The sequence below is a fragment of the Agelaius phoeniceus genome, unplaced genomic scaffold, assembly GCF_051311805.1.
Source record: "Agelaius phoeniceus isolate bAgePho1 unplaced genomic scaffold, bAgePho1.hap1 Scaffold_103, whole genome shotgun sequence".
NCBI lineage: Eukaryota > Metazoa > Chordata > Aves > Passeriformes > Icteridae > Agelaius > Agelaius phoeniceus.
The window spans coordinates 372,978-444,313 of NW_027509871.1; positions in this window are offsets into that span (position 1 = coordinate 372,978).

A 71,336-nucleotide genomic window follows, 5' to 3' on the forward strand; every position below is an offset into this window, starting at 1 on the left:
AACGCCACCTTGAACATATTACTGAGACCCTGGGGAAAGGACTTCGTTTTTCCCATGGAAAATGGCCTTCATTTCTGGCCACTCTGCCTGGCAGGCAGGGCAGTGCCAAGCCAGGAATCTACAAACTCTGCTGGATCCTTCCAGAACGAAAGCTGCCAGCAACTAGGACCCTGCAAGTCCTTACAGCCCCAGATGCCACCAGTCATCTGACACCCAGAGCCTGGGCCAATGACTTCGTTTTCCCCATGGAAAATGGCCTCCATTTCTGGCCACTCGCCCTGACCAAGAGGGTGGTGCCCAGCAAGAAATTTGCAAGCTTTGCTGGATTGCTCCAAATCGAAAGCTGCCACTTGTTGTTCTTCTATTTCTCTAGAGTCCCATCATGCTGTTCTCAGATTGCTAAAGTCCATACCTCCTCGGTGTGTTCTTATGGCTGCAGATCTTCACAGCACAGACGCTTTCTTCTGCATGCTGTTCTTTCCCAGTTCAGGGCTCCTTCAAGGCTCTCCCTGAATGGCTACGCCGCCCCCTTTTATCCCAGTTCTCTTCAATGCTCACAGCTGCAGCCCATCAAGGACAACCAGGACCTGTGGGGCAAAGCCTCTAGACAGATATTCAAATAGAATCCATTTCCTCTACTCTAGCCAGTAAGTACTACCCTACAAGTCCTCAGAACCCCAAAGGCCACCTTTCATCTGACACCCAGACCCTGGGGAAAGGACTTCTTTTTCCCATGGCAAATGGCCTCCCTTGGCAGCCACTCACCCTGGCAGAAAGTGGGAGCCTAGCTAGAATGATGCAATCGTTGCTGGATTTTTCCAAAAGAAAAGCTGGCAGCAACTAGGGCCCTGGAAGTACTTAGAGCCTCAAACGCCACCTTGAACATATTACTGAGACCCTGGGGAAAGGACTTCGTTTTTCCCATGGAAAATGGCCTTCATTTGTGGCCACTCTGCCTGGCAGGCAGGGCAGTGCCAAGCCAGGAATCTACAAACTGTGCTGGATCCTTCCAGAACGAAAGCTGCCAGCAACTAGGACCCTGCAAGTCCTTACAGCCCCAGATGCCACCAGTCATCTGACACCCAGAGCCTGGGCCAATGACTTCGTTTTCCCCATGGAAAATGGCCTCCATTTCTGGCCACTCGCCCTGACCAAGAGGGTGGTGCCCAGCAAGAAATTTGCAAGCTTTGCTGGATTGCTCCAAATCGAAAGCTGCCACTTGTTGTTCTATTTCTCTAGAGTCCCATCATGCTGTTCTCAGATTGCTAAAGTCCATACCTCCTCGGTGTGTTCTTATGGCTGCAGATCTTCACAGCACAGACGCTTTCTTCTGCATGCTGTTCTTTCCCAGTTCAGGGCTCCTTCAAGGCTCTCCCTGAATGGCTAAGCTGCCCCCTTTTATCCCAGTTCTCTTCAATGCTCACAGCTGCAGCCCATCAAGGACAACCAGGACCTGTGGGGCAAAGCCTCTAGACAGATATTCAAATAGAATCCATTTCCTCTACTCTAGCCAGTAAGTACCACCCTACAAGTCCTCAGAACCCCAAAGGCCACCTTTCATCTGACACCCAGACCCTGGGGAAAGGACTTCTTTTTCCCATGGCAAATGGCCTCCCTTGGCAGCCACTCACCCTGGCAGAAAGTGGGAGCCTAGCTAGAATGATGCAATCGTTGCTGGATTTTTCCAAAAGAAAAGCTGCCAGCAACTAGGGCCCTGGAAGTACTTAGAGCCTCAAACGCCACCTTGAACATATTCCTGAGACCCTGGGGAAAGGACTTCGTTTTTCCCATGGAAAATGGCCTTCATTTGTGGCCACTCTGCCTGGCAGGCAGGGCAGTGCCAAGCCAGGAATCTACAAACTCTGCTGGATCCTTCCAGAACGAAAGCTGCCAGCAACTAGGACCCTGCAAGTCCTTAGAGCCCCAGATGCCACCAGTCATCTGACACCCAGAGCCTGGGCCAATGACTTCGTTTTCCCCATGGAAAATGGCCTCCATTTCTGGCCACTCGCCCTGACCAAGAGGGTGGTGCCCAGCAAGAAATTTGCAAGCTTTGCTGGATTGCTCCAAATCTAAAGCTACCACTTGTTGTTGTTCTATTTCTCTAGAGTCCCATCATGCTGTTCTCAGATTGCTAAAGTCCATACCTCCTCGGTGTGTTCTTATGGCTGCAGATCTTCACAGCACAGACGCTTTCTTCTGCATGCTGTTCTTTGCCAGTTCAGGGCTCCTTCAAGGCTCTCCCTGAATGGCTACGCCGCCCCCTTTTATCCCAGTTCTCTTCAATGCTCACAGCTGCAGCCCATCAAGGACAACCAGGACCTGTGGGACAGATATTCAAATAGAATCCATTTCCTCTACTCTAGCCAGTAAGTAGTACCCTACAAGTCCTCAGAACCCCAAAGGCCACCTTTCATCTGACACCCAGACCCTGGGGAAAGGACTTCTTTTTCCCATGGCAAATGGCCTCCCTTGGCAGCCACTCACCCTGGCAGAAAGTGGGAGCCTAGCTAGAATGATGCAATCGTTGCTGGATTTTTCCAAAAGAAAAGCTGGCAGCAACTAGGGCCCTGGAAGTACTTAGAGCCTCAAACGCCACCTTGAACATATTCCTGAGACCCTGGGGAAAGGACTTCGTTTTTCCCATGGAAAATGGCCTTCATTTGTGGCCACTCTGCCTGGCAGGCAGGGCAGTGCCAAGCCAGGAATCTACAAACTGTGCTGGATCCTTCCAGAACGAAAGCTGCCAGCAACTAGGACCCTGCAAGTCCTTACAGCCCCAGATGCCACCAGTCATCTGACACCCAGAGCCTGGGCCAATGACTTCGTTTTCCCCATGGAAAATGGCCTCCATTTCTGGCCACTCGCCCTGACCAAGAGGGTGGTGCCCAGCAAGAAATTTGCAAGCTTTGCTGGATTGCTCCAAATCTAAAGCTACCACTTGTTGTTGTTCTATTTCTCTAGAGTCCCATCATGCTGTTCTCAGATTGCTAAAGTCCATACCTCCTCGGTGTGTTCTTATGGCTGCAGATCTTCACAGCACAGACGCTTTCTTCTGCATGCTGTTCTTTCCCAGTTCAGGGCTCCTTCAAGGCTCTCCCTGAATGGCTACGCCGCCCCCTTTTATCCCAGTTCTCTTCAATGCTCACAGCTGCAGCCCATCAAGGACAACCAGGACCTGTGGGACAGATATTCAAATAGAATCCATTTCCTCTACTCTAGCCAGTAAGTAGTACCCTACAAGTCCTCAGAACCCCAAAGGCCACCTTTCATCTGACACCCAGACCCTGGGGAAAGGACTTCTTTTTCCCATGGCAAATGGCCTCCCTTGGCAGCCACTCACCCTGGCAGAAAGTGGGAGCCTAGCTAGAATGATGCAATCGTTGCTGGATTTTTCCAAAAGAAAAGCTGCCAGCAACTAGGGCCCTGGAAGTACTTAGAGCCTCAAACGCCACCTTGAACATATTCCTGAGACCCTGGGGAAAGGACTTCGTTTTTCCCATGGAAAATGGCCTTCATTTGTGGCCACTCTGCCTGGCAGGCAGGGCAGTGCCAAGCCAGGAATCTACAAACTCTGCTGGATCCTTCCAGAACGAAAGCTGCCAGCAACTAGGACCCTGCAAGTCCTTACAGCCCCAGATGCCACCAGTCATCTGACACCCAGAGCCTGGGCCAATGACTTCGTTTTCCCCATGGAAAATGGCCTCCATTTCTGGCCACTCGCCCTGACCAAGAGGGTGGTGCCCAGCAAGAAATTTGCAAGCTTTGCTGGATTGCTCCAAATCGAAAGCTGCCACTTGTTGTTCTTCTATTTCTCTAGAGTCCCATCATGCTGTTCTCAGATTGCTAAAGTCCATACCTCCTCGGTGTGTTCTTATGGCTGCAGATCTTCACAGCACAGACGCTTTCTTCTGCATGCTGTTCTTTCCCAGTTCAGGGCTCCTTCAAGGCTCTCCCTGAATGGCTACGCCGCCCCCTTTTATCCCAGTTCTCTTCAATGCTCACAGCTGCAGCCCATCAAGGACAACCAGGACCTGTGGGGCAAAGCCTCTAGACAGATATTCAAATAGAATCCATTTCCTCTACTCTAGCCAGTAAGTACTACCCTACAAGTCCTCAGAACCCCAAAGGCCACCTTTCATCTGACACCCAGACCCTGGGGAAAGGACTTCTTTTTCCCATGGCAAATGGCCTCCCTTGGCAGCCACTCACCCTGGCAGAAAGTGGGAGCCTAGCTAGAATGATGCAATCGTTGCTGGATTTTTCCAAAAGAAAAGCTGGCAGCAACTAGGGCCCTGGAAGTACTTAGAGCCTCAAACGCCACCTTGAACATATTCCTGAGACCCTGGGGAAAGGACTTCGTTTTTCCCATGGAAAATGGCCTTCATTTGTGGCCACTTGGCCTGGCAGGCAGGGCAGTGCCAAGCCAGGAATCTACAAACTATGCTGGATCCTTCCAGAACGAAAGCTGCCAGCAACTAGGACCCTGCAAGTCCTTAGAGCCCCAGATGCCACCAGTCATCTGACACCCAGAGCCTGGGCCAATGACTTCGTTTTCCCCATGGAAAATGGCCTCCATTTCTGGCCACTCGCCCTGACCAAGAGGGTGGTGCCCAGCAAGAAATTTGCAAGCTTTGCTGGATTGCTCCAAATCGAAAGCTACCACTTGTTGTTGTTCTATTTCTCTAGAGTCCCATCATGCTGTTCTCAGATTGCTAAAGTCCATACCTCCTCGGTGTGTTCTTATGGCTGCAGATCTTCACAGCACAGACGCTTTCTTCTGCATGCTGTTCTTTCCCAGTTCAGGGCTCCTTCAAGGCTCTCCCTGAATGGCTACGCCGCCCCCTTTTATCCCAGTTCTCTTCAATGCTCACAGCTGCAGCCCATCAAGGACAACCAGGACCTGTGGGGCAAAGCCTCTAGACAGATATTCAAATAGAATCCATTTCCTCTACTCTAGCCAGTAAGTACTACCCTACAAGTCCTCAGAACCCCAAAGGCCACCTTTCATCTGACACCCAGACCCTGGGGAAAGGACTTCTTTTTCCCATGGCAAATGGCCTCCCTTGGCAGCCACTCACCCTGGCAGAAAGTGGGAGCCTAGCTAGAATGATGCAATCGTTGCTGGATTTTTCCAAAAGAAAAGCTGGCAGCAACTAGGGCCCTGGAAGTACTTAGAGCCTCAAACGCCACCTTGAACATATTACTGAGACCCTGGGGAAAGGACTTCGTTTTTCCCATGGAAAATGGCCTTCATTTGTGGCCACTCTGCCTGGCAGGCAGGGCAGTGCCAAGCCAGGAATCTACAAACTGTGCTGGATCCTTCCAGAACGAAAGCTGCCAGCAACTAGGACCCTGCAAGTCCTTACAGCCCCAGATGCCACCAGTCATCTGACACCCAGAGCCTGGGCCAATGACTTCGTTTTCCCCATGGAAAATGGCCTCCATTTCTGGCCACTCGCCCTGACCAAGAGGGTGGTGCCCAGCAAGAAATTTGCAAGCTTTGCTGGATTGCTCCAAATCTAAAGCTACCACTTGTTGTTGTTCTATTTCTCTAGAGTCCCATCATGCTGTTCTCAGATTGCTAAAGTCCATACCTCCTCGGTGTGTTCTTATGGCTGCAGATCTTCACAGCACAGACGCTTTCTTCTGCATGCTGTTCTTTCCCAGTTCAGGGCTCCTTCAAGGCTCTCCCTGAATGGCTACGCCGCCCCCTTTTATCCCAGTTCTCTTCAATGCTCACAGCTGCAGCCCATCAAGGACAACCAGGACCTGTGGGACAGATATTCAAATAGAATCCATTTCCTCTACTCTAGCCAGTAAGTACTACCCTACAAGTCCTCAGAACCCCAAAGGCCACCTTTCATCTGACACCCAGACCCTGGGGAAAGGACTTCTTTTTCCCATGGCAAATGGCCTCCCTTGGCAGCCACTCACCCTGGCAGAAAGTGGGAGCCTAGCTAGAATGATGCAATCGTTGCTGGATTTTTCCAAAAGAAAAGCTGGCAGCAACTAGGGCCCTGGAAGTACTTAGAGCCTCAAACGCCACCTTGAACATATTACTGAGACCCTGGGGAAAGGACTTCGTTATTCCCATGGAAAATGGCCTTCATTTGTGGCCACTCTGCCTGGCAGGCAGGGCAGTGCCAAGCCAGGAATCTACAAACTCTGCTGGATCCTTCCAGAACGAAAGCTGCCAGCAACTAGGACCCTGCAAGTCCTTACAGCCCCAGATGCCACCAGTCATCTGACACCCAGAGCCTGGGCCAATGACTTCGTTTTCCCCATGGAAAATGGCCTCCATTTCTGGCCACTCGCCCTGACCAAGAGGGTGGTGCCCAGCAAGAAATTTGCAAGCTTTGCTGGATTGCTCCAAATCGAAAGCTACCACTTGTTGTTGTTCTATTTCTCTAGAGTCCCATCATGCTGTTCTCAGATTGCTAAAGTCCATACCTCCTCGGTGTGTTCTTATGGCTGCAGATCTTCACAGCACAGACGCTTTCTTCTGCATGCTGTTCTTTCCCAGTTCAGGGCTCCTTCAAGGCTCTCCCTGAATGGCTACGCCGCCCCCTTTTATCCCAGTTCTCTTCAATGCTCACAGCTGCAGCCCATCAAGGACAACCAGGACCTGTGGGACAGATATTCAAATAGAATCCATTTCCTCTACTCTAGCCAGTAAGTACTACCCTACAAGTCCTCAGAACCCCAAAGGCCACCTTTCATCTGACACCCAGACCCTGGGGAAAGGACTTCTTTTTCCCATGGCAAATGGCCTCCCTTGGCAGCCACTCACCCTGGCAGAAAGTGGGAGCCTAGCTAGAATGATGCAATCGTTGCTGGATTTTTCCAAAAGAAAAGCTGGCAGCAACTAGGGCCCTGGAAGTACTTAGAGCCTCAAACGCCACCTTGAACATATTCCTGAGACCCTGGGGAAAGGACTTCGTTTTTCCCATGGAAAATGGCCTTCATTTGTGGCCACTCGGCCTGGCAGGCAGGGCAGTGCCAAGCCAGGAATCTACAAACTCTGCTGGATCCTTCCAGAACGAAAGCTGCCAGCAACTAGGACCCTGCAAGTCCTTACAGCCCCAGATGCCACCAGTCATCTGACACCCAGAGCCTGGGCCAATGACTTCGTTTTCCCCATGGAAAATGGCCTCCATTTCTGGCCACTCGCCCTGACCAAGAGGGTGGTGCCCAGCAAGAAATTTGCAAGCTTTGCTGGATTGCTCCAAATCGAAAGCTGCCACTTGTTGTTGTTCTATTTCTCTAGAGTCCCATCATGCTGTTCTCAGATTGCTAAAGTCCATACCTCCTCGGTGTGTTCTTATGGCTGCAGATCTTCACAGCACAGACGCTTTCTTCTGCATGCTGTTCTTTCCCAGTTCAGGGCTCCTTCAAGGCTCTCCCTGAATGGCTACGCCGCCCCCTTTTATCCCAGTTCTCTTCAATGCTCACAGCTGCAGCCCATCAAGGACAACCAGGACCTGTGGGACAGATATTCAAATAGAATCCATTTCCTCTACTCTAGCCAGTAAGTACTACCCTACAAGTCCTCAGAACCCCAAAGGCCACCTTTCATCTGACACCCAGACCCTGGGGAAAGGACTTCTTTTTCCCATGGCAAATGGCCTCCCTTGGCAGCCACTCACCCTGGCAGAAAGTGGGAGCCTAGCTAGAATGATGCAATCGTTGCTGGATTTTTCCAAAAGAAAAGCTGGCAGCAACTAGGGCCCTGGAAGTACTTAGAGCCTCAAACGCCACCTTGAACATATTCCTGAGACCCTGGGGAAAGGACTTCGTTTTTCCCATGGAAAATGGCCTTCATTTGTGGCCACTCTGCCTGGCAGGCAGGGCAGTGCCAAGCCAGGAATCTACAAACTGTGCTGGATCCTTCCAGAACGAAAGCTGCCAGCAACTAGGACCCTGCAAGTCCTTACAGCCCCAGATGCCACCAGTCATCTGACACCCAGAGCCTGGGCCAATGACTTCGTTTTCCCCATGGAAAATGGCCTCCATTTCTGGCCACTCGCCCTGACCAAGAGGGTGGTGCCCAGCAAGAAATTTGCAAGCTTTGCTGGATTGCTCCAAATCGAAAGCTGCCACTTGTTGTTCTTCTATTTCTCTAGAGTCCCATCATGCTGTTCTCAGATTGCTAAAGTCCATACCTCCTCGGTGTGTTCTTATGGCTGCAGATCTTCACAGCACAGACGCTTTCTTCTGCATGCTGTTCTTTCCCAGTTCAGGGCTCCTTCAAGGCTCTCCCTGAATGGCTAAGCCGCCCCCTTTTATCCCAGTTCTCTTCAATGCTCACAGCTGCAGCCCATCAAGGACAACCAGGACCTGTGGGGCAAAGCCTCTAGACAGATATTCAAATAGAATCCATTTCCTCTACTCTAGCCAGTAAGTAGTACCCTACAAGTCCTCAGAACCCCAAAGGCCACCTTTCATCTGACACCCAGACCCTGGGGAAAGGACTTCTTTTTCCCATGGCAAATGGCCTCCCTTGGCAGCCACTCACCCTGGCAGAAAGTGGGAGCCTAGCTAGAATGATGCAATCGTTGCTGGATTTTTCCAAAAGAAAAGCTGGCAGCAACTAGGGCCCTGGAAGTACTTAGAGCCTCAAACGCCACCTTGAACATATTCCTGAGACCCTGGGGAAAGGACTTCGTTTTTCCCATGGAAAATGGCCTTCATTTGTGGCCACTTGGCCTGGCAGGCAGGGCAGTGCCAAGCCAGGAATCTACAAACTGTGCTGGATCCTTCCAGAACGAAAGCTGCCAGCAACTAGGACCCTGCAAGTCCTTAGAGCCCCAGATGCCACCAGTCATCTGACACCCAGAGCCTGGGCCAATGACTTCGTTTTCCCCATGGAAAATGGCCTCCATTTCTGGCCACTCGCCCTGACCAAGAGGGTGGTGCCCAGCAAGAAATTTGCAAGCTTTGCTGGATTGCTCCAAATCGAAAGCTACCACTTGTTGTTGTTCTATTTCTCTAGAGTCCCATCATGCTGTTCTCAGATTGCTAAAGTCCATACCTCCTCGGTGTGTTCTTATGGCTGCAGATCTTCACAGCACAGACGCTTTCTTCTGCATGCTGTTCTTTCCCAGTTCAGGGCTCCTTCAAGGCTCTCCCTGAATGGCTACGCCGCCCCCTTTTATCCCAGTTCTCTTCAATGCTCACAGCTGCAGCCCATCAAGGACAACCAGGACCTGTGGGGCAAAGCCTCTAGACAGATATTCAAATAGAATCCATTTCCTCTACTCTAGCCAGTAAGTACTACCCTACAAGTCCTCAGAACCCCAAAGGCCACCTTTCATCTGACACCCAGACCCTGGGGAAAGGACTTCTTTTTCCCATGGCAAATGGCCTCCCTTGGCAGCCACTCACCCTGGCAGAAAGTGGGAGCCTAGCTAGAATGATGCAATCGTTGCTGGATTTTTCCAAAAGAAAAGCTGGCAGCAACTAGGGCCCTGGAAGTACTTAGAGCCTCAAACGCCACCTTGAACATATTCCTGAGACCCTGGGGAAAGGACTTCGTTTTTCCCATGGAAAATGGCCTTCATTTGTGGCCACTCTGCCTGGCAGGCAGGGCAGTGCCAAGCCAGGAATCTACAAACTCTGCTGGATCCTTCCAGAACGAAAGCTGCCAGCAACTAGGACCCTGCAAGTCCTTACAGCCCCAGATGCCACCAGTCATCTGACACCCAGAGCCTGGGCCAATGACTTCGTTTTCCCCATGGAAAATGGCCTCCATTTCTGGCCACTCGCCCTGACCAAGAGGGTGGTGCCCAGCAAGAAATTTGCAAGCTTTGCTGGATTGCTCCAAATCTAAAGCTACCACTTGTTGTTCTTCTATTTCTCTAGAGTCCCATCATGCTGTTCTCAGATTGCTAAAGTCCATACCTCCTCGGTGTGTTCTTATGGCTGCAGATCTTCACAGCACAGACGCTTTCTTCTGCATGCTGTTCTTTCCCAGTTCAGGGCTCCTTCAAGGCTCTCCCTGAATGGCTACGCCGCCCCCTTTTATCCCAGTTCTCTTCAATGCTCACAGCTGCAGCCCATCAAGGACAACCAGGACCTGTGGGACAGATATTCAAATAGAATCCATTTCCTCTACTCTAGCCAGTAAGTACTACCCTACAAGTCCTCAGAACCCCAAAGGCCACCTTTCATCTGACACCCAGACCCTGGGGAAAGGACTTCTTTTTCCCATGGCAAATGGCCTCCCTTGGCAGCCACTCACCCTGGCAGAAAGTGGGAGCCTAGCTAGAATGATGCAATCGTTGCTGGATTTTTCCAAAAGAAAAGCTGGCAGCAACTAGGGCCCTGGAAGTACTTAGAGCCTCAAACGCCACCTTGAACATATTCCTGAGACCCTGGGGAAAGGACTTCGTTTTTCCCATGGAAAATGGCCTTCATTTGTGGCCACTCTGCCTGGCAGGCAGGGCAGTGCCAAGCCAGGAATCTACAAACTCTGCTGGATCCTTCCAGAACGAAAGCTGCCAGCAACTAGGACCCTGCAAGTCCTTAGAGCCCCAGATGCCACCAGTCATCTGACACCCAGAGCCTGGGCCAATGACTTCGTTTTCCCCATGGAAAATGGCCTCCATTTCTGGCCACTCGCCCTGACCAAGAGGGTGGTGCCCAGCAAGAAATTTGCAAGCTTTGCTGGATTGCTCCAAATCGAAAGCTACCACTTGTTGTTGTTCTATTTCTCTAGAGTCCCATCATGCTGTTCTCAGATTGCTAAAGTCCATACCTCCTCGGTGTGTTCTTATGGCTGCAGATCTTCACAGCACAGACGCTTTCTTCTGCATGCTGTTCTTTCCCAGTTCAGGGCTCCTTCAAGGCTCTCCCTGAATGGCTACGCCGCCCCCTTTTATCCCAGTTCTCTTCAATGCTCACAGCTGCAGCCCATCAAGGACAACCAGGACCTGTGGGACAGATATTCAAATAGAATCCATTTCCTCTACTCTAGCCAGTAAGTACTACCCTACAAGTCCTCAGAACCCCAAAGGCCACCTTTCATCTGACACCCAGACCCTGGGGAAAGGACTTCTTTTTCCCATGGCAAATGGCCTCCCTTGGCAGCCACTCACCCTGGCAGAAAGTGGGAGCCTAGCTAGAATGATGCAATCGTTGCTGGATTTTTCCAAAAGAAAAGCTGGCAGCAACTAGGGCCCTGGAAGTACTTAGAGCCTCAAACGCCACCTTGAACATATTCCTGAGACCCTGGGGAAAGGACTTCGTTTTTCCCATGGAAAATGGCCTTCATTTGTGGCCACTCTGCCTGGCAGGCAGGGCAGTGCCAAGCCAGGAATCTACAAACTCTGCTGGATCCTTCCAGAACGAAAGCTGCCAGCAACTAGGACCCTGCAAGTCCTTACAGCCCCAGATGCCACCAGTCATCTGACACCCAGAGCCTGGGCCAATGACTTCGTTTTCCCCATGGAAAATGGCCTCCATTTCTGGCCACTCGCCCTGACCAAGAGGGTGGTGCCCAGCAAGAAATTTGCAAGCTTTGCTGGATTGCTCCAAATCTAAAGCTACCACTTGTTGTTCTTCTATTTCTCTAGAGTCCCATCATGCTGTTCTCAGATTGCTAAAGTCCATACCTCCTCGGTGTGTTCTTATGGCTGCAGATCTTCACAGCACAGACGCTTTCTTCTGCATGCTGTTCTTTCCCAGTTCAGGGCTCCTTCAAGGCTCTCCCTGAATGGCTACGCCGCCCCCTTTTATCCCAGTTCTCTTCAATGCTCACAGCTGCAGCCCATCAAGGACAACCAGGACCTGTGGGACAGATATTCAAATAGAATCCATTTCCTCTACTCTAGCCAGTAAGTAGTACCCTACAAGTCCTCAGAACCCCAAAGGCCACCTTTCATCTGACACCCAGACCCTGGGGAAAGGACTTCTTTTTCCCATGGCAAATGGCCTCCCTTGGCAGCCACTCACCCTGGCAGAAAGTGGGAGCCTAGCTAGAATGATGCAATCGTTGCTGGATTTTTCCAAAAGAAAAGCTGGCAGCAACTAGGGCCCTGGAAGTACTTAGAGCCTCAAACGCCACCTTGAACATATTCCTGAGACCCTGGGGAAAGGACTTCGTTTTTCCCATGGGAAATGGCCTTCATTTGTGGCCACTTGGCCTGGCAGGCAGGGCAGTGCCAAGCCAGGAATCTACAAACTGTGCTGGATCCTTCCAGAACGAAAGCTGCCAGCAACTAGGACCCTGCAAGTCCTTAGAGCCCCAGACGCCACCTGTCATCTGACACCCAGAGCCTGGGCCAATGACTTCGTTTTCCCCATGGAAAATGGCCTCCATTTCTGGCCACTCGCCCTGACCAAGAGGGTGGTGCCCAGCAAGAAATTTGCAAGCTTTGCTGGATTGCTCCAAATCGAAAGCTGCCACTTGTTGTTGTTCTATTTCTCTAGAGTCCCATAATGCTGTTCTCAGATTGCTAAAGTCCATACCTCCTCGGTGTGTTCTTATGGCTGCAGATCTTCACAGCACAGACGCTTTCTTCTGCATGCTGTTCTTTCCCAGTTCAGGGCTCCTTCAAGGCTCTCCCTGAATGGCTACGCCGCCCCCTTTTATCCCAGTTCTCTTCAATGCTCACAGCTGCAGCCCATCAAGGACAACCAGGACCTGTGGGGCAAAGCCTCTAGACAGATATTCAAATAGAATCCATTTCCTCTACTCTAGCCAGTAAGTACTACCCTACAAGTCCTCAGAACCCCAAAGGCCACCTTTCATCTGACACCCAGACCCTGGGGAAAGGACTTCTTTTTCCCATGGCAAATGGCCTCCCTTGGCAGCCACTCACCCTGGCAGAAAGTGGGAGCCTAGCTAGAATGATGCAATCGTTGCTGGATTTTTCCAAAAGAAAAGCTGGCAGCAACTAGGGCCCTGGAAGTACTTAGAGCCTCAAACGCCACCTTGAACATATTCCTGAGACCCTGGGGAAAGGACTTCGTTTTTCCCATGGAAAATGGCCTTCATTTGTGGCCACTTGGCCTGGCAGGCAGGGCAGTGCCAAGCCAGGAATCTACAAACTGTGCTGGATCCTTCCAGAACGAAAGCTGCCAGCAACTAGGACCCTGCAAGTCCTTAGAGCCCCAGATGCCACCAGTCATCTGACACCCAGAGCCTGGGCCAATGACTTCGTTTTCCCCATGGAAAATGGCCTCCATTTCTGGCCACTCGCCCTGACCAAGAGGGTGGTGCCCAGCAAGAAATTTGCAAGCTTTGCTGGATTGCTCCAAATCGAAAGCTGCCACTTGTTGTTGTTCTATTTCTCTAGAGTCCCATCATGCTGTTCTCAGATTGCTAAAGTCCATACCTCCTCGGTGTGTTCTTATGGCTGCAGATCTTCACAGCACAGACGCTTTCTTCTGCATGCTGTTCTTTCCCAGTTCAGGGCTCCTTCAAGGCTCTCCCTGAATGGCTACGCCGCCCCCTTTTATCCCAGTTCTCTTCAATGCTCACAGCTGCAGCCCATCAAGGACAACCAGGACCTGTGGGACAGATATTCAAATAGAATCCATTTCCTCTACTCTAGCCAGTAAGTACTACCCTACAAGTCCTCAGAACCCCAAAGGCCACCTTTCATCTGACACCCAGACCCTGGGGAAAGGACTTCTTTTTCCCATGGCAAATGGCCTCCCTTGGCAGCCACTCACCCTGGCAGAAAGTGGGAGCCTAGCTAGAATGATGCAATCGTTGCTGGATTTTTCCAAAAGAAAAGCTGGCAGCAACTAGGGCCCTGGAAGTACTTAGAGCCTCAAACGCCACCTTGAACATATTCCTGAGACCCTGGGGAAAGGACTTCGTTTTTCCCATGGAAAATGGCCTTCATTTGTGGCCACTCTGCCTGGCAGGCAGGGCAGTGCCAAGCCAGGAATCTACAAACTCTGCTGGATCCTTCCAGAACGAAAGCTGCCAGCAACTAGGACCCTGCAAGTCCTTACAGCCCCAGATGCCACCAGTCATCTGACACCCAGAGCCTGGGCCAATGACTTCGTTTTCCCCATGGAAAATGGCCTCCATTTCTGGCCACTCGCCCTGACCAAGAGGGTGGTGCCCAGCAAGAAATTTGCAAGCTTTGCTGGATTGCTCCAAATCTAAAGCTACCACTTGTTGTTCTTCTATTTCTCTAGAGTCCCATCATGCTGTTCTCAGATTGCTAAAGTCCATACCTCCTCGGTGTGTTCTTATGGCTGCAGATCTTCACAGCACAGACGCTTTCTTCTGCATGCTGTTCTTTCCCAGTTCAGGGCTCCTTCAAGGCTCTCCCTGAATGGCTACGCCGCCCCCTTTTATCCCAGTTCTCTTCAATGCTCACAGCTGCAGCCCATCAAGGACAACCAGGACCTGTGGGACAGATATTCAAATAGAATCCATTTCCTCTACTCTAGCCAGTAAGTACTACCCTACAAGTCCTCAGAACCCCAAAGGCCACCTTTCATCTGACACCCAGACCCTGGGGAAAGGACTTCTTTTTCCCATGGCAAATGGCCTCCCTTGGCAGCCACTCACCCTGGCAGAAAGTGGGAGCCTAGCTAGAATGATGCAATCGTTGCTGGATTTTTCCAAAAGAAAAGCTGCCAGCAACTAGGGCCCTGGAAGTACTTAGAGCCTCAAACGCCACCTTGAACATATTCCTGAGACCCTGGGGAAAGGACTTCGTTTTTCCCATGGAAAATGGCCTTCATTTGTGGCCACTCTGCCTGGCAGGCAGGGCAGTGCCAAGCCAGGAATCTACAAACTCTGCTGGATCCTTCCAGAACGAAAGCTGCCAGCAACTAGGACCCTGCAAGTCCTTAGAGCCCCAGATGCCACCAGTCATCTGACACCCAGAGCCTGGGCCAATGACTTCGTTTTCCCCATGGAAAATGGCCTCCATTTCTGGCCACTCGCCCTGACCAAGAGGGTGGTGCCCAGCAAGAAATTTGCAAGCTTTGCTGGATTGCTCCAAATCTAAAGCTACCACTTGTTGTTCTTCTATTTCTCTAGAGTCCCATCATGCTGTTCTCAGATTGCTAAAGTCCATACCTCCTCGGTGTGTTCTTATGGCTGCAGATCTTCACAGCACAGACGCTTTCTTCTGCATGCTGTTCTTTCCCAGTTCAGGGCTCCTTCAAGGCTCTCCCTGAATGGCTACGCCGCCCCCTTTTATCCCAGTTCTCTTCAATGCTCACAGCTGCAGCCCATCAAGGACAACCAGGACCTGTGGGACAGATATTCAAATAGAATCCATTTCCTCTACTCTAGCCAGTAAGTACTACCCTACAAGTCCTCAGAACCCCAAAGGCCACCTTTCATCTGACACCCAGACCCTGGGGAAAGGACTTCTTTTTCCCATGGCAAATGGCCTCCCTTGGCAGCCACTCACCCTGGCAGAAAGTGGGAGCCTAGCTAGAATGATGCAATCGTTGCTGGATTTTTCCAAAAGAAAAGCTGGCAGCAACTAGGGCCCTGGAAGTACTTAGAGCCTCAAACGCCACCTTGAACATATTCCTGAGACCCTGGGGAAAGGACTTCGTTTTTCCCATGGAAAATGGCCTTCATTTGTGGCCACTCTGCCTGGCAGGCAGGGCAGTGCCAAGCCAGGAATCTACAAACTCTGCTGGATCCTTCCAGAACGAAAGCTGCCAGCAACTAGGACCCTGCAAGTCCTTAGAGCCCCAGATGCCACCAGTCATCTGACACCCAGAGCCTGGGCCAATGACTTCGTTTTCCCCATGGAAAATGGCCTCCATTTCTGGCCACTCGCCCTGACCAAGAGGGTGGTGCCCAGCAAGAAATTTGCAAGCTTTGCTGGATTGCTCCAAATCGAAAGCTACCACTTGTTGTTGTTCTATTTCTCTAGAGTCCCATCATGCTGTTCTCAGATTGCTAAAGTCCATACCTCCTCGGTGTGTTCTTATGGCTGCAGATCTTCACAGCACAGACGCTTTCTTCTGCATGCTGTTCTTTCCCAGTTCAGGGCTCCTTCAAGGCTCTCCCTGAATGGCTACGCCGCCCCCTTTTATCCCAGTTCTCTTCAATGCTCACAGCTGCAGCCCATCAAGGACAACCAGGACCTGTGGGACAGATATTCAAATAGAATCCATTTCCTCTACTCTAGCCAGTAAGTAGTACCCTACAAGTCCTCAGAACCCCAAAGGCCACCTTTCATCTGACACCCAGACCCTGGGGAAAGGACTTCTTTTTCCCATGGCAAATGGCCTCCCTTGGCAGCCACTCACCCTGGCAGAAAGTGGGAGCCTAGCTAGAATGATGCAATCGTTGCTGGATTTTTCCAAAAGAAAAGCTGGCAGCAACTAGGGCCCTGGAAGTACTTAGAGCCTCAAACGCCACCTTGAACATATTCCTGAGACCCTGGGGAAAGGACTTCGTTTTTCCCATGGGAAATGGCCTTCATTTGTGGCCACTTGGCCTGGCAGGCAGGGCAGTGCCAAGCCAGGAATCTACAAACTGTGCTGGATCCTTCCAGAACGAAAGCTGCCAGCAACTAGGACCCTGCAAGTCCTTAGAGCCCCAGACGCCACCTGTCATCTGACACCCAGAGCCTGGGCCAATGACTTCGTTTTCCCCATGGAAAATGGCCTCCATTTCTGGCCACTCGCCCTGACCAAGAGGGTGGTGCCCAGCAAGAAATTTGCAAGCTTTGCTGGATTGCTCCAAATCGAAAGCTGCCACTTGTTGTTGTTCTATTTCTCTAGAGTCCCATAATGCTGTTCTCAGATTGCTAAAGTCCATACCTCCTCGGTGTGTTCTTATGGCTGCAGATCTTCACAGCACAGACGCTTTCTTCTGCATGCTGTTCTTTCCCAGTTCAGGGCTCCTTCAAGGCTCTCCCTGAATGGCTACGCCGCCCCCTTTTATCCCAGTTCTCTTCAATGCTCACAGCTGCAGCCCATCAAGGACAACCAGGACCTGTGGGGCAAAGCCTCTAGACAGATATTCAAATAGAATCCATTTCCTCTACTCTAGCCAGTAAGTACTACCCTACAAGTCCTCAGAACCCCAAAGGCCACCTTTCATCTGACACCCAGACCCTGGGGAAAGGACTTCTTTTTCCCATGGCAAATGGCCTCCCTTGGCAGCCACTCACCCTGGCAGAAAGTGGGAGCCTAGCTAGAATGATGCAATCGTTGCTGGATTTTTCCAAAAGAAAAGCTGGCAGCAACTAGGGCCCTGGAAGTACTTAGAGCCTCAAACGCCACCTTGAACATATTCCTGAGACCCTGGGGAAAGGACTTCGTTTTTCCCATGGGAAATGGCCTTCATTTGTGGCCACTTGGCCTGGCAGGCAGGGCAGTGCCAAGCCAGGAATCTACAAACTGTGCTGGATCCTTCCAGAACGAAAGCTGCCAGCAACTAGGACCCTGCAAGTCCTTAGAGCCCCAGACGCCACCTGTCATCTGACACCCAGAGCCTGGGCCAATGACTTCGTTTTCCCCATGGAAAATGGCCTCCATTTCTGGCCACTCGCCCTGACCAAGAGGGTGGTGCCCAGCAAGAAATTTGCAAGCTTTGCTGGATTGCTCCAAATCGAAAGCTGCCACTTGTTGTTGTTCTATTTCTCTAGAGTCCCATAATGCTGTTCTCAGATTGCTAAAGTCCATACCTCCTCGGTATGTTCTTATGGCTGCAGATCTTCACAGCACAGACGCTTTCTTCTGCATGCTGTTCTTTCCCAGTTCAGGGCTCCTTCAAGGCTCTCCCTGAATGGCTACGCCGCCCCCTTTTATCCCAGTTCTCTTCAATGCTCACAGCTGCAGCCCATCAAGGACAACCAGGACCTGTGGGGCAAAGCCTCTAGACAGATATTCAAATAGAATCCATTTCCTCTACTCTAGCCAGTAAGTACTACCCTACAAGTCCTCAGAACCCCAAAGGCCACCTTTCATCTGACACCCAGACCCTGGGGAAAGGACTTCTTTTTCCCATGGCAAATGGCCTCCCTTGGCAGCCACTCACCCTGGCAGAAAGTGGGAGCCTAGCTAGAATGATGCAATCGTTGCTGGATTTTTCCAAAAGAAAAGCTGGCAGCAACTAGGGCCCTGGAAGTACTTAGAGCCTCAAACGCCACCTTGAACATATTACTGAGACCCTGGGGAAAGGACTTCGTTTTTCCCATGGAAAATGGCCTTCATTTGTGGCCACTCTGCCTGGCAGGCAGGGCAGTGCCAAGCCAGGAATCTACAAACTGTGCTGGATCCTTCCAGAACGAAAGCTGCCAGCAACTAGGACCCTGCAAGTCCTTACAGCCCCAGATGCCACCAGTCATCTGACACCCAGAGCCTGGGCCAATGACTTCGTTTTCCCCATGGAAAATGGCCTCCATTTCTGGCCACTCGCCCTGACCAAGAGGGTGGTGCCCAGCAAGAAATTTGCAAGCTTTGCTGGATTGCTCCAAATCGAAAGCTGCCACTTGTTGTTCTATTTCTCTAGAGTCCCATCATGCTGTTCTCAGATTGCTAAAGTCCATACCTCCTCGGTGTGTTCTTATGGCTGCAGATCTTCACAGCACAGACGCTTTCTTCTGCATGCTGTTCTTTCCCAGTTCAGGGCTCCTTCAAGGCTCTCCCTGAATGGCTACGCCGCCCCCTTTTATCCCAGTTCTCTTCAATGCTCACAGCTGCAGCCCATCAAGGACAACCAGGACCTGTGGGACAGATATTCAAATAGAATCCATTTCCTCTACTCTAGCCAGTAAGTACTACCCTACAAGTCCTCAGAACCCCAAAGGCCACCTTTCATCTGACACCCAGACCCTGGGGAAAGGACTTCTTTTTCCCATGGCAAATGGCCTCCCTTGGCAGCCACTCACCCTGGCAGAAAGTGGGAGCCTAGCTAGAATGATGCAATCGTTGCTGGATTTTTCCAAAAGAAAAGCTGGCAGCAACTAGGGCCCTGGAAGTACTTAGAGCCTCAAACGCCACCTTGAACATATTACTGAGACCCTGGGGAAAGGACTTCGTTTTTCCCATGGAAAATGGCCTTCATTTGTGGCCACTCTGCCTGGCAGGCAGGGCAGTGCCAAGCCAGGAATCTACAAACTGTGCTGGATCCTTCCAGAACGAAAGCTGCCAGCAACTAGGACCCTGCAAGTCCTTACAGCCCCAGATGCCACCAGTCATCTGACACCCAGAGCCTGGGCCAATGACTTCGTTTTCCCCATGGAAAATGGCCTCCATTTCTGGCCACTCGCCCTGACCAAGAGGGTGGTGCCCAGCAAGAAATTTGCAAGCTTTGCTGGATTGCTCCAAATCGAAAGCTACCACTTGTTGTTGTTCTATTTCTCTAGAGTCCCATCATGCTGTTCTCAGATTGCTAAAGTCCATACCTCCTCGGTGTGTTCTTATGGCTGCAGATCTTCACAGCACAGACGCTTTCTTCTGCATGCTGTTCTTTCCCAGTTCAGGGCTCCTTCAAGGCTCTCCCTGAATGGCTACGCCGCCCCCTTTTATCCCAGTTCTCTTCAATGCTCACAGCTGCAGCCCATCAAGGACAACCAGGACCTGTGGGACAGATATTCAAATAGAATCCATTTCCTCTACTCTAGCCAGTAAGTACTACCCTACAAGTCCTCAGAACCCCAAAGGCCACCTTTCATCTGACACCCAGACCCTGGGGAAAGGACTTCTTTTTCCCATGGCAAATGGCCTCCCTTGGCAGCCACTCACCCTGGCAGAAAGTGGGAGCCTAGCTAGAATGATGCAATCGTTGCTGGATTTTTCCAAAAGAAAAGCTGCCAGCAACTAGGGCCCTGGAAGTACTTAGAGCCTCAAACGCCACCTTGAACATATTCCTGAGACCCTGGGGAAAGGACTTCGTTTTTCCCATGGAAAATGGCCTTCATTTGTGGCCACTCTGCCTGGCAGGCAGGGCAGTGCCAAGCCAGGAATCTACAAACTCTGCTGGATCCTTCCAGAACGAAAGCTGCCAGCAACTAGGACCCTGCAAGTCCTTACAGCCCCAGATGCCACCAGTCATCTGACACCCAGAGCCTGGGCCAATGACTTCGTTTTCCCCATGGAAAATGGCCTCCATTTCTGGCCACTCGCCCTGACCAAGAGGGTGGTGCCCAGCAAGAAATTTGCAAGCTTTGCTGGATTGCTCCAAATCGAAAGCTGCCACTTGTTGTTGTTCTATTTCTCTAGAGTCCCATCATGCTGTTCTCAGATTGCTAAAGTCCATACCTCCTCGGTGTGTTCTTATGGCTGCAGATCTTCACAGCACAGACGCTTTCTTCTGCATGCTGTTCTTTCCCAGTTCAGGGCTCCTTCAAGGCTCTCCCTGAATGGCTAAGCTGCCCCCTTTTATCCCAGTTCTCTTCAATGCTCACAGCTGCAGCCCATCAAGGACAACCAGGACCTGTGGGGCAAAGCCTCTAGACAGATATTCAAATAGAATCCATTTCCTCTACTCTAGCCAGTAAGTACCACCCTACAAGTCCTCAGAACCCCAAAGGCCACCTTTCATCTGACACCCAGACCCTGGGGAAAGGACTTCTTTTTCCCATGGCAAATGGCCTCCCTTGGCAGCCACTCACCCTGGCAGAAAGTGGGAGCCTAGCTAGAATGATGCAATCGTTGCTGGATTTTTCCAAAAGAAAAGCTGGCAGCAACTAGGGCCCTGGAAGTACTTAGAGCCTCAAACGCCACCTTGAACATATTCCTGAGACCCTGGGGAAAGGACTTCGTTTTTCCCATGGAAAATGGCCTTCATTTGTGGCCACTCTGCCTGGCAGGCAGGGCAGTGCCAAGCCAGGAATCTACAAACTCTGCTGGATCCTTCCAGAACGAAAGCTGCCAGCAACTAGGACCCTGCAAGTCCTTAGAGCCCCAGATGCCACCAGTCATCTGACACCCAGAGCCTGGGCCAATGACTTCGTTTTCCCCATGGAAAATGGCCTCCATTTCTGGCCACTCGCCCTGACCAAGAGGGTGGTGCCCAGCAAGAAATTTGCAAGCTTTGCTGGATTGCTCCAAATCTAAAGCTACCACTTGTTGTTGTTCTATTTCTCTAGAGTCCCATCATGCTGTTCTCAGATTGCTAAAGTCCATACCTCCTCGGTGTGTTCTTATGGCTGCAGATCTTCACAGCACAGACGCTTTCTTCTGCATGCTGTTCTTTGCCAGTTCAGGGCTCCTTCAAGGCTCTCCCTGAATGGCTACGCCGCCCCCTTTTATCCCAGTTCTCTTCAATGCTCACAGCTGCAGCCCATCAAGGACAACCAGGACCTGTGGGACAGATATTCAAATAGAATCCATTTCCTCTACTCTAGCCAGTAAGTAGTACCCTACAAGTCCTCAGAACCCCAAAGGCCACCTTTCATCTGACACCCAGACCCTGGGGAAAGGACTTCTTTTTCCCATGGCAAATGGCCTCCCTTGGCAGCCACTCACCCTGGCAGAAAGTGGGAGCCTAGCTAGAATGATGCAATCGTTGCTGGATTTTTCCAAAAGAAAAGCTGGCAGCAACTAGGGCCCTGGAAGTACTTAGAGCCTCAAACGCCACCTTGAACATATTCCTGAGACCCTGGGGAAAGGACTTCGTTTTTCCCATGGAAAATGGCCTTCATTTGTGGCCACTCTGCCTGGCAGGCAGGGCAGTGCCAAGCCAGGAATCTACAAACTCTGCTGGATCCTTCCAGAACGAAAGCTGCCAGCAACTAGGACCCTGCAAGTCCTTAGAGCCCCAGATGCCACCAGTCATCTGACACCCAGAGCCTGGGCCAATGACTTCGTTTTCCCCATGGAAAATGGCCTCCATTTCTGGCCACTCGCCCTGACCAAGAGGGTGGTGCCCAGCAAGAAATTTGCAAGCTTTGCTGGATTGCTCCAAATCTAAAGCTACCACTTGTTGTTGTTCTATTTCTCTAGAGTCCCATCATGCTGTTCTCAGATTGCTAAAGTCCATACCTCCTCGGTGTGTTCTTATGGCTGCAGATCTTCACAGCACAGACGCTTTCTTCTGCATGCTGTTCTTTCCCAGTTCAGGGCTCCTTCAAGGCTCTCCCTGAATGGCTACGCCGCCCCCTTTTATCCCAGTTCTCTTCAATGCTCACAGCTGCAGCCCATCAAGGACAACCAGGACCTGTGGGACAGATATTCAAATAGAATCCATTTCCTCTACTCTAGCCAGTAAGTACTACCCTACAAGTCCTCAGAACCCCAAAGGCCACCTTTCATCTGACACCCAGACCCTGGGGAAAGGACTTCTTTTTCCCATGGCAAATGGCCTCCCTTGGCAGCCACTCACCCTGGCAGAAAGTGGGAGCCTAGCTAGAATGATGCAATCGTTGCTGGATTTTTCCAAAAGAAAAGCTGGCAGCAACTAGGGCCCTGGAAGTACTTAGAGCCTCAAACGCCACCTTGAACATATTCCTGAGACCCTGGGGAAAGGACTTCGTTTTTCCCATGGAAAATGGCCTTCATTTGTGGCCACTCTGCCTGGCAGGCAGGGCAGTGCCAAGCCAGGAATCTACAAACTCTGCTGGATCCTTCCAGAACGAAAGCTGCCAGCAACTAGGACCCTGCAAGTCCTTACAGCCCCAGATGCCACCAGTCATCTGACACCCAGAGCCTGGGCCAATGACTTCGTTTTCCCCATGGAAAATGGCCTCCATTTCTGGCCACTCGCCCTGACCAAGAGGGTGGTGCCCAGCAAGAAATTTGCAAGCTTTGCTGGATTGCTCCAAATCGAAAGCTGCCACTTGTTGTTCTTCTATTTCTCTAGAGTCCCATCATGCTGTTCTCAGATTGCTAAAGTCCATACCTCCTCGGTGTGTTCTTATGGCTGCAGATCTTCACAGCACAGACGCTTTCTTCTGCATGCTGTTCTTTCCCAGTTCAGGGCTCCTTCAAGGCTCTCCCTGAATGGCTAAGCCGCCCCCTTTTATCCCAGTTCTCTTCAATGCTCACAGCTGCAGCCCATCAAGGACAACCAGGACCTGTGGGGCAAAGCCTCTAGACAGATATTCAAATAGAATCCATTTCCTCTACTCTAGCCAGTAAGTAGTACCCTACAAGTCCTCAGAACCCCAAAGGCCACCTTTCATCTGACACCCAGACCCTGGGGAAAGGACTTCTTTTTCCCATGGCAAATGGCCTCCCTTGGCAGCCACTCACCCTGGCAGAAAGTGGGAGCCTAGCTAGAATGATGCAATCGTTGCTGGATTTTTCCAAAAGAAAAGCTGGCAGCAACTAGGGCCCTGGAAGTACTTAGAGCCTCAAACGCCACCTTGAACATATTCCTGAGACCCTGGGGAAAGGACTTCGTTTTTCCCATGGAAAATGGCCTTCATTTGTGGCCACTTGGCCTGGCAGGCAGGGCAGTGCCAAGCCAGGAATCTACAAACTCTGCTGGATCCTTCCAGAACGAAAGCTGCCAGCAACTAGGACCCTGCAAGTCCTTAGAGCCCCAGATGCCACCAGTCATCTGACACCCAGAGCCTGGGCCAATGACTTCGTTTTCCCCATGGAAAATGGCCTCCATTTCTGGCCACTCGCCCTGACCAAGAGGGTGGTGCCCAGCAAGAAATTTGCAAGCTTTGCTGGATTGCTCCAAATCGAAAGCTGCCACTTGTTGTTGTTCTATTTCTCTAGAGTCCCATCATGCTGTTCTCAGATTGCTAAAGTCCATACCTCCTCGGTGTGTTCTTATGGCTGCAGATCTTCACAGCACAGACGCTTTCTTCTGCATGCTGTTCTTTCCCAGTTCAGGGCTCCTTCAAGGCTCTCCCTGAATGGCTACGCCGCCCCCTTTTATCCCAGTTCTCTTCAATGCTCACAGCTGCAGCCCATCAAGGACAACCAGGACCTGTGGGGCAAAGCCTCTAGACAGATATTCAAATAGAATCCATTTCCTCTACTCTAGCCAGTAAGTACTACCCTACAAGTCCTCAGAACCCCAAAGGCCACCTTTCATCTGACACCCAGACCCTGGGGAAAGGACTTCTTTTTCCCATGGCAAATGGCCTCCCTTGGCAGCCACTCACCCTGGCAGAAAGTGGGAGCCTAGCTAGAATGATGCAATCGTTGCTGGATTTTTCCAAAAGAAAAGCTGCCAGCAACTAGGGCCCTGGAAGTACTTAGAGCCTCAAACGCCACCTTGAACATATTACTGAGACCCTGGGGAAAGGACTTCGTTTTTCCCATGGAAAATGGCCTTCATTTGTGGCCACTCTGCCTGGCAGGCAGGGCAGTGCCAAGCCAGGAATCTACAAACTGTGCTGGATCCTTCCAGAACGAAAGCTGCCAGCAACTAGGACCCTGCAAGTCCTTACAGCCCCAGATGCCACCAGTCATCTGACACCCAGAGCCTGGGCCAATGACTTCGTTTTCCCCATGGAAAATGGCCTCCATTTCTGGCCACTCGCCCTGACCAAGAGGGTGGTGCCCAGCAAGAAATTTGCAAGCTTTGCTGGATTGCTCCAAATCTAAAGCTACCACTTGTTGTTGTTCTATTTCTCTAGAGTCCCATCATGCTGTTCTCAGATTGCTAAAGTCCATACCTCCTCGGTGTGTTCTTATGGCTGCAGATCTTCACAGCACAGACGCTTTCTTCTGCATGCTGTTCTTTCCCAGTTCAGGGCTCCTTCAAGGCTCTCCCTGAATGGCTACGCCGCCCCCTTTTATCCCAGTTCTCTTCAATGCTCACAGCTGCAGCCCATCAAGGACAACCAGGACCTGTGGGACAGATATTCAAATAGAATCCATTTCCTCTACTCTAGCCAGTAAGTACTACCCTACAAGTCCTCAGAACCCCAAAGGCCACCTTTCATCTGACACCCAGACCCTGGGGAAAGGACTTCTTTTTCCCATGGCAAATGGCCTCCCTTGGCAGCCACTCACCCTGGCAGAAAGTGGGAGCCTAGCTAGAATGATGCAATCGTTGCTGGATTTTTCCAAAAGAAAAGCTGGCAGCAACTAGGGCCCTGGAAGTACTTAGAGCCTCAAACGCCACCTTGAACATATTACTGAGACCCTGGGGAAAGGACTTCGTTTTTCCCATGGAAAATGGCCTTCATTTGTGGCCACTCTGCCTGGCAGGCAGGGCAGTGCCAAGCCAGGAATCTACAAACTGTGCTGGATCCTTCCAGAACGAAAGCTGCCAGCAACTAGGACCCTGCAAGTCCTTACAGCCCCAGATGCCACCAGTCATCTGACACCCAGAGCCTGGGCCAATGACTTCGTTTTCCCCATGGAAAATGGCCTCCATTTCTGGCCACTCGCCCTGACCAAGAGGGTGGTGCCCAGCAAGAAATTTGCAAGCTTTGCTGGATTGCTCCAAATCGAAAGCTACCACTTGTTGTTCTTCTATTTCTCTAGAGTCCCATCATGCTGTTCTCAGATTGCTAAAGTCCATACCTCCTCGGTGTGTTCTTATGGCTGCAGATCTTCACAGCACAGACGCTTTCTTCTGCATGCTGTTCTTTCCCAGTTCAGGGCTCCTTCAAGGCTCTCCCTGAATGGCTACGCCGCCCCCTTTTATCCCAGTTCTCTTCAATGCTCACAGCTGCAGCCCATCAAGGACAACCAGGACCTGTGGGACAGATATTCAAATAGAATCCATTTCCTCTACTCTAGCCAGTAAGTACTACCCTACAAGTCCTCAGAACCCCAAAGGCCACCTTTCATCTGACACCCAGACCCTGGGGAAAGGACTTCTTTTTCCCATGGCAAATGGCCTCCCTTGGCAGCCACTCACCCTGGCAGAAAGTGGGAGCCTAGCTAGAATGATGCAATCGTTGCTGGATTTTTCCAAAAGAAAAGCTGCCAGCAACTAGGGCCCTGGAAGTACTTAGAGCCTCAAACGCCACCTTGAACATATTCCTGAGACCCTGGGGAAAGGACTTCGTTTTTCCCATGGAAAATGGCCTTCATTTGTGGCCACTCTGCCTGGCAGGCAGGGCAGTGCCAAGCCAGGAATCTACAAACTCTGCTGGATCCTTCCAGAACGAAAGCTGCCAGCAACTAGGACCCTGCAAGTCCTTACAGCCCCAGATGCCACCAGTCATCTGACACCCAGAGCCTGGGCCAATGACTTCGTTTTCCCCATGGAAAATGGCCTCCATTTCTGGCCACTCGCCCTGACCAAGAGGGTGGTGCCCAGCAAGAAATTTGCAAGCTTTGCTGGATTGCTCCAAATCGAAAGCTGCCACTTGTTGTTGTTCTATTTCTCTAGAGTCCCATCATGCTGTTCTCAGATTGCTAAAGTCCATACCTCCTCGGTGTGTTCTTATGGCTGCAGATCTTCACAGCACAGACGCTTTCTTCTGCATGCTGTTCTTTCCCAGTTCAGGGCTCCTTCAAGGCTCTCCCTGAATGGCTAAGCCGCCCCCTTTTATCCCAGTTCTCTTCAATGCTCACAGCTGCAGCCCATCAAGGACAACCAGGACCTGTGGGGCAAAGCCTCTAGACAGATATTCAAATAGAATCCATTTCCTCTACTCTAGCCAGTAAGTAGTACCCTACAAGTCCTCAGAACCCCAAAGGCCACCTTTCATCTGACACCCAGACCCTGGGGAAAGGACTTCTTTTTCCCATGGCAAATGGCCTCCCTTGGCAGCCACTCACCCTGGCAGAAAGTGGGAGCCTAGCTAGAATGATGCAATCGTTGCTGGATTTTTCCAAAAGAAAAGCTGGCAGCAACTAGGGCCCTGGAAGTACTTAGAGCCTCAAACGCCACCTTGAACATATTCCTGAGACCCTGGGGAAAGGACTTCGTTTTTCCCATGGAAAATGGCCTTCATTTGTGGCCACTTGGCCTGGCAGGCAGGGCAGTGCCAAGCCAGGAATCTACAAACTCTGCTGGATCCTTCCAGAACGAAAGCTGCCAGCAACTAGGACCCTGCAAGTCCTTAGAGCCCCAGATGCCACCAGTCATCTGACACCCAGAGCCTGGGCCAATGACTTCGTTTTCCCCATGGAAAATGGCCTCCATTTCTGGCCACTCGCCCTGACGAAGAGGGTGGTGCCCAGCAAGAAATTTGCAAGCTTTGCTGGATTGCTCCAAATCGAAAGCTACCACTTGTTGTTGTTCTATTTCTCTAGAGTCCCATCATGCTGTTCTCAGATTGCTAAAGTCCATACCTCCTCGGTGTGTTCTTATGGCTGCAGATCTTCACAGCACAGACGCTTTCTTCTGCATGCTGTTCTTTCCCAGTTCAGGGCTCCTTCAAGGCTCTCCCTGAATGGCTACGCCGCCCCCTTTTATCCCAGTTCTCTTCAATGCTCACAGCTGCAGCCCATCAAGGACAACCAGGACCTGTGGGGCAAAGCCTCTAGACAGATATTCAAATAGAATCCATTTCCTCTACTCTAGCCAGTAAGTACTACCCTACAAGTCCTCAGAACCCCAAAGGCCACCTTTCATCTGACACCCAGACCCTGGGGAAAGGACTTCTTTTTCCCATGGCAAATGGCCTCCCTTGGCAGCCACTCACCCTGGCAGAAAGTGGGAGCCTAGCTAGAATGATGCAATCGTTGCTGGATTTTTCCAAAAGAAAAGCTGCCAGCAACTAGGGCCCTGGAAGTACTTAGAGCCTCAAACGCCACCTTGAACATATTACTGAGACCCTGGGGAAAGGACTTCGTTTTTCCCATGGAAAATGGCCTTCATTTGTGGCCACTCTGCCTGGCAGGCAGGGCAGTGCCAAGCCAGGAATCTACAAACTGTGCTGGATCCTTCCAGAACGAAAGCTGCCAGCAACTAGGACCCTGCAAGTCCTTACAGCCCCAGATGCCACCAGTCATCTGACACCCAGAGCCTGGGCCAATGACTTCGTTTTCCCCATGGAAAATGGCCTCCATTTCTGGCCACTCGCCCTGACCAAGAGGGTGGTGCCCAGCAAGAAATTTGCAAGCTTTGCTGGATTGCTCCAAATCGAAAGCTACCACTTGTTGTTGTTCTATTTCTCTAGAGTCCCATCATGCTGTTCTCAGATTGCTAAAGTCCATACCTCCTCGGTGTGTTCTTATGGCTGCAGATCTTCACAGCACAGACGCTTTCTTCTGCATGCTGTTCTTTCCCAGTTCAGGGCTCCTTCAAGGCTCTCCCTGAATGGCTACGCCGCCCCCTTTTATCCCAGTTCTCTTCAATGCTCACAGCTGCAGCCCATCAAGGACAACCAGGACCTGTGGGACAGATATTCAAATAGAATCCATTTCCTCTACTCTAGCCAGTAAGTACTACCCTACAAGTCCTCAGAACCCCAAAGGCCACCTTTCATCTGACACCCAGACCCTGGGGAAAGGACTTCTTTTTCCCATGGCAAATGGCCTCCCTTGGCAGCCACTCACCCTGGCAGAAAGTGGGAGCCTAGCTAGAATGATGCAATCGTTGCTGGATTTTTCCAAAAGAAAAGCTGGCAGCAACTAGGGCCCTGGAAGTACTTAGAGCCTCAAACGCCACCTTGAACATATTCCTGAGACCCTGGGGAAAGGACTTCGTTTTTCCCATGGAAAATGGCCTTCATTTGTGGCCACTCTGCCTGGCAGGCAGGGCAGTGCCAAGCCAGGAATCTACAAACTGTGCTGGATCCTTCCAGAACGAAAGCTGCCAGCAACTAGGACCCTGCAAGTCCTTACAGCCCCAGATGCCACCAGTCATCTGACACCCAGAGCCTGGGCCAATGACTTCGTTTTCCCCATGGAAAATGGCCTCCATTTCTGGCCACTCGCCCTGACCAAGAGGGTGGTGCCCAGCAAGAAATTTGCAAGCTTTGCTGGATTGCTCCAAATCGAAAGCTACCACTTGTTGTTCTTCTATTTCTCTAGAGTCCCATCATGCTGTTCTCAGATTGCTAAAGTCCATACCTCCTCGGTGTGTTCTTATGGCTGCAGATCTTCACAGCACAGACGCTTTCTTCTGCATGCTGTTCTTTCCCAGTTCAGGGCTCCTTCAAGGCTCTCCCTGAATGGCTACGCCGCCCCCTTTTATCCCAGTTCTCTTCAATGCTCACAGCTGCAGCCCATCAAGGACAACCAGGACCTGTGGGACAGATATTCAAATAGAATCCATTTCCTCTACTCTAGCCAGTAAGTACTACCCTACAAGTCCTCAGAACCCCAAAGGCCACCTTTCATCTGACACCCAGACCCTGGGGAAAGGACTTCTTTTTCCCATGGCAAATGGCCTCCCTTGGCAGCCACTCACCCTGGCAGAAAGTGGGAGCCTAGCTAGAATGATGCAATCGTTGCTGGATTTTTCCAAAAGAAAAGCTGGCAGCAACTAGGGCCCTGGAAGTACTTAGAGCCTCAAACGCCACCTTGAACATATTCCTGAGACCCTGGGGAAAGGACTTCGTTTTTCCCATGGAAAATGGCCTTCATTTGTGGCCACTCTGCCTGGCAGGCAGGGCAGTGCCAAGCCAGGAATCTACAAACTCTGCTGGATCCTTCCAGAACGAAAGCTGCCAGCAACTAGGACCCTGCAAGTCCTTAGAGCCCCAGATGCCACCAGTCATCTGACACCCAGAGCCTGGGCCAATGACTTCGTTTTCCCCATGGAAAATGGCCTCCATTTCTGGCCACTCGCCCTGACCAAGAGGGTGGTGCCCAGCAAGAAATTTGCAAGCTTTGCTGGATTGCTCCAAATCGAAAGCTGCCACTTGTTGTTGTTCTATTTCTCTAGAGTCCCATCATGCTGTTCTCAGATTGCTAAAGTCCATACCTCCTCGGTGTGTTCTTATGGCTGCAGATCTTCACAGCACAGACGCTTTCTTCTGCATGCTGTTCTTTCCCAGTTCAGGGCTCCTTCAAGGCTCTCCCTGAATGGCTAAGCCGCCCCCTTTTATCCCAGTTCTCTTCAATGCTCACAGCTGCAGCCCATCAAGGACAACCAGGACCTGTGGGGCAAAGCCTCTAGACAGATATTCAAATAGAATCCATTTCCTCTACTCTAGCCAGTAAGTACCACCCTACAAGTCCTCAGAACCCCAAAGGCCACCTTTCATCTGACACCCAGACCCTGGGGAAAGGACTTCTTTTTCCCATGGCAAATGGCCTCCCTTGGCAGCCACTCACCCTGGCAGAAAGTGGGAGCCTAGCTAGAATGATGCAATCGTTGCTGGATTTTTCCAAAAGAAAAGCTGGCAGCAACTAGGGCCCTGGAAGTACTTAGAGCCTCAAACGCCACCTTGAACATATTCCTGAGACCCTGGGGAAAGGACTTCGTTTTTCCCATGGAAAATGGCCTTCATTTGTGGCCACTCTGCCTGGCAGGCAGGGCAGTGCCAAGCCAGGAATCTACAAACTCTGCTGGATCCTTCCAGAACGAAAGCTGCCAGCAACTAGGACCCTGCAAGTCCTTACAGCCCCAGATGCCACCAGTCATCTGACACCCAGAGCCTGGGCCAATGACTTCGTTTTCCCCATGGAAAATGGCCTCCATTTCTGGCCACTCGCCCTGACCAAGAGGGTGGTGCCCAGCAAGAAATTTGCAAGCTTTGCTGGATTGCTCCAAATCTAAAGCTACCACTTGTTGTTCTTCTATTTCTCTAGAGTCCCATCATGCTGTTCTCAGATTGCTAAAGTCCATACCTCCTCGGTGTGTTCTTATGGCTGCAGATCTTCACAGCACAGACGCTTTCTTCTGCATGCTGTTCTTTGCCAGTTCAGGGCTCCTTCAAGGCTCTCCCTGAATGGCTACGCCGCCCCCTTTTATCCCAGTTCTCTTCAATGCTCACAGCTGCAGCCCATCAAGGACAACCAGGACCTGTGGGACAGATATTCAAATAGAATCCATTTCCTCTACTCTAGCCAGTAAGTACTACCCTACAAGTCCTCAGAACCCCAAAGGCCACCTTTCATCTGACACCCAGACCCTGGGGAAAGGACTTCTTTTTCCCATGGCAAATGGCCTCCCTTGGCAGCCACTCACCCTGGCAGAAAGTGGGAGCCTAGCTAGAATGATGCAATCGTTGCTGGATTTTTCCAAAAGAAAAGCTGGCAGCAACTAGGGCCCTGGAAGTACTTAGAGCCTCAAACGCCACCTTGAACATATTCCTGAGACCCTGGGGAAAGGACTTCGTTTTTCCCATGGGAAATGGCCTTCATTTGTGGCCACTTGGCCTGGCAGGCAGGGCAGTGCCAAGCCAGGAATCTACAAACTGTGCTGGATCCTTCCAGAACGAAAGCTGCCAGCAACTAGGACCCTGCAAGTCCTTACAGCCCCAGATGCCACCAGTCATCTGACACCCAGAGCCTGGGCCAATGACTTCGTTTTCCCCATGGAAAATGGCCTCCATTTCTGGCCACTCGCCCTGACCAAGAGGGTGGTGCCCAGCAAGAAATTTGCAAGCTTTGCTGGATTGCTCCAAATCGAAAGCTGCCACTTGTTGTTCTTCTATTTCTCTAGAGTCCCATCATGCTGTTCTCAGATTGCTAAAGTCCATACCTCCTCGGTGTGTTCTTATGGCTGCAGATCTTCACAGCACAGACGCTTTCTTCTGCATGCTGTTCTTTCCCAGTTCAGGGCTCCTTCAAGGCTCTCCCTGAATGGCTAAGCCGCCCCCTTTTATCCCAGTTCTCTTCAATGCTCACAGCTGCAGCCCATCAAGGACAACCAGGACCTGTGGGGCAAAGCCTCTAGACAGATATTCAAATAGAATCCATTTCCTCTACTCTAGCCAGTAAGTACTACCCTACAAGTCCTCAGAACCCCAAAGGCCACCTTTCATCTGACACCCAGACCCTGGGGAAAGGACTTCTTTTTCCCATGGCAAATGGCCTCCCTTGGCAGCCACTCACCCTGGCAGAAAGTGGGAGCCTAGCTAGAATGATGCAATCGTTGCTGGATTTTTCCAAAAGAAAAGCTGGCAGCAACTAGGGCCCTGGAAGTACTTAGAGCCTCAAACGCCACCTTGAACATATTCCTGAGACCCTGGGGAAAGGACTTCGTTTTTCCCATGGAAAATGGCCTTCATTTGTGGCCACTCTGCCTGGCAGGCAGGGCAGTGCCAAGCCAGGAATCTACAAACTCTGCTGGATCCTTCCAGAACGAAAGCTGCCAGCAACTAGGACCCTGCAAGTCCTTACAGCCCCAGATGCCACCAGTCATCTGACACCCAGAGCCTGGGCCAATGACTTCGTTTTCCCCATGGAAAATGGCCTCCATTTCTGGCCACTCGCCCTGACCAAGAGGGTGGTGCCCAGCAAGAAATTTGCAAGCTTTGCTGGATTGCTCCAAATCGAAAGCTGCCACTTGTTGTTGTTCTATTTCTCTAGAGTCCCATCATGCTGTTCTCAGATTGCTAAAGTCCATACCTCCTCGGTGTGTTCTTATGGCTGCAGATCTTCACAGCACAGACGCTTTCTTCTGCATGCTGTTCTTTCCCAGTTCAGGGCTCCTTCAAGGCTCTCCCTGAATGGCTAAGCCGCCCCCTTTTATCCCAGTTCTCTTCAATGCTCACAGCTGCAGCCCATCAAGGACAACCAGGACCTGTGGGGCAAAGCCTCTAGACAGATATTCAAATAGAATCCATTTCCTCTACTCTAGCCAGTAAGTACCACCCTACAAGTCCTCAGAACCCCAAAGGCCACCTTTCATCTGACACCCAGACCCTGGGGAAAGGACTTCTTTTTCCCATGGCAAATGGCCTCCCTTGGCAGCCACTCACCCTGGCAGAAAGTGGGAGCCTAGCTAGAATGATGCAATCGTTGCTGGATTTTTCCAAAAGAAAAGCTGGCAGCAACTAGGGCCCTGGAAGTACTTAGAGCCTCAAACGCCACCTTGAACATATTCCTGAGACCCTGGGGAAAGGACTTCGTTTTTCCCATGGAAAATGGCCTTCATTTGTGGCCACTCTGCCTGGCAGGCAGGGCAGTGCCAAGCCAGGAATCTACAAACTCTGCTGGATCCTTCCAGAACGAAAGCTGCCAGCAACTAGGACCCTGCAAGTCCTTACAGCCCCAGATGCCACCAGTCATCTGACACCCAGAGCCTGGGCCAATGACTTCGTTTTCCCCATGGAAAATGGCCTCCATTTCTGGCCACTCGCCCTGACCAAGAGGGTGGTGCCCAGCAAGAAATTTGCAAGCTTTGCTGGATTGCTCCAAATCTAAAGCTACCACTTGTTGTTCTTCTATTTCTCTAGAGTCCCATCATGCTGTTCTCAGATTGCTAAAGTCCATACCTCCTCGGTGTGTTCTTATGGCTGCAGATCTTCACAGCACAGACGCTTTCTTCTGCATGCTGTTCTTTGCCAGTTCAGGGCTCCTTCAAGGCTCTCCCTGAATGGCTACGCCGCCCCCTTTTATCCCAGTTCTCTTCAATGCTCACAGCTGCAGCCCATCAAGGACAACCAGGACCTGTGGGACAGATATTCAAATAGAATCCATTTCCTCTACTCTAGCCAGTAAGTACTACCCTACAAGTCCTCAGAACCCCAAAGGCCACCTTTCATCTGACACCCAGACCCTGGGGAAAGGACTTCTTTTTCCCATGGCAAATGGCCTCCCTTGGCAGCCACTCACCCTGGCAGAAAGTGGGAGCCTAGCTAGAATGATGCAATCGTTGCTGGATTTTTCCAAAAGAAAAGCTGGCAGCAACTAGGGCCCTGGAAGTACTTAGAGCCTCAAACGCCACCTTGAACATATTCCTGAGACCCTGGGGAAAGGACTTCGTTTTTCCCATGGGAAATGGCCTTCATTTGTGGCCACTTGGCCTGGCAGGCAGGGCAGTGCCAAGCCAGGAATCTACAAACTGTGCTGGATCCTTCCAGAACGAAAGCTGCCAGCAACTAGGACCCTGCAAGTCCTTACAGCCCCAGATGCCACCAGTCATCTGACACCCAGAGCCTGGGCCAATGACTTCGTTTTCCCCATGGAAAATGGCCTCCATTTCTGGCCACTCGCCCTGACCAAGAGGGTGGTGCCCAGCAAGAAATTTGCAAGCTTTGCTGGATTGCTCCAAATCGAAAGCTGCCACTTGTTGTTGTTCTATTTCTCTAGAGTCCCATCATGCTGTTCTCAGATTGCTAAAGTCCATACCTCCTCGGTGTGTTCTTATGGCTGCAGATCTTCACAGCACAGACGCTTTCTTCTGCATGCTGTTCTTTCCCAGTTCAGGGCTCCTTCAAGGCTCTCCCTGAATGGCTAAGCCGCCCCCTTTTATCCCAGTTCTCTTCAATGCTCACAGCTGCAGCCCATCAAGGACAACCAGGACCTGTGGGGCAAAGCCTCTAGACAGATATTCAAATAGAATCCATTTCCTCTACTCTAGCCAGTAAGTAGTACCCTACAAGTCCTCAGAACCCCAAAGGCCACCTTTCATCTGACACCCAGACCCTGGGGAAAGGACTTCTTTTTCCCATGGCAAATGGCCTCCCTTGGCAGCCACTCACCCTGGCAGAAAGTGGGAGCCTAGCTAGAATGATGCAATCGTTGCTGGATTTTTCCAAAAGAAAAGCTGGCAGCAACTAGGGCCCTGGAAGTACTTAGAGCCTCAAACGCCACCTTGAACATATTCCTGAGACCCTGGGGAAAGGACTTCGTTTTTCCCATGGAAAATGGCCTTCATTTGTGGCCACTTGGCCTGGCAGGCAGGGCAGTGCCAAGCCAGGAATCTACAAACTCTGCTGGATCCTTCCAGAACGAAAGCTGCCAGCAACTAGGACCCTGCAAGTCCTTACAGCCCCAGATGCCACCAGTCATCTGACACCCAGAGCCTGGGCCAATGACTTCGTTTTCCCCATGGAAAATGGCCTCCATTTCTGGCCACTCGCCCTGACCAAGAGGGTGGTGCCCAGCAAGAAATTTGCAAGCTTTGCTGGATTGCTCCAAATCGAAAGCTACCACTTGTTGTTGTTCTATTTCTCTAGAGTCCCATCATGCTGTTCTCAGATTGCTAAAGTCCATACCTCCTCGGTGTGTTCTTATGGCTGCAGATCTTCACAGCACAGACGCTTTCTTCTGCATGCTGTTCTTTCCCAGTTCAGGGCTCCTTCAAGGCTCTCCCTGAATGGCTACGCCGCCCCCTTTTATCCCAGTTCTCTTCAATGCTCACAGCTGCAGCCCATCAAGGACAACCAGGACCTGTGGGGCAAAGCCTCTAGACAGATATTCAAATAGAATCCATTTCCTCTACTCTAGCCAGTAAGTACTACCCTACAAGTCCTCAGAACCCCAAAGGCCACCTTTCATCTGACACCCAGACCCTGGGGAAAGGACTTCTTTTTCCCATGGCAAATGGCCTCCCTTGGCAGCCACTCACCCTGGCAGAAAGTGGGAGCCTAGCTAGAATGATGCAATCGTTGCTGGATTTTTCCAAAAGAAAAGCTGGCAGCAACTAGGGCCCTGGAAGTACTTAGAGCCTCAAACGCCACCTTGAACATATTCCTGAGACCCTGGGGAAAGGACTTCGTTTTTCCCATGGAAAATGGCCTTCATTTGTGGCCACTCTGCCTGGCAGGCAGGGCAGTGCCAAGCCAGGAATCTACAAACTCTGCTGGATCCTTCCAGAACGAAAGCTGCCAGCAACTAGGACCCTGCAAGTCCTTAGAGCCCCAGATGCCACCAGTCATCTGACACCCAGAGCCTGGGCCAATGACTTCGTTTTCCCCATGGAAAATGGCCTCCATTTCTGGCCACTCGCCCTGACCAAGAGGGTGGTGCCCAGCAAGAAATTTGCAAGCTTTGCTGGATTGCTCCAAATCTAAAGCTACCACTTGTTGTTCTTCTATTTCTCTAGAGTCCCATCATGCTGTTCTCAGATTGCTAAAGTCCATACCTCCTCGGTGTGTTCTTATGGCTGCAGATCTTCACAGCACAGACGCTTTCTTCTGCATGCTGTTCTTTCCCAGTTCAGGGCTCCTTCAAGGCTCTCCCTGAATGGCTACGCCGCCCCCTTTTATCCCAGTTCTCTTCAATGCTCACAGCTGCAGCCCATCAAGGACAACCAGGACCTGTGGGACAGATATTCAAATAGAATCCATTTCCTCTACTCTAGCCAGTAAGTACTACCCTACAAGTCCTCAGAACCCCAAAGGCCACCTTTCATCTGACACCCAGACCCTGGGGAAAGGACTTCTTTTTCCCATGGCAAATGGCCTCCCTTGGCAGCCACTCACCCTGGCAGAAAGTGGGAGCCTAGCTAGAATGATGCAATCGTTGCTGGATTTTTCCAAAAGAAAAGCTGGCAGCAACTAGGGCCCTGGAAGTACTTAGAGCCTCAAACGCCACCTTGAACATATTCCTGAGACCCTGGGGAAAGGACTTCGTTTTTCCCATGGAAAATGGCCTTCATTTGTGGCCACTCTGCCTGGCAGGCAGGGCAGTGCCAAGCCAGGAATCTACAAACTCTGCTGGATCCTTCCAGAACGAAAGCTGCCAGCAACTAGGACCCTGCAAGTCCTTAGAGCCCCAGATGCCACCAGTCATCTGACACCCAGAGCCTGGGCCAATGACTTCGTTTTCCCCATGGAAAATGGCCTCCATTTCTGGCCACTCGCCCTGACCAAGAGGGTGGTGCCCAGCAAGAAATTTGCAAGCTTTGCTGGATTGCTCCAAATCTAAAGCTACCACTTGTTGTTCTTCTATTTCTCTAGAGTCCCATCATGCTGTTCTCAGATTGCTAAAGTCCATACCTCCTCGGTGTGTTCTTATGGCTGCAGATCTTCACAGCACAGACGCTTTCTTCTGCATGCTGTTCTTTCCCAGTTCAGGGCTCCTTCAAGGCTCTCCCTGAATGGCTACGCCGCCCCCTTTTATCCCAGTTCTCTTCAATGCTCACAGCTGCAGCCCATCAAGGACAACCAGGACCTGTGGGACAGATATTCAAATAGAATCCATTTCCTCTACTCTAGCCAGTAAGTACTACCCTACAAGTCCTCAGAACCCCAAAGGCCACCTTTCATCTGACACCCAGACCCTGGGGAAAGGACTTCTTTTTCCCATGGCAAATGGCCTCCCTTGGCAGCCACTCACCCTGGCAGAAAGTGGGAGCCTAGCTAGAATGATGCAATCGTTGCTGGATTTTTCCAAAAGAAAAGCTGGCAGCAACTAGGGCCCTGGAAGTACTTAGAGCCTCAAACGCCACCTTGAACATATTCCTGAGACCCTGGGGAAAGGACTTCGTTTTTCCCATGGAAAATGGCCTTCATTTGTGGCCACTCTGCCTGGCAGGCAGGGCAGTGCCAAGCCAGGAATCTACAAACTCTGCTGGATCCTTCCAGAACGAAAGCTGCCAGCAACTAGGACCCTGCAAGTCCTTACAGCCCCAGATGCCACCAGTCATCTGACACCCAGAGCCTGGGCCAATGACTTCGTTTTCCCCATGGAAAATGGCCTCCATTTCTGGCCACTCGCCCTGACCAAGAGGGTGGTGCCCAGCAAGAAATTTGCAAGCTTTGCTGGATTGCTCCAAATCTAAAGCTACCACTTGTTGTTCTTCTATTTCTCTAGAGTCCCATCATGCTGTTCTCAGATTGCTAAAGTCCATACCTCCTCGGTGTGTTCTTATGGCTGCAGATCTTCACAGCACAGACGCTTTCTTCTGCATGCTGTTCTTTCCCAGTTCAGGGCTCCTTCAAGGCTCTCCCTGAATGGCTACGCCGCCCCCTTTTATCCCAGTTCTCTTCAATGCTCACAGCTGCAGCCCATCAAGGACAACCAGGACCTGTGGGACAGATATTCAAATAGAATCCATTTCCTCTACTCTAGCCAGTAAGTAGTACCCTACAAGTCCTCAGAACCCCAAAGGCCACCTTTCATCTGACACCCAGACCCTGGGGAAAGGACTTCTTTTTCCCATGGCAAATGGCCTCCCTTGGCAGCCACTCACCCTGGCAGAAAGTGGGAGCCTAGCTAGAATGATGCAATCGTTGCTGGATTTTTCCAAAAGAAAAGCTGGCAGCAACTAGGGCCCTGGAAGTACTTAGAGCCTCAAACGCCACCTTGAACATATTCCTGAGACCCTGGGGAAAGGACTTCGTTTTTCCCATGGGAAATGGCCTTCATTTGTGGCCACTTGGCCTGGCAGGCAGGGCAGTGCCAAGCCAGGAATCTACAAACTGTGCTGGATCCTTCCAGAACGAAAGCTGCCAGCAACTAGGACCCTGCAAGTCCTTAGAGCCCCAGACGCCACCTGTCATCTGACACCCAGAGCCTGGGCCAATGACTTCGTTTTCCCCATGGAAAATGGCCTCCATTTCTGGCCACTCGCCCTGACCAAGAGGGTGGTGCCCAGCAAGAAATTTGCAAGCTTTGCTGGATTGCTCCAAATCGAAAGCTGCCACTTGTTGTTGTTCTATTTCTCTAGAGTCCCATAATGCTGTTCTCAGATTGCTAAAGTCCATACCTCCTCGGTGTGTTCTTATGGCTGCAGATCTTCACAGCACAGACGCTTTCTTCTGCATGCTGTTCTTTCCCAGTTCAGGGCTCCTTCAAGGCTCTCCCTGAATGGCTACGCCGCCCCCTTTTATCCCAGTTCTCTTCAATGCTCACAGCTGCAGCCCATCAAGGACAACCAGGACCTGTGGGGCAAAGCCTCTAGACAGATATTCAAATAGAATCCATTTCCTCTACTCTAGCCAGTAAGTACTACCCTACAAGTCCTCAGAACCCCAAAGGCCACCTTTCATCTGACACCCAGACCCTGGGGAAAGGACTTCTTTTTCCCATGGCAAATGGCCTCCCTTGGCAGCCACTCACCCTGGCAGAAAGTGGGAGCCTAGCTAGAATGATGCAATCGTTGCTGGATTTTTCCAAAAGAAAAGCTGGCAGCAACTAGGGCCCTGGAAGTACTTAGAGCCTCAAACGCCACCTTGAACATATTCCTGAGACCCTGGGGAAAGGACTTCGTTTTTCCCATGGAAAATGGCCTTCATTTGTGGCCACTCTGCCTGGCAGGCAGGGCAGTGCCAAGCCAGGAATCTACAAACTCTGCTGGATCCTTCCAGAACGAAAGCTGCCAGCAACTAGGACCCTGCAAGTCCTTAGAGCCCCAGATGCCACCAGTCATCTGACACCCAGAGCCTGGGCCAATGACTTCGTTTTCCCCATGGAAAATGGCCTCCATTTCTGGCCACTCGCCCTGACCAAGAGGGTGGTGCCCAGCAAGAAATTTGCAAGCTTTGCTGGATTGCTCCAAATCGAAAGCTGCCACTTGTTGTTGTTCTATTTCTCTAGAGTCCCATCATGCTGTTCTCAGATTGCTAAAGTCCATACCTCCTCGGTGTGTTCTTATGGCTGCAGATCTTCACAGCACAGACGCTTTCTTCTGCATGCTGTTCTTTCCCAGTTCAGGGCTCCTTCAAGGCTCTCCCTGAATGGCTACGCCGCCCCCTTTTATCCCAGTTCTCTTCAATGCTCACAGCTGCAGCCCATCAAGGACAACCAGGACCTGTGGGACAGATATTCAAATAGAATCCATTTCCTCTACTCTAGCCAGTAAGTACTACCCTACAAGTCCTCAGAACCCCAAAGGCCACCTTTCATCTGACACCCAGACCCTGGGGAAAGGACTTCTTTTTCCCATGGCAAATGGCCTCCCTTGGCAGCCACTCACCCTGGCAGAAAGTGGGAGCCTAGCTAGAATGATGCAATCGTTGCTGGATTTTTCCAAAAGAAAAGCTGGCAGCAACTAGGGCCCTGGAAGTACTTAGAGCCTCAAACGCCACCTTGAACATATTCCTGAGACCCTGGGGAAAGGACTTCGTTTTTCCCATGGAAAATGGCCTTCATTTGTGGCCACTCTGCCTGGCAGGCAGGGCAGTGCCAAGCCAGGAATCTACAAACTCTGCTGGATCCTTCCAGAACGAAAGCTGCCAGCAACTAGGACCCTGCAAGTCCTTACAGCCCCAGATGCCACCAGTCATCTGACACCCAGAGCCTGGGCCAATGACTTCGTTTTCCCCATGGAAAATGGCCTCCATTTCTGGCCACTCGCCCTGACCAAGAGGGTGGTGCCCAGCAAGAAATTTGCAAGCTTTGCTGGATTGCTCCAAATCTAAAGCTACCACTTGTTGTTCTTCTATTTCTCTAGAGTCCCATCATGCTGTTCTCAGATTGCTAAAGTCCATACCTCCTCGGTGTGTTCTTATGGCTGCAGATCTTCACAGCACAGACGCTTTCTTCTGCATGCTGTTCTTTCCCAGTTCAGGGCTCCTTCAAGGCTCTCCCTGAATGGCTACGCCGCCCCCTTTTATCCCAGTTCTCTTCAATGCTCACAGCTGCAGCCCATCAAGGACAACCAGGACCTGTGGGACAGATATTCAAATAGAATCCATTTCCTCTACTCTAGCCAGTAAGTACTACCCTACAAGTCCTCAGAACCCCAAAGGCCACCTTTCATCTGACACCCAGACCCTGGGGAAAGGACTTCTTTTTCCCATGGCAAATGGCCTCCCTTGGCAGCCACTCACCCTGGCAGAAAGTGGGAGCCTAGCTAGAATGATGCAATCGTTGCTGGATTTTTCCAAAAGAAAAGCTGGCAGCAACTAGGGCCCTGGAAGTACTTAGAGCCTCAAACGCCACCTTGAACATATTCCTGAGACCCTGGGGAAAGGACTTCGTTTTTCCCATGGAAAATGGCCTTCATTTGTGGCCACTCTGCCTGGCAGGCAGGGCAGTGCCAAGCCAGGAATCTACAAACTCTGCTGGATCCTTCCAGAACGAAAGCTGCCAGCAACTAGGACCCTGCAAGTCCTTACAGCCCCAGATGCCACCAGTCATCTGACACCCAGAGCCTGGGCCAATGACTTCGTTTTCCCCATGGAAAATGGCCTCCATTTCTGGCCACTCGCCCTGACCAAGAGGGTGGTGCCCAGCAAGAAATTTGCAAGCTTTGCTGGATTGCTCCAAATCTAAAGCTACCACTTGTTGTTCTTCTATTTCTCTAGAGTCCCATCATGCTGTTCTCAGATTGCTAAAGTCCATACCTCCTCGGTGTGTTCTTATGGCTGCAGATCTTCACAGCACAGACGCTTTCTTCTGCATGCTGTTCTTTCCCAGTTCAGGGCTCCTTCAAGGCTCTCCCTGAATGGCTACGCCGCCCCCTTTTATCCCAGTTCTCTTCAATGCTCACAGCTGCAGCCCATCAAGGACAACCAGGACCTGTGGGACAGATATTCAAATAGAATCCATTTCCTCTACTCTAGCCAGTAAGTACTACCCTACAAGTCCTCAGAACCCCAAAGGCCACCTTTCATCTGACACCCAGACCCTGGGGAAAGGACTTCTTTTTCCCATGGCAAATGGCCTCCCTTGGCAGCCACTCACCCTGGCAGAAAGTGGGAGCCTAGCTAGAATGATGCAATCGTTGCTGGATTTTTCCAAAAGAAAAGCTGGCAGCAACTAGGGCCCTGGAAGTACTTAGAGCCTCAAACGCCACCTTGAACATATTCCTGAGACCCTGGGGAAAGGACTTCGTTTTTCCCATGGAAAATGGCCTTCATTTGTGGCCACTCTGCCTGGCAGGCAGGGCAGTGCCAAGCCAGGAATCTACAAACTCTGCTGGATCCTTCCAGAACGAAAGCTGCCAGCAACTAGGACCCTGCAAGTCCTTAGAGCCCCAGATGCCACCAGTCATCTGACACCCAGAGCCTGGGCCAATGACTTCGTTTTCCCCATGGAAAATGGCCTCCATTTCTGGCCACTCGCCCTGACCAAGAGGGTGGTGCCCAGCAAGAAATTTGCAAGCTTTGCTGGATTGCTCCAAATCTAAAGCTACCACTTGTTGTTCTTCTATTTCTCTAGAGTCCCATCATGCTGTTCTCAGATTGCTAAAGTCCATACCTCCTCGGTGTGTTCTTATGGCTGCAGATCTTCACAGCACAGACGCTTTCTTCTGCATGCTGTTCTTTCCCAGTTCAGGGCTCCTTCAAGGCTCTCCCTGAATGGCTACGCCGCCCCCTTTTATCCCAGTTCTCTTCAATGCTCACAGCTGCAGCCCATCAAGGACAACCAGGACCTGTGGGACAGATATTCAAATAGAATCCATTTCCTCTACTCTAGCCAGTAAGTACTACCCTACAAGTCCTCAGAACCCCAAAGGCCACCTTTCATCTGACACCCAGACCCTGGGGAAAGGACTTCTTTTTCCCATGGCAAATGGCCTCCCTTGGCAGCCACTCACCCTGGCAGAAAGTGGGAGCCTAGCTAGAATGATGCAATCGTTGCTGGATTTTTCCAAAAGAAAAGCTGCCAGCAACTAGGGCCCTGGAAGTACTTAGAGCCTCAAACGCCACCTTGAACATATTCCTGAGACCCTGGGGAAAGGACTTCGTTTTTCCCATGGAAAATGGCCTTCATTTGTGGCCACTCTGCCTGGCAGGCAGGGCAGTGCCAAGCCAGGAATCTACAAACTCTGCTGGATCCTTCCAGAACGAAAGCTGCCAGCAACTAGGACCCTGCAAGTCCTTAGAGCCCCAGATGCCACCAGTCATCTGACACCCAGAGCCTGGGCCAATGACTTCGTTTTCCCCATGGAAAATGGCCTCCATTTCTGGCCACTCGCCCTGACCAAGAGGGTGGTGCCCAGCAAGAAATTTGCAAGCTTTGCTGGATTGCTCCAAATCTAAAGCTACCACTTGTTGTTCTTCTATTTCTCTAGAGTCCCATCATGCTGTTCTCAGATTGCTAAAGTCCATACCTCCTCGGTGTGTTCTTATGGCTGCAGATCTTCACAGCACAGACGCTTTCTTCTGCATGCTGTTCTTTCCCAGTTCAGGGCTCCTTCAAGGCTCTCCCTGAATGGCTACGCCGCCCCCTTTTATCCCAGTTCTCTTCAATGCTCACAGCTGCAGCCCATCAAGGACAACCAGGACCTGTGGGACAGATATTCAAATAGAATCCATTTCCTCTACTCTAGCCAGTAAGTACTACCCTACAAGTCCTCAGAACCCCAAAGGCCACCTTTCATCTGACACCCAGACCCTGGGGAAAGGACTTCTTTTTCCCATGGCAAATGGCCTCCCTTGGCAGCCACTCACCCTGGCAGAAAGTGGGAGCCTAGCTAGAATGATGCAATCGTTGCTGGATTTTTCCAAAAGAAAAGCTGGCAGCAACTAGGGCCCTGGAAGTACTTAGAGCCTCAAACGCCACCTTGAACATATTCCTGAGACCCTGGGGAAAGGACTTCGTTTTTCCCATGGAAAATGGCCTTCATTTGTGGCCACTCTGCCTGGCAGGCAGGGCAGTGCCAAGCCAGGAATCTACAAACTCTGCTGGATCCTTCCAGAACGAAAGCTGCCAGCAACTAGGACCCTGCAAGTCCTTAGAGCCCCAGATGCCACCAGTCATCTGACACCCAGAGCCTGGGCCAATGACTTCGTTTTCCCCATGGAAAATGGCCTCCATTTCTGGCCACTCGCCCTGACCAAGAGGGTGGTGCCCAGCAAGAAATTTGCAAGCTTTGCTGGATTGCTCCAAATCTAAAGCTACCACTTGTTGTTCTTCTATTTCTCTAGAGTCCCATCATGCTGTTCTCAGATTGCTAAAGTCCATACCTCCTCGGTGTGTTCTTATGGCTGCAGATCTTCACAGCACAGACGCTTTCTTCTGCATGCTGTTCTTTCCCAGTTCAGGGCTCCTTCAAGGCTCTCCCTGAATGGCTACGCCGCCCCCTTTTATCCCAGTTCTCTTCAATGCTCACAGCTGCAGCCCATCAAGGACAACCAGGACCTGTGGGACAGATATTCAAATAGAATCCATTTCCTCTACTCTAGCCAGTAAGTAGTACCCTACAAGTCCTCAGAACCCCAAAGGCCACCTTTCATCTGACACCCAGACCCTGGGGAAAGGACTTCTTTTTCCCATGGCAAATGGCCTCCCTTGGCAGCCACTCACCCTGGCAGAAAGTGGGAGCCTAGCTAGAATGATGCAATCGTTGCTGGATTTTTCCAAAAGAAAAGCTGGCAGCAACTAGGGCCCTGGAAGTACTTAGAGCCTCAAACGCCACCTTGAACATATTCCTGAGACCCTGGGGAAAGGACTTCGTTTTTCCCATGGGAAATGGCCTTCATTTGTGGCCACTTGGCCTGGCAGGCAGGGCAGTGCCAAGCCAGGAATCTACAAACTGTGCTGGATCCTTCCAGAACGAAAGCTGCCAGCAACTAGGACCCTGCAAGTCCTTAGAGCCCCAGACGCCACCTGTCATCTGACACCCAGAGCCTGGGCCAATGACTTCGTTTTCCCCATGGAAAATGGCCTCCATTTCTGGCCACTCGCCCTGACCAAGAGGGTGGTGCCCAGCAAGAAATTTGCAAGCTTTGCTGGATTGCTCCAAATCGAAAGCTGCCACTTGTTGTTGTTCTATTTCTCTAGAGTCCCATAATGCTGTTCTCAGATTGCTAAAGTCCATACCTCCTCGGTGTGTTCTTATGGCTGCAGATCTTCACAGCACAGACGCTTTCTTCTGCATGCTGTTCTTTCCCAGTTCAGGGCTCCTTCAAGGCTCTCCCTGAATGGCTACGCCGCCCCCTTTTATCCCAGTTCTCTTCAATGCTCACAGCTGCAGCCCATCAAGGACAACCAGGACCTGTGGGGCAAAGCCTCTAGACAGATATTCAAATAGAATCCATTTCCTCTACTCTAGCCAGTAAGTACTACCCTACAAGTCCTCAGAACCCCAAAGGCCACCTTTCATCTGACACCCAGACCCTGGGGAAAGGACTTCTTTTTCCCATGGCAAATGGCCTCCCTTGGCAGCCACTCACCCTGGCAGAAAGTGGGAGCCTAGCTAGAATGATGCAATCGTTGCTGGATTTTTCCAAAAGAAAAGCTGGCAGCAACTAGGGCCCTGGAAGTACTTAGAGCCTCAAACGCCACCTTGAACATATTCCTGAGACCCTGGGGAAAGGACTTCGTTTTTCCCATGGAAAATGGCCTTCATTTGTGGCCACTCTGCCTGGCAGGCAGGGCAGTGCCAAGCCAGGAATCTACAAACTCTGCTGGATCCTTCCAGAACGAAAGCTGCCAGCAACTAGGACCCTGCAAGTCCTTAGAGCCCCAGATGCCACCAGTCATCTGACACCCAGAGCCTGGGCCAATGACTTCGTTTTCCCCATGGAAAATGGCCTCCATTTCTGGCCACTCGCCCTGACCAAGAGGGTGGTGCCCAGCAAGAAATTTGCAAGCTTTGCTGGATTGCTCCAAATCGAAAGCTGCCACTTGTTGTTGTTCTATTTCTCTAGAGTCCCATCATGCTGTTCTCAGATTGCTAAAGTCCATACCTCCTCGGTGTGTTCTTATGGCTGCAGATCTTCACAGCACAGACGCTTTCTTCTGCATGCTGTTCTTTCCCAGTTCAGGGCTCCTTCAAGGCTCTCCCTGAATGGCTACGCCGCCCCCTTTTATCCCAGTTCTCTTCAATGCTCACAGCTGCAGCCCATCAAGGACAACCAGGACCTGTGGGACAGATATTCAAATAGAATCCATTTCCTCTACTCTAGCCAGTAAGTACTACCCTACAAGTCCTCAGAACCCCAAAGGCCACCTTTCATCTGACACCCAGACCCTGGGGAAAGGACTTCTTTTTCCCATGGCAAATGGCCTCCCTTGGCAGCCACTCACCCTGGCAGAAAGTGGGAGCCTAGCTAGAATGATGCAATCGTTGCTGGATTTTTCCAAAAGAAAAGCTGGCAGCAACTAGGGCCCTGGAAGTACTTAGAGCCTCAAACGCCACCTTGAACATATTCCTGAGACCCTGGGGAAAGGACTTCGTTTTTCCCATGGGAAATGGCCTTCATTTGTGGCCACTTGGCCTGGCAGGCAGGGCAGTGCCAAGCCAGGAATCTACAAACTGTGCTGGATCCTTCCAGAACGAAAGCTGCCAGCAACTAGGACCCTGCAAGTCCTTACAGCCCCAGACGCCACCTGTCATCTGACACCCAGAGCCTGGGCCAATGACTTCGTTTTCCCCATGGAAAATGGCCTCCATTTCTGGCCACTCGCCCTGACCAAGAGGGTGGTGCCCAGCAAGAAATTTGCAAGCTTTGCTGGATTGCTCCAAATCGAAAGCTGCCACTTGTTGTTGTTCTATTTCTCTAGAGTCCCATAATGCTGTTCTCAGATTGCTAAAGTCCATACCTCCTCGGTGTGTTCTTATGGCTGCAGATCTTCACAGCACAGACGCTTTCTTCTGCATGCTGTTCTTTCCCAGTTCAGGGCTCCTTCAAGGCTCTCCCTGAATGGCTACGCCGCCCCCTTTTATCCCAGTTCTCTTCAATGCTCACAGCTGCAGCCCATCAAGGACAACCAGGACCTGTGGGGCAAAGCCTCTAGACAGATATTCAAATAGAATCCATTTCCTCTACTCTAGCCAGTAAGTACTACCCTACAAGTCCTCAGAACCCCAAAGGCCACCTTTCATCTGACACCCAGACCCTGGGGAAAGGACTTCTTTTTCCCATGGCAAATGGCCTCCCTTGGCAGCCACTCACCCTGGCAGAAAGTGGGAGCCTAGCTAGAATGATGCAATCGTTGCTGGATTTTTCCAAAAGAAAAGCTGGCAGCAACTAGGGCCCTGGAAGTACTTAGAGCCTCAAACGCCACCTTGAACATATTCCTGAGACCCTGGGGAAAGGACTTCGTTTTTCCCATGGAAAATGGCCTTCATTTGTGGCCACTCTGCCTGGCAGGCAGGGCAGTGCCAAGCCAGGAATCTACAAACTCTGCTGGATCCTTCCAGAACGAAAGCTGCCAGCAACTAGGACCCTGCAAGTCCTTAGAGCCCCAGATGCCACCAGTCATCTGACACCCAGAGCCTGGGCCAATGACTTCGTTTTCCCCATGGAAAATGGCCTCCATTTCTGGCCACTCGCCCTGACCAAGAGGGTGGTGCCCAGCAAGAAATTTGCAAGCTTTGCTGGATTGCTCCAAATCGAAAGCTGCCACTTGTTGTTGTTCTATTTCTCTAGAGTCCCATCATGCTGTTCTCAGATTGCTAAAGTCCATACCTCCTCGGTGTGTTCTTATGGCTGCAGATCTTCACAGCACAGACGCTTTCTTCTGCATGCTGTTCTTTCCCAGTTCAGGGCTCCTTCAAGGCTCTCCCTGAATGGCTACGCCGCCCCCTTTTATCCCAGTTCTCTTCAATGCTCACAGCTGCAGCCCATCAAGGACAACCAGGACCTGTGGGACAGATATTCAAATAGAATCCATTTCCTCTACTCTAGCCAGTAAGTACTACCCTACAAGTCCTCAGAACCCCAAAGGCCACCTTTCATCTGACACCCAGACCCTGGGGAAAGGACTTCTTTTTCCCATGGCAAATGGCCTCCCTTGGCAGCCACTCACCCTGGCAGAAAGTGGGAGCCTAGCTAGAATGATGCAATCGTTGCTGGATTTTTCCAAAAGAAAAGCTGGCAGCAACTAGGGCCCTGGAAGTACTTAGAGCCTCAAACGCCACCTTGAACATATTCCTGAGACCCTGGGGAAAGGACTTCGTTTTTCCCATGGAAAATGGCCTTCATTTGTGGCCACTCTGCCTGGCAGGCAGGGCAGTGCCAAGCCAGGAATCTACAAACTCTGCTGGATCCTTCCAGAACGAAAGCTGCCAGCAACTAGGACCCTGCAAGTCCTTACAGCCCCAGATGCCACCAGTCATCTGACACCCAGAGCCTGGGCCAATGACTTCGTTTTCCCCATGGAAAATGGCCTCCATTTCTGGCCACTCGCCCTGACCAAGAGGGTGGTGCCCAGCAAGAAATTTGCAAGCTTTGCTGGATTGCTCCAAATCTAAAGCTACCACTTGTTGTTCTTCTATTTCTCTAGAGTCCCATCATGCTGTTCTCAGATTGCTAAAGTCCATACCTCCTCGGTGTGTTCTTATGGCTGCAGATCTTCACAGCACAGACGCTTTCTTCTGCATGCTGTTCTTTCCCAGTTCAGGGCTCCTTCAAGGCTCTCCCTGAATGGCTACGCCGCCCCCTTTTATCCCAGTTCTCTTCAATGCTCACAGCTGCAGCCCATCAAGGACAACCAGGACCTGTGGGACAGATATTCAAATAGAATCCATTTCCTCTACTCTAGCCAGTAAGTACTACCCTACAAGTCCTCAGAACCCCAAAGGCCACCTTTCATCTGACACCCAGACCCTGGGGAAAGGACTTCTTTTTCCCATGGCAAATGGCCTCCCTTGGCAGCCACTCACCCTGGCAGAAAGTGGGAGCCTAGCTAGAATGATGCAATCGTTGCTGGATTTTTCCAAAAGAAAAGCTGGCAGCAACTAGGGCCCTGGAAGTACTTAGAGCCTCAAACGCCACCTTGAACATATTCCTGAGACCCTGGGGAAAGGACTTCGTTTTTCCCATGGAAAATGGCCTTCATTTGTGGCCACTCTGCCTGGCAGGCAGGGCAGTGCCAAGCCAGGAATCTACAAACTCTGCTGGATCCTTCCAGAACGAAAGCTGCCAGCAACTAGGACCCTGCAAGTCCTTAGAGCCCCAGATGCCACCAGTCATCTGACACCCAGAGCCTGGGCCAATGACTTCGTTTTCCCCATGGAAAATGGCCTCCATTTCTGGCCACTCGCCCTGACCAAGAGGGTGGTGCCCAGCAAGAAATTTGCAAGCTTTGCTGGATTGCTCCAAATCTAAAGCTACCACTTGTTGTTCTTCTATTTCTCTAGAGTCCCATCATGCTGTTCTCAGATTGCTAAAGTCCATACCTCCTCGGTGTGTTCTTATGGCTGCAGATCTTCACAGCACAGACGCTTTCTTCTGCATGCTGTTCTTTCCCAGTTCAGGGCTCCTTCAAGGCTCTCCCTGAATGGCTACGCCGCCCCCTTTTATCCCAGTTCTCTTCAATGCTCACAGCTGCAGCCCATCAAGGACAACCAGGACCTGTGGGACAGATATTCAAATAGAATCCATTTCCTCTACTCTAGCCAGTAAGTACTACCCTACAAGTCCTCAGAACCCCAAAGGCCACCTTTCATCTGACACCCAGACCCTGGGGAAAGGACTTCTTTTTCCCATGGCAAATGGCCTCCCTTGGCAGCCACTCACCCTGGCAGAAAGTGGGAGCCTAGCTAGAATGATGCAATCGTTGCTGGATTTTTCCAAAAGAAAAGCTGGCAGCAACTAGGGCCCTGGAAGTACTTAGAGCCTCAAACGCCACCTTGAACATATTCCTGAGACCCTGGGGAAAGGACTTCGTTTTTCCCATGGAAAATGGCCTTCATTTGTGGCCACTCTGCCTGGCAGGCAGGGCAGTGCCAAGCCAGGAATCTACAAACTCTGCTGGATCCTTCCAGAACGAAAGCTGCCAGCAACTAGGACCCTGCAAGTCCTTACAGCCCCAGATGCCACCAGTCATCTGACACCCAGAGCCTGGGCCAATGACTTCGTTTTCCCCATGGAAAATGGCCTCCATTTCTGGCCACTCGCCCTGACCAAGAGGGTGGTGCCCAGCAAGAAATTTGCAAGCTTTGCTGGATTGCTCCAAATCTAAAGCTACCACTTGTTGTTCTTCTATTTCTCTAGAGTCCCATCATGCTGTTCTCAGATTGCTAAAGTCCATACCTCCTCGGTGTGTTCTTATGGCTGCAGATCTTCACAGCACAGACGCTTTCTTCTGCATGCTGTTCTTTCCCAGTTCAGGGCTCCTTCAAGGCTCTCCCTGAATGGCTACGCCGCCCCCTTTTATCCCAGTTCTCTTCAATGCTCACAGCTGCAGCCCATCAAGGACAACCAGGACCTGTGGGACAGATATTCAAATAGAATCCATTTCCTCTACTCTAGCCAGTAAGTACTACCCTACAAGTCCTCAGAACCCCAAAGGCCACCTTTCATCTGACACCCAGACCCTGGGGAAAGGACTTCTTTTTCCCATGGCAAATGGCCTCCCTTGGCAGCCACTCACCCTGGCAGAAAGTGGGAGCCTAGCTAGAATGATGCAATCGTTGCTGGATTTTTCCAAAAGAAAAGCTGGCAGCAACTAGGGCCCTGGAAGTACTTAGAGCCTCAAACGCCACCTTGAACATATTCCTGAGACCCTGGGGAAAGGACTTCGTTTTTCCCATGGAAAATGGCCTTCATTTGTGGCCACTCTGCCTGGCAGGCAGGGCAGTGCCAAGCCAGGAATCTACAAACTCTGCTGGATCCTTCCAGAACGAAAGCTGCCAGCAACTAGGACCCTGCAAGTCCTTACAGCCCCAGATGCCACCAGTCATCTGACACCCAGAGCCTGGGCCAATGACTTCGTTTTCCCCATGGAAAATGGCCTCCATTTCTGGCCACTCGCCCTGACCAAGAGGGTGGTGCCCAGCAAGAAATTTGCAAGCTTTGCTGGATTGCTCCAAATCTAAAGCTACCACTTGTTGTTGTTCTATTTCTCTAGAGTCCCATCATGCTGTTCTCAGATTGCTAAAGTCCATACCTCCTCGGTGTGTTCTTATGGCTGCAGATCTTCACAGCACAGACGCTTTCTTCTGCATGCTGTTCTTTCCCAGTTCAGGGCTCCTTCAAGGCTCTCCCTGAATGGCTACGCCGCCCCCTTTTATCCCAGTTCTCTTCAATGCTCACAGCTGCAGCCCATCAAGGACAACCAGGACCTGTGGGACAGATATTCAAATAGAATCCATTTCCTCTACTCTAGCCAGTAAGTAGTACCCTACAAGTCCTCAGAACCCCAAAGGCCACCTTTCATCTGACACCCAGACCCTGGGGAAAGGACTTCTTTTTCCCATGGCAAATGGCCTCCCTTGGCAGCCACTCACCCTGGCAGAAAGTGGGAGCCTAGCTAGAATGATGCAATCGTTGCTGGATTTTTCCAAAAGAAAAGCTGGCAGCAACTAGGGCCCTGGAAGTACTTAGAGCCTCAAACGCCACCTTGAACATATTCCTGAGACCCTGGGGAAAGGACTTCGTTTTTCCCATGGGAAATGGCCTTCATTTGTGGCCACTTGGCCTGGCAGGCAGGGCAGTGCCAAGCCAGGAATCTACAAACTGTGCTGGATCCTTCCAGAACGAAAGCTGCCAGCAACTAGGACCCTGCAAGTCCTTAGAGCCCCAGACGCCACCTGTCATCTGACACCCAGAGCCTGGGCCAATGACTTCGTTTTCCCCATGGAAAATGGCCTCCATTTCTGGCCACTCGCCCTGACCAAGAGGGTGGTGCCCAGCAAGAAATTTGCAAGCTTTGCTGGATTGCTCCAAATCGAAAGCTGCCACTTGTTGTTGTTCTATTTCTCTAGAGTCCCATAATGCTGTTCTCAGATTGCTAAAGTCCATACCTCCTCGGTGTGTTCTTATGGCTGCAGATCTTCACAGCACAGACGCTTTCTTCTGCATGCTGTTCTTTCCCAGTTCAGGGCTCCTTCAAGGCTCTCCCTGAATGGCTACGCCGCCCCCTTTTATCCCAGTTCTCTTCAATGCTCACAGCTGCAGCCCATCAAGGACAACCAGGACCTGTGGGGCAAAGCCTCTAGACAGATATTCAAATAGAATCCATTTCCTCTACTCTAGCCAGTAAGTACTACCCTACAAGTCCTCAGAACCCCAAAGGCCACCTTTCATCTGACACCCAGACCCTGGGGAAAGGACTTCTTTTTCCCATGGCAAATGGCCTCCCTTGGCAGCCACTCACCCTGGCAGAAAGTGGGAGCCTAGCTAGAATGATGCAATCGTTGCTGGATTTTTCCAAAAGAAAAGCTGGCAGCAACTAGGGCCCTGGAAGTACTTAGAGCCTCAAACGCCACCTTGAACATATTCCTGAGACCCTGGGGAAAGGACTTCGTTTTTCCCATGGAAAATGGCCTTCATTTGTGGCCACTCTGCCTGGCAGGCAGGGCAGTGCCAAGCCAGGAATCTACAAACTCTGCTGGATCCTTCCAGAACGAAAGCTGCCAGCAACTAGGACCCTGCAAGTCCTTAGAGCCCCAGATGCCACCAGTCATCTGACACCCAGAGCCTGGGCCAATGACTTCGTTTTCCCCATGGAAAATGGCCTCCATTTCTGGCCACTCGCCCTGACCAAGAGGGTGGTGCCCAGCAAGAAATTTGCAAGCTTTGCTGGATTGCTCCAAATCGAAAGCTGCCACTTGTTGTTGTTCTATTTCTCTAGAGTCCCATCATGCTGTTCTCAGATTGCTAAAGTCCATACCTCCTCGGTGTGTTCTTATGGCTGCAGATCTTCACAGCACAGACGCTTTCTTCTGCATGCTGTTCTTTCCCAGTTCAGGGCTCCTTCAAGGCTCTCCCTGAATGGCTACGCCGCCCCCTTTTATCCCAGTTCTCTTCAATGCTCACAGCTGCAGCCCATCAAGGACAACCAGGACCTGTGGGACAGATATTCAAATAGAATCCATTTCCTCTACTCTAGCCAGTAAGTACTACCCTACAAGTCCTCAGAACCCCAAAGGCCACCTTTCATCTGACACCCAGACCCTGGGGAAAGGACTTCTTTTTCCCATGGCAAATGGCCTCCCTTGGCAGCCACTCACCCTGGCAGAAAGTGGGAGCCTAGCTAGAATGATGCAATCGTTGCTGGATTTTTCCAAAAGAAAAGCTGGCAGCAACTAGGGCCCTGGAAGTACTTAGAGCCTCAAACGCCACCTTGAACATATTCCTGAGACCCTGGGGAAAGGACTTCGTTTTTCCCATGGAAAATGGCCTTCATTTGTGGCCACTCTGCCTGGCAGGCAGGGCAGTGCCAAGCCAGGAATCTACAAACTCTGCTGGATCCTTCCAGAACGAAAGCTGCCAGCAACTAGGACCCTGCAAGTCCTTACAGCCCCAGATGCCACCAGTCATCTGACACCCAGAGCCTGGGCCAATGACTTCGTTTTCCCCATGGAAAATGGCCTCCATTTCTGGCCACTCGCCCTGACCAAGAGGGTGGTGCCCAGCAAGAAATTTGCAAGCTTTGCTGGATTGCTCCAAATCTAAAGCTACCACTTGTTGTTCTTCTATTTCTCTAGAGTCCCATCATGCTGTTCTCAGATTGCTAAAGTCCATACCTCCTCGGTGTGTTCTTATGGCTGCAGATCTTCACAGCACAGACGCTTTCTTCTGCATGCTGTTCTTTCCCAGTTCAGGGCTCCTTCAAGGCTCTCCCTGAATGGCTACGCCGCCCCCTTTTATCCCAGTTCTCTTCAATGCTCACAGCTGCAGCCCATCAAGGACAACCAGGACCTGTGGGACAGATATTCAAATAGAATCCATTTCCTCTACTCTAGCCAGTAAGTACTACCCTACAAGTCCTCAGAACCCCAAAGGCCACCTTTCATCTGACACCCAGACCCTGGGGAAAGGACTTCTTTTTCCCATGGCAAATGGCCTCCCTTGGCAGCCACTCACCCTGGCAGAAAGTGGGAGCCTAGCTAGAATGATGCAATCGTTGCTGGATTTTTCCAAAAGAAAAGCTGCCAGCAACTAGGGCCCTGGAAGTACTTAGAGCCTCAAACGCCACCTTGAACATATTCCTGAGACCCTGGGGAAAGGACTTCGTTTTTCCCATGGAAAATGGCCTTCATTTGTGGCCACTCTGCCTGGCAGGCAGGGCAGTGCCAAGCCAGGAATCTACAAACTCTGCTGGATCCTTCCAGAACGAAAGCTGCCAGCAACTAGGACCCTGCAAGTCCTTAGAGCCCCAGATGCCACCAGTCATCTGACACCCAGAGCCTGGGCCAATGACTTCGTTTTCCCCATGGAAAATGGCCTCCATTTCTGGCCACTCGCCCTGACCAAGAGGGTGGTGCCCAGCAAGAAATTTGCAAGCTTTGCTGGATTGCTCCAAATCTAAAGCTACCACTTGTTGTTCTTCTATTTCTCTAGAGTCCCATCATGCTGTTCTCAGATTGCTAAAGTCCATACCTCCTCGGTGTGTTCTTATGGCTGCAGATCTTCACAGCACAGACGCTTTCTTCTGCATGCTGTTCTTTCCCAGTTCAGGGCTCCTTCAAGGCTCTCCCTGAATGGCTACGCCGCCCCCTTTTATCCCAGTTCTCTTCAATGCTCACAGCTGCAGCCCATCAAGGACAACCAGGACCTGTGGGACAGATATTCAAATAGAATCCATTTCCTCTACTCTAGCCAGTAAGTACTACCCTACAAGTCCTCAGAACCCCAAAGGCCACCTTTCATCTGACACCCAGACCCTGGGGAAAGGACTTCTTTTTCCCATGGCAAATGGCCTCCCTTGGCAGCCACTCACCCTGGCAGAAAGTGGGAGCCTAGCTAGAATGATGCAATCGTTGCTGGATTTTTCCAAAAGAAAAGCTGGCAGCAACTAGGGCCCTGGAAGTACTTAGAGCCTCAAACGCCACCTTGAACATATTCCTGAGACCCTGGGGAAAGGACTTCGTTTTTCCCATGGAAAATGGCCTTCATTTGTGGCCACTCTGCCTGGCAGGCAGGGCAGTGCCAAGCCAGGAATCTACAAACTCTGCTGGATCCTTCCAGAACGAAAGCTGCCAGCAACTAGGACCCTGCAAGTCCTTAGAGCCCCAGATGCCACCAGTCATCTGACACCCAGAGCCTGGGCCAATGACTTCGTTTTCCCCATGGAAAATGGCCTCCATTTCTGGCCACTCGCCCTGACCAAGAGGGTGGTGCCCAGCAAGAAATTTGCAAGCTTTGCTGGATTGCTCCAAATCTAAAGCTACCACTTGTTGTTCTTCTATTTCTCTAGAGTCCCATCATGCTGTTCTCAGATTGCTAAAGTCCATACCTCCTCGGTGTGTTCTTATGGCTGCAGATCTTCACAGCACAGACGCTTTCTTCTGCATGCTGTTCTTTCCCAGTTCAGGGCTCCTTCAAGGCTCTCCCTGAATGGCTACGCCGCCCCCTTTTATCCCAGTTCTCTTCAATGCTCACAGCTGCAGCCCATCAAGGACAACCAGGACCTGTGGGACAGATATTCAAATAGAATCCATTTCCTCTACTCTAGCCAGTAAGTACTACCCTACAAGTCCTCAGAACCCCAAAGGCCACCTTTCATCTGACACCCAGACCCTGGGGAAAGGACTTCTTTTTCCCATGGCAAATGGCCTCCCTTGGCAGCCACTCACCCTGGCAGAAAGTGGGAGCCTAGCTAGAATGATGCAATCGTTGCTGGATTTTTCCAAAAGAAAAGCTGCCAGCAACTAGGGCCCTGGAAGTACTTAGAGCCTCAAACGCCACCTTGAACATATTCCTGAGACCCTGGGGAAAGGACTTCGTTTTTCCCATGGGAAATGGCCTTCATTTGTGGCCACTTGGCCTGGCAGGCAGGGCAGTGCCAAGCCAGGAATCTACAAACTGTGCTGGATCCTTCCAGAACGAAAGCTGCCAGCAACTAGGACCCTGCAAGTCCTTAGAGCCCCAGACGCCACCTGTCATCTGACACCCAGAGCCTGGGCCAATGACTTCGTTTTCCCCATGGAAAATGGCCTCCATTTCTGGCCACTCGCCCTGACCAAGAGGGTGGTGCCCAGCAAGAAATTTGCAAGCTTTGCTGGATTGCTCCAAATCGAAAGCTGCCACTTGTTGTTGTTCTATTTCTCTAGAGTCCCATAATGCTGTTCTCAGATTGCTAAAGTCCATACCTCCTCGGTGTGTTCTTATGGCTGCAGATCTTCACAGCACAGACGCTTTCTTCTGCATGCTGTTCTTTCCCAGTTCAGGGCTCCTTCAAGGCTCTCCCTGAATGGCTACGCCGCCCCCTTTTATCCCAGTTCTCTTCAATGCTCACAGCTGCAGCCCATCAAGGACAACCAGGACCTGTGGGGCAAAGCCTCTAGACAGATATTCAAATAGAATCCATTTCCTCTACTCTAGCCAGTAAGTACTACCCTACAAGTCCTCAGAACCCCAAAGGCCACCTTTCATCTGACACCCAGACCCTGGGGAAAGGACTTCTTTTTCCCATGGCAAATGGCCTCCCTTGGCAGCCACTCACCCTGGCAGAAAGTGGGAGCCTAGCTAGAATGATGCAATCGTTGCTGGATTTTTCCAAAAGAAAAGCTGGCAGCAACTAGGGCCCTGGAAGTACTTAGAGCCTCAAACGCCACCTTGAACATATTCCTGAGACCCTGGGGAAAGGACTTCGTTTTTCCCATGGAAAATGGCCTTCATTTGTGGCCACTCTGCCTGGCAGGCAGGGCAGTGCCAAGCCAGGAATCTACAAACTCTGCTGGATCCTTCCAGAACGAAAGCTGCCAGCAACTAGGACCCTGCAAGTCCTTAGAGCCCCAGATGCCACCAGTCATCTGACACCCAGAGCCTGGGCCAATGACTTCGTTTTCCCCATGGAAAATGGCCTCCATTTCTGGCCACTCGCCCTGACCAAGAGGGTGGTGCCCAGCAAGAAATTTGCAAGCTTTGCTGGATTGCTCCAAATCGAAAGCTGCCACTTGTTGTTGTTCTATTTCTCTAGAGTCCCATCATGCTGTTCTCAGATTGCTAAAGTCCATACCTCCTCGGTGTGTTCTTATGGCTGCAGATCTTCACAGCACAGACGCTTTCTTCTGCATGCTGTTCTTTCCCAGTTCAGGGCTCCTTCAAGGCTCTCCCTGAATGGCTACGCCGCCCCCTTTTATCCCAGTTCTCTTCAATGCTCACAGCTGCAGCCCATCAAGGACAACCAGGACCTGTGGGACAGATATTCAAATAGAATCCATTTCCTCTACTCTAGCCAGTAAGTACTACCCTACAAGTCCTCAGAACCCCAAAGGCCACCTTTCATCTGACACCCAGACCCTGGGGAAAGGACTTCTTTTTCCCATGGCAAATGGCCTCCCTTGGCAGCCACTCACCCTGGCAGAAAGTGGGAGCCTAGCTAGAATGATGCAATCGTTGCTGGATTTTTCCAAAAGAAAAGCTGGCAGCAACTAGGGCCCTGGAAGTACTTAGAGCCTCAAACGCCACCTTGAACATATTCCTGAGACCCTGGGGAAAGGACTTCGTTTTTCCCATGGAAAATGGCCTTCATTTGTGGCCACTCTGCCTGGCAGGCAGGGCAGTGCCAAGCCAGGAATCTACAAACTCTGCTGGATCCTTCCAGAACGAAAGCTGCCAGCAACTAGGACCCTGCAAGTCCTTAGAGCCCCAGATGCCACCAGTCATCTGACACCCAGAGCCTGGGCCAATGACTTCGTTTTCCCCATGGAAAATGGCCTCCATTTCTGGCCACTCGCCCTGACCAAGAGGGTGGTGCCCAGCAAGAAATTTGCAAGCTTTGCTGGATTGCTCCAAATCTAAAGCTACCACTTGTTGTTCTTCTATTTCTCTAGAGTCCCATCATGCTGTTCTCAGATTGCTAAAGTCCATACCTCCTCGGTGTGTTCTTATGGCTGCAGATCTTCACAGCACAGACGCTTTCTTCTGCATGCTGTTCTTTCCCAGTTCAGGGCTCCTTCAAGGCTCTCCCTGAATGGCTACGCCGCCCCCTTTTATCCCAGTTCTCTTCAATGCTCACAGCTGCAGCCCATCAAGGACAACCAGGACCTGTGGGACAGATATTCAAATAGAATCCATTTCCTCTACTCTAGCCAGTAAGTACTACCCTACAAGTCCTCAGAACCCCAAAGGCCACCTTTCATCTGACACCCAGACCCTGGGGAAAGGACTTCTTTTTCCCATGGCAAATGGCCTCCCTTGGCAGCCACTCACCCTGGCAGAAAGTGGGAGCCTAGCTAGAATGATGCAATCGTTGCTGGATTTTTCCAAAAGAAAAGCTGGCAGCAACTAGGGCCCTGGAAGTACTTAGAGCCTCAAACGCCACCTTGAACATATTCCTGAGACCCTGGGGAAAGGACTTCGTTTTTCCCATGGGAAATGGCCTTCATTTGTGGCCACTTGGCCTGGCAGGCAGGGCAGTGCCAAGCCAGGAATCTACAAACTGTGCTGGATCCTTCCAGAACGAAAGCTGCCAGCAACTAGGACCCTGCAAGTCCTTAGAGCCCCAGACGCCACCTGTCATCTGACACCCAGAGCCTGGGCCAATGACTTCGTTTTCCCCATGGAAAATGGCCTCCATTTCTGGCCACTCGCCCTGACCAAGAGGGTGGTGCCCAGCAAGAAATTTGCAAGCTTTGCTGGATTGCTCCAAATCGAAAGCTGCCACTTGTTGTTGTTCTATTTCTCTAGAGTCCCATAATGCTGTTCTCAGATTGCTAAAGTCCATACCTCCTCGGTATGTTCTTATGGCTGCAGATCTTCACAGCACAGACGCTTTCTTCTGCATGCTGTTCTTTCCCAGTTCAGGGCTCCTTCAAGGCTCTCCCTGAATGGCTACGCCGCCCCCTTTTATCCCAGTTCTCTTCAATGCTCACAGCTGCAGCCCATCAAGGACAACCAGGACCTGTGGGGCAAAGCCTCTAGACAGATATTCAAATAGAATCCATTTCCTCTACTCTAGCCAGTAAGTACTACCCTACAAGTCCTCAGAACCCCAAAGGCCACCTTTCATCTGACACCCAGACCCTGGGGAAAGGACTTCTTTTTCCCATGGCAAATGGCCTCCCTTGGCAGCCACTCACCCTGGCAGAAAGTGGGAGCCTAGCTAGAATGATGCAATCGTTGCTGGATTTTTCCAAAAGAAAAGCTGGCAGCAACTAGGGCCCTGGAAGTACTTAGAGCCTCAAACGCCACCTTGAACATATTACTGAGACCCTGGGGAAAGGACTTCGTTTTTCCCATGGAAAATGGCCTTCATTTGTGGCCACTTGGCCTGGCAGGCAGGGCAGTGCCAAGCCAGGAATCTACAAACTCTGCTGGATCCTTCCAGAACGAAAGCTGCCAGCAACTAGGACCCTGCAAGTCCTTAGAGCCCCAGATGCCACCAGTCATCTGACACCCAGAGCCTGGGCCAATGACTTCGTTTTCCCCATGGAAAATGGCCTCCATTTCTGGCCACTCGCCCTGACCAAGAGGGTGGTGCCCAGCAAGAAATTTGCAAGCTTTGCTGGATTGCTCCAAATCTAAAGCTGCCACTTGTTGTTGTTCTATTTCTCTAGAGTCCCATCATGCTGTTCTCAGATTGCTAAAGTCCATACCTCCTCGGTGTGTTCTTATGGCTGCAGATCTTCACAGCACAGACGCTTTCTTCTGCATGCTGTTCTTTCCCAGTTCAGGGCTCCTTCAAGGCTCTCCCTGAATGGCTACGCCGCCCCCTTTTATCCCAGTTCTCTTCAATGCTCACAGCTGCAGCCCATCAAGGACAACCAGGACCTGTGGGACAGATATTCAAATAGAATCCATTTCCTCTACTCTAGCCAGTAAGTACTACCCTACAAGTCCTCAGAACCCCAAAGGCCACCTTTCATCTGACACCCAGACCCTGGGGAAAGGACTTCTTTTTCCCATGGCAAATGGCCTCCCTTGGCAGCCACTCACCCTGGCAGAAAGTGGGAGCCTAGCTAGAATGATGCAATCGTTGCTGGATTTTTCCAAAAGAAAAGCTGCCAGCAACTAGGGCCCTGGAAGTACTTAGAGCCTCAAACGCCACCTTGAACATATTCCTGAGACCCTGGGGAAAGGACTTCGTTTTTCCCATGGGAAATGGCCTTCATTTGTGGCCACTTGGCCTGGCAGGCAGGGCAGTGCCAAGCCAGGAATCTACAAACTATGCTGGATCCTTCCAGAACGAAAGCTGCCAGCAACTAGGACCCTGCAAGTCCTTAGAGCCCCAGACGCCACCTTTCATCTGACACCCAGAGCCTGGGCCAATGACTTCGTTTTCCCCATGGAAAATGGCCTCCATTTCTGGCCTCTCACCCTGACCAAGAGGGTGGTGCCCAGCAAGAAATTTGCAAGCTTTGCTGGATTGCTCCAAATCTAAAGCTACCACTTGTTGTTGTTCTATTTCTCTAGAGTCCCATCATGCTGTTCTCAGATTGCTAAAGTCCATACCTCCTCGGTGTGTTCTTATGGCTGCAGATCTTCACAGCACAGACGCTTTCTTCTGCATGCTGTTCTTTCCCAGTTCAGGGCTCCTTCAAGGCTCTCCCTGAATGGCTACGCCGCCCCCTTTTATCCCAGTTCTCTTCAATGCTCACAGCTGCAGCCCATCAAGGACAACCAGGACCTGTGGGACAGATATTCAAATAGAATCCATTTCCTCTACTCTAGCCAGTAAGTACTACCCTACAAGTCCTCAGAACCCCAAAGGCCACCTTTCATCTGACACCCAGACCCTGGGGAAAGGACTTCTTTTTCCCATGGCAAATGGCCTCCCTTGGCAGCCACTCACCCTGGCAGAAAGTGGGAGCCTAGCTAGAATGATGCAATCGTTGCTGGATTTTTCCAAAAGAAAAGCTGGCAGCAACTAGGGCCCTGGAAGTACTTAGAGCCTCAAACGCCACCTTGAACATATTCCTGAGACCCTGGGGAAAGGACTTCGTTTTTCCCATGGGAAATGGCCTTCATTTGTGGCCACTTGGCCTGGCAGGCAGGGCAGTGCCAAGCCAGGAATCTACAAACTGTGCTGGATCCTTCCAGAACGAAAGCTGCCAGCAACTAGGACCCTGCAAGTCCTTAGAGCCCCAGACGCCACCTGTCATCTGACACCCAGAGCCTGGGCCAATGACTTCGTTTTCCCCATGGAAAATGGCCTCCATTTCTGGCCACTCGCCCTGACCAAGAGGGTGGTGCCCAGCAAGAAATTTGCAAGCTTTGCTGGATTGCTCCAAATCGAAAGCTGCCACTTGTTGTTGTTCTATTTCTCTAGAGTCCCATAATGCTGTTCTCAGATTGCTAAAGTCCATACCTCCTCGGTGTGTTCTTATGGCTGCAGATCTTCACAGCACAGACGCTTTCTTCTGCATGCTGTTCTTTCCCAGTTCAGGGCTCCTTCAAGGCTCTCCCTGAATGGCTACGCCGCCCCCTTTTATCCCAGTTCTCTTCAATGCTCACAGCTGCAGCCCATCAAGGAGAACCAGGACCTGTGGGGCAAAGCCTCTAGACAGATATTCAAATAGAATCCATTTCCTCTACTCTAGCCAGTAAGTACTACCCTACAAGTCCTCAGAACCCCAAAGGCCACCTTTCATCTGACACCCAGACCCTGGGGAAAGGACTTCTTTTTCCCATGGCAAATGGCCTCCCTTGGCAGCCACTCACCCTGGCAGAAAGTGGGAGCCTAGCTAGAATGATGCAATCGTTGCTGGATTTTTCCAAAAGAAAAGCTGGCAGCAACTAGGGCCCTGGAAGTACTTAGAGCCTCAAACGCCACCTTGAACATATTCCTGAGACCCTGGGGAAAGGACTTCGTTTTTCCCATGGAAAATGGCCTTCATTTGTGGCCACTCTGCCTGGCAGGCAGGGCAGTGCCAAGCCAGGAATCTACAAACTCTGCTGGATCCTTCCAGAACGAAAGCTGCCAGCAACTAGGACCCTGCAAGTCCTTAGAGCCCCAGATGCCACCAGTCATCTGACACCCAGAGCCTGGGCCAATGACTTCGTTTTCCCCATGGAAAATGGCCTCCATTTCTGGCCACTCGCCCTGACCAAGAGGGTGGTGCCCAGCAAGAAATTTGCAAGCTTTGCTGGATTGCTCCAAATCGAAAGCTGCCACTTGTTGTTGTTCTATTTCTCTAGAGTCCCATCATGCTGTTCTCAGATTGCTAAAGTCCATACCTCCTCGGTGTGTTCTTATGGCTGCAGATCTTCACAGCACAGACGCTTTCTTCTGCATGCTGTTCTTTCCCAGTTCAGGGCTCCTTCAAGGCTCTCCCTGAATGGCTACGCCGCCCCCTTTTATCCCAGTTCTCTTCAATGCTCACAGCTGCAGCCCATCAAGGACAACCAGGACCTGTGGGACAGATATTCAAATAGAATCCATTTCCTCTACTCTAGCCAGTAAGTACTACCCTACAAGTCCTCAGAACCCCAAAGGCCACCTTTCATCTGACACCCAGACCCTGGGGAAAGGACTTCTTTTTCCCATGGCAAATGGCCTCCCTTGGCAGCCACTCACCCTGGCAGAAAGTGGGAGCCTAGCTAGAATGATGCAATCGTTGCTGGATTTTTCCAAAAGAAAAGCTGCCAGCAACTAGGGCCCTGGAAGTACTTAGAGCCTCAAACGCCACCTTGAACATATTCCTGAGACCCTGGGGAAAGGACTTCGTTTTTCCCATGGAAAATGGCCTTCATTTGTGGCCACTCTGCCTGGCAGGCAGGGCAGTGCCAAGCCAGGAATCTACAAACTCTGCTGGATCCTTCCAGAACGAAAGCTGCCAGCAACTAGGACCCTGCAAGTCCTTAGAGCCCCAGATGCCACCAGTCATCTGACACCCAGAGCCTGGGCCAATGACTTCGTTTTCCCCATGGAAAATGGCCTCCATTTCTGGCCACTCGCCCTGACCAAGAGGGTGGTGCCCAGCAAGAAATTTGCAAGCTTTGCTGGATTGCTCCAAATCTAAAGCTACCACTTGTTGTTCTTCTATTTCTCTAGAGTCCCATCATGCTGTTCTCAGATTGCTAAAGTCCATACCTCCTCGGTGTGTTCTTATGGCTGCAGATCTTCACAGCACAGACGCTTTCTTCTGCATGCTGTTCTTTCCCAGTTCAGGGCTCCTTCAAGGCTCTCCCTGAATGGCTACGCCGCCCCCTTTTATCCCAGTTCTCTTCAATGCTCACAGCTGCAGCCCATCAAGGACAACCAGGACCTGTGGGACAGATATTCAAATAGAATCCATTTCCTCTACTCTAGCCAGTAAGTACTACCCTACAAGTCCTCAGAACCCCAAAGGCCACCTTTCATCTGACACCCAGACCCTGGGGAAAGGACTTCTTTTTCCCATGGCAAATGGCCTCCCTTGGCAGCCACTCACCCTGGCAGAAAGTGGGAGCCTAGCTAGAATGATGCAATCGTTGCTGGATTTTTCCAAAAGAAAAGCTGGCAGCAACTAGGGCCCTGGAAGTACTTAGAGCCTCAAACGCCACCTTGAACATATTCCTGAGACCCTGGGGAAAGGACTTCGTTTTTCCCATGGGAAATGGCCTTCATTTGTGGCCACTTGGCCTGGCAGGCAGGGCAGTGCCAAGCCAGGAATCTACAAACTGTGCTGGATCCTTCCAGAACGAAAGCTGCCAGCAACTAGGACCCTGCAAGTCCTTAGAGCCCCAGACGCCACCTGTCATCTGACACCCAGAGCCTGGGCCAATGACTTCGTTTTCCCCATGGAAAATGGCCTCCATTTCTGGCCACTCGCCCTGACCAAGAGGGTGGTGCCCAGCAAGAAATTTGCAAGCTTTGCTGGATTGCTCCAAATCGAAAGCTGCCACTTGTTGTTGTTCTATTTCTCTAGAGTCCCATAATGCTGTTCTCAGATTGCTAAAGTCCATACCTCCTCGGTATGTTCTTATGGCTGCAGATCTTCACAGCACAGACGCTTTCTTCTGCATGCTGTTCTTTCCCAGTTCAGGGCTCCTTCAAGGCTCTCCCTGAATGGCTACGCCGCCCCCTTTTATCCCAGTTCTCTTCAATGCTCACAGCTGCAGCCCATCAAGGACAACCAGGACCTGTGGGGCAAAGCCTCTAGACAGATATTCAAATAGAATCCATTTCCTCTACTCTAGCCAGTAAGTACTACCCTACAAGTCCTCAGAACCCCAAAGGCCACCTTTCATCTGACACCCAGACCCTGGGGAAAGGACTTCTTTTTCCCATGGCAAATGGCCTCCCTTGGCAGCCACTCACCCTGGCAGAAAGTGGGAGCCTAGCTAGAATGATGCAATCGTTGCTGGATTTTTCCAAAAGAAAAGCTGGCAGCAACTAGGGCCCTGGAAGTACTTAGAGCCTCAAACGCCACCTTGAACATATTCCTGAGACCCTGGGGAAAGGACTTCGTTTTTCCCATGGAAAATGGCCTTCATTTGTGGCCACTTGGCCTGGCAGGCAGGGCAGTGCCAAGCCAGGAATCTACAAACTCTGCTGGATCCTTCCAGAACGAAAGCTGCCAGCAACTAGGACCCTGCAAGTCCTTAGAGCCCCAGATGCCACCAGTCATCTGACACCCAGAGCCTGGGCCAATGACTTCGTTTTCCCCATGGAAAATGGCCTCCATTTCTGGCCACTCGCCCTGACCAAGAGGGTGGTGCCCAGCAAGAAATTTGCAAGCTTTGCTGGATTGCTCCAAATCGAAAGCTGCCACTTGTTGTTGTTCTATTTCTCTAGAGTCCCATCATGCTGTTCTCAGATTGCTAAAGTCCATACCTCCTCGGTGTGTTCTTATGGCTGCAGATCTTCACAGCACAGACGCTTTCTTCTGCATGCTGTTCTTTCCCAGTTCAGGGCTCCTTCAAGGCTCTCCCTGAATGGCTACGCCGCCCCCTTTTATCCCAGTTCTCTTCAATGCTCACAGCTGCAGCCCATCAAGGACAACCAGGACCTGTGGGACAGATATTCAAATAGAATCCATTTCCTCTACTCTAGCCAGTAAGTACTACCCTACAAGTCCTCAGAACCCCAAAGGCCACCTTTCATCTGACACCCAGACCCTGGGGAAAGGACTTCTTTTTCCCATGGCAAATGGCCTCCCTTGGCAGCCACTCACCCTGGCAGAAAGTGGGAGCCTAGCTAGAATGATGCAATCGTTGCTGGATTTTTCCAAAAGAAAAGCTGGCAGCAACTAGGGCCCTGGAAGTACTTAGAGCCTCAAACGCCACCTTGAACATATTCCTGAGACCCTGGGGAAAGGACTTCGTTTTTCCCATGGGAAATGGCCTTCATTTGTGGCCACTTGGCCTGGCAGGCAGGGCAGTGCCAAGCCAGGAATCTACAAACTATGCTGGATCCTTCCAGAACGAAAGCTGCCAGCAACTAGGACCCTGCAAGTCCTTAGAGCCCCAGACGCCACCTTTCATCTGACACCCAGAGCCTGGGCCAATGACTTCGTTTTCCCCATGGAAAATGGCCTCCATTTCTGGCCTCTCACCCTGACCAAGAGGGTGGTGCCCAGCAAGAAATTTGCAAGCTTTGCTGGATTGCTCCAAATCTAAAGCTACCACTTGTTGTTGTTCTATTTCTCTAGAGTCCCATCATGCTGTTCTCAGATTGCTAAAGTCCATACCTCCTCGGTGTGTTCTTATGGCTGCAGATCTTCACAGCACAGACGCTTTCTTCTGCATGCTGTTCTTTCCCAGTTCAGGGCTCCTTCAAGGCTCTCCCTGAATGGCTACGCCGCCCCCTTTTATCCCAGTTCTCTTCAATGCTCACAGCTGCAGCCCATCAAGGACAACCAGGACCTGTGGGACAGATATTCAAATAGAATCCATTTCCTCTACTCTAGCCAGTAAGTAGTACCCTACAAGTCCTCAGAACCCCAAAGGCCACCTTTCATCTGACACCCAGACCCTGGGGAAAGGACTTCTTTTTCCCATGGCAAATGGCCTCCCTTGGCAGCCACTCACCCTGGCAGAAAGTGGGAGCCTAGCTAGAATGATGCAATCGTTGCTGGATTTTTCCAAAAGAAAAGCTGGCAGCAACTAGGGCCCTGGAAGTACTTAGAGCCTCAAACGCCACCTTGAACATATTCCTGAGACCCTGGGGAAAGGACTTCTTTTTCCCATGGAAAATGGCCTTCATTTGTGGCCACTCTGCCTGGCAGGCAGGGCAGTGCCAAGCCAGGAATCTACAAACTCTGCTGGATCCTTCCAGAACGAAAGCTGCCAGCAACTAGGACCCTGCAAGTCCTTACAGCCCCAGATGCCACCAGTCATCTGACACCCAGAGCCTGGGCCAATGACTTCGTTTTCCCCATGGAAAATGGCCTCCATTTCTGGCCACTCGCCCTGACCAAGAGGGTGGTGCCCAGCAAGAAATTTGCAAGCTTTGCTGGATTGCTCCAAATCTAAAGCTACCACTTGTTGTTGTTCTATTTCTCTAGAGTCCCATCATGCTGTTCTCAGATTGCTAAAGTCCATACCTCCTCGGTGTGTTCTTATGGCTGCAGATCTTCACAGCACAGACGCTTTCTTCTGCATGCTGTTCTTTCCCAGTTCAGGGCTCCTTCAAGGCTCTCCCTGAATGGCTACGCCGCCCCCTTTTATCCCAGTTCTCTTCAATGCTCACAGCTGCAGCCCATCAAGGACAACCAGGACCTGTGGGACAGATATTCAAATAGAATCCATTTCCTCTACTCTAGCCAGTAAGTACTACCCTACAAGTCCTCAGAACCCCAAAGGCCACCTTTCATCTGACACCCAGACCCTGGGGAAAGGACTTCTTTTTCCCATGGCAAATGGCCTCCCTTGGCAGCCACTCACCCTGGCAGAAAGTGGGAGCCTAGCTAGAATGATGCAATCGTTGCTGGATTTTTCCAAAAGAAAAGCTGGCAGCAACTAGGGCCCTGGAAGTACTTAGAGCCTCAAACGCCACCTTGAACATATTCCTGAGACCCTGGGGAAAGGACTTCGTTTTTCCCATGGGAAATGGCCTTCATTTGTGGCCACTTGGCCTGGCAGGCAGGGCAGTGCCAAGCCAGGAATCTACAAACTGTGCTGGATCCTTCCAGAACGAAAGCTGCCAGCAACTAGGACCCTGCAAGTCCTTAGAGCCCCAGACGCCACCTGTCATCTGACACCCAGAGCCTGGGCCAATGACTTCGTTTTCCCCATGGAAAATGGCCTCCATTTCTGGCCACTCGCCCTGACCAAGAGGGTGGTGCCCAGCAAGAAATTTGCAAGCTTTGCTGGATTGCTCCAAATCGAAAGCTGCCACTTGTTGTTGTTCTATTTCTCTAGAGTCCCATAATGCTGTTCTCAGATTGCTAAAGTCCATACCTCCTCGGTGTGTTCTTATGGCTGCAGATCTTCACAGCACAGACGCTTTCTTCTGCATGCTGTTCTTTCCCAGTTCAGGGCTCCTTCAAGGCTCTCCCTGAATGGCTACGCCGCCCCCTTTTATCCCAGTTCTCTTCAATGCTCACAGCTGCAGCCCATCAAGGACAACCAGGACCTGTGGGGCAAAGCCTCTAGACAGATATTCAAATAGAATCCATTTCCTCTACTCTAGCCAGTAAGTACTACCCTACAAGTCCTCAGAACCCCAAAGGCCACCTTTCATCTGACACCCAGACCCTGGGGAAAGGACTTCTTTTTCCCATGGCAAATGGCCTCCCTTGGCAGCCACTCACCCTGGCAGAAAGTGGGAGCCTAGCTAGAATGATGCAATCGTTGCTGGATTTTTCCAAAAGAAAAGCTGGCAGCAACTAGGGCCCTGGAAGTACTTAGAGCCTCAAACGCCACCTTGAACATATTCCTGAGACCCTGGGGAAAGGACTTCGTTTTTCCCATGGAAAATGGCCTTCATTTGTGGCCACTCTGCCTGGCAGGCAGGGCAGTGCCAAGCCAGGAATCTACAAACTCTGCTGGATCCTTCCAGAACGAAAGCTGCCAGCAACTAGGACCCTGCAAGTCCTTACAGCCCCAGATGCCACCAGTCATCTGACACCCAGAGCCTGGGCCAATGACTTCGTTTTCCCCATGGAAAATGGCCTCCATTTCTGGCCACTCGCCCTGACCAAGAGGGTGGTGCCCAGCAAGAAATTTGCAAGCTTTGCTGGATTGCTCCAAATCGAAAGCTGCCACTTGTTGTTGTTCTATTTCTCTAGAGTCCCATCATGCTGTTCTCAGATTGCTAAAGTCCATACCTCCTCGGTGTGTTCTTATGGCTGCAGATCTTCACAGCACAGACGCTTTCTTCTGCATGCTGTTCTTTCCCAGTTCAGGGCTCCTTCAAGGCTCTCCCTGAATGGCTACGCCGCCCCCTTTTATCCCAGTTCTCTTCAATGCTCACAGCTGCAGCCCATCAAGGACAACCAGGACCTGTGGGACAGATATTCAAATAGAATCCATTTCCTCTACTCTAGCCAGTAAGTACTACCCTACAAGTCCTCAGAACCCCAAAGGCCACCTTTCATCTGACACCCAGACCCTGGGGAAAGGACTTCTTTTTCCCATGGCAAATGGCCTCCCTTGGCAGCCACTCACCCTGGCAGAAAGTGGGAGCCTAGCTAGAATGATGCAATCGTTGCTGGATTTTTCCAAAAGAAAAGCTGGCAGCAACTAGGGCCCTGGAAGTACTTAGAGCCTCAAACGCCACCTTGAACATATTCCTGAGACCCTGGGGAAAGGACTTCGTTTTTCCCATGGAAAATGGCCTTCATTTGTGGCCACTCTGCCTGGCAGGCAGGGCAGTGCCAAGCCAGGAATCTACAAACTCTGCTGGATCCTTCCAGAACGAAAGCTGCCAGCAACTAGGACCCTGCAAGTCCTTAGAGCCCCAGATGCCACCAGTCATCTGACACCCAGAGCCTGGGCCAATGACTTCGTTTTCCCCATGGAAAATGGCCTCCATTTCTGGCCACTCGCCCTGACCAAGAGGGTGGTGCCCAGCAAGAAATTTGCAAGCTTTGCTGGATTGCTCCAAATCGAAAGCTGCCACTTGTTGTTGTTCTATTTCTCTAGAGTCCCATCATGCTGTTCTCAGATTGCTAAAGTCCATACCTCCTCGGTGTGTTCTTATGGCTGCAGATCTTCACAGCACAGACGCTTTCTTCTGCATGCTGTTCTTTCCCAGTTCAGGGCTCCTTCAAGGCTCTCCCTGAATGGCTAAGCCGCCCCCTTTTATCCCAGTTCTCTTCAATGCTCACAGCTGCAGCCCATCAAGGACAACCAGGACCTGTGGGGCAAAGCCTCTAGACAGATATTCAAATAGAATCCATTTCCTCTACTCTAGCCAGTAAGTACCACCCTACAAGTCCTCAGAACCCCAAAGGCCACCTTTCATCTGACTCCCAGACCCTGGGGAAAGGACTTCTTTTTCCCATGGCAAATGGCCTCCCTTGGCAGCCACTCACCCTGGCAGAAAGTGGGAGCCTAGCTAGAATGATGCAATCGTTGCTGGATTTTTCCAAAAGAAAAGCTGGCAGCAACTAGGGCCCTGGAAGTACTTAGAGCCTCAAACGCCACCTTGAACATATTCCTGAGACCCTGGGGAAAGGACTTCGTTTTTCCCATGGAAAATGGCCTTCATTTGTGGCCACTCTGCCTGGCAGGCAGGGCAGTGCCAAGCCAGGAATCTACAAACTCTGCTGGATCCTTCCAGAACGAAAGCTGCCAGCAACTAGGACCCTGCAAGTCCTTAGAGCCCCAGATGCCACCAGTCATCTGACACCCAGAGCCTGGGCCAATGACTTCGTTTTCCCCATGGAAAATGGCCTCCATTTCTGGCCACTCGCCCTGACCAAGAGGGTGGTGCCCAGCAAGAAATTTGCAAGCTTTGCTGGATTGCTCCAAATCTAAAGCTACCACTTGTTGTTGTTCTATTTCTCTAGAGTCCCATAATGCTGTTCTCAGATTGCTAAAGTCCATACCTCCTCGGTGTGTTCTTATGGCTGCAGATCTTCACAGCACAGACGCTTTCTTCTGCATGCTGTTCTTTCCCAGTTCAGGGCTCCTTCAAGGCTCTCCCTGAATGGCTACGCCGCCCCCTTTTATCCCAGTTCTCTTCAATGCTCACAGCTGCAGCCCATCAAGGACAACCAGGACCTGTGGGGCAAAGCCTCTAGACAGATATTCAAATAGAATCCATTTCCTCTACTCTAGCCAGTAAGTACTACCCTACAAGTCCTCAGAACCCCAAAGGCCACCTTTCATCTGACACCCAGACCCTGGGGAAAGGACTTCTTTTTCCCATGGCAAATGGCCTCCCTTGGCAGCCACTCACCCTGGCAGAAAGTGGGAGCCTAGCTAGAATGATGCAATCGTTGCTGGATTTTTCCAAAAGAAAAGCTGGCAGCAACTAGGGCCCTGGAAGTACTTAGAGCCTCAAACGCCACCTTGAACATATTCCTGAGACCCTGGGGAAAGGACTTCGTTTTTCCCATGGAAAATGGCCTTCATTTGTGGCCACTTGGCCTGGCAGGCAGGGCAGTGCCAAGCCAGGAATCTACAAACTCTGCTGGATCCTTCCAGAACGAAAGCTGCCAGCAACTAGGACCCTGCAAGTCCTTAGAGCCCCAGATGCCACCAGTCATCTGACACCCAGAGCCTGGGCCAATGACTTCGTTTTCCCCATGGAAAATGGCCTCCATTTCTGGCCACTCGCCCTGACCAAGAGGGTGGTGCCCAGCAAGAAATTTGCAAGCTTTGCTGGATTGCTCCAAATCGAAAGCTGCCACTTGTTGTTGTTCTATTTCTCTAGAGTCCCATCATGCTGTTCTCAGATTGCTAAAGTCCATACCTCCTCGGTGTGTTCTTATGGCTGCAGATCTTCACAGCACAGACGCTTTCTTCTGCATGCTGTTCTTTCCCAGTTCAGGGCTCCTTCAAGGCTCTCCCTGAATGGCTACGCCGCCCCCTTTTATCCCAGTTCTCTTCAATGCTCACAGCTGCAGCCCATCAAGGACAACCAGGACCTGTGGGACAGATATTCAAATAGAATCCATTTCCTCTACTCTAGCCAGTAAGTACTACCCTACAAGTCCTCAGAACCCCAAAGGCCACCTTTCATCTGACACCCAGACCCTGGGGAAAGGACTTCTTTTTCCCATGGCAAATGGCCTCCCTTGGCAGCCACTCACCCTGGCAGAAAGTGGGAGCCTAGCTAGAATGATGCAATCGTTGCTGGATTTTTCCAAAAGAAAAGCTGCCAGCAACTAGGGCCCTGGAAGTACTTAGAGCCTCAAACGCCACCTTGAACATATTCCTGAGACCCTGGGGAAAGGACTTCGTTTTTCCCATGGGAAATGGCCTTCATTTGTGGCCACTTGGCCTGGCAGGCAGGGCAGTGCCAAGCCAGGAATCTACAAACTATGCTGGATCCTTCCAGAACGAAAGCTGCCAGCAACTAGGACCCTGCAAGTCCTTAGAGCCCCAGACGCCACCTTTCATCTGACACCCAGAGCCTGGGCCAATGACTTCGTTTTCCCCATGGAAAATGGCCTCCATTTCTGGCCTCTCACCCTGACCAAGAGGGTGGTGCCCAGCAAGAAATTTGCAAGCTTTGCTGGATTGCTCCAAATCTAAAGCTACCACTTGTTGTTGTTCTATTTCTCTAGAGTCCCATCATGCTGTTCTCAGATTGCTAAAGTCCATACCTCCTCGGTGTGTTCTTATGGCTGCAGATCTTCACAGCACAGACGCTTTCTTCTGCATGCTGTTCTTTCCCAGTTCAGGGCTCCTTCAAGGCTCTCCCTGAATGGCTACGCCGCCCCCTTTTATCCCAGTTCTCTTCAATGCTCACAGCTGCAGCCCATCAAGGACAACCAGGACCTGTGGGACAGATATTCAAATAGAATCCATTTCCTCTACTCTAGCCAGTAAGTAGTACCCTACAAGTCCTCAGAACCCCAAAGGCCACCTTTCATCTGACACCCAGACCCTGGGGAAAGGACTTCTTTTTCCCATGGCAAATGGCCTCCCTTGGCAGCCACTCACCCTGGCAGA